General features: G+C 47.3%; 2 protein-coding genes across 8 annotated transcripts; one reads left to right on the top strand and one right to left on the bottom strand.

Moving 5' to 3' along the window:
* Nucleotides 1-12,734: 12,734 nt before the first annotated feature.
* Nucleotides 12,735-63,866, bottom strand: CXXC5 (CXXC finger protein 5). Of its 7 annotated transcripts, none has more exons than XM_031953378.1 (4): nt 63,757-63,864; nt 24,530-24,713; nt 16,003-16,981; nt 12,735-13,748 (listed from the first exon to the last, which is right to left on the bottom strand). In XM_031953378.1, exons 3-4 carry the CDS (start codon nt 16,816-16,818, stop codon nt 13,704-13,706), a joined length of 861 nt encoding a protein of 286 aa, XP_031809238.1. In that variant the 5' UTR covers nt 16,819-16,981; nt 24,530-24,713; nt 63,757-63,864; the 3' UTR covers nt 12,735-13,703. The 7 variants fall into 7 exon arrangements, with proteins under 7 accessions (XP_031809238.1, XP_031809239.1, XP_031809241.1 ...); XM_031953379.1 differs by lacking the exon at nt 63,757-63,864 and adding an exon at nt 25,597-27,706; XM_031953381.1 differs by lacking the exon at nt 24,530-24,713 and having other exon boundaries at nt 12,735-13,745; nt 63,757-63,866.
* On the top strand, nt 61,212-63,839 carry LOC116420997 (extensin-like). The gene is made up of 2 exons (XM_031949306.1): nt 61,212-61,544; nt 63,327-63,839. The coding sequence occupies exons 1-2, from the start codon at nt 61,212-61,214 to the stop codon at nt 63,837-63,839; spliced, it is 846 nt and encodes a 281-aa protein (XP_031805166.1).
* Nucleotides 63,867-70,947: the final 7,081 nt, after the last annotated feature.

Below are 70,947 nucleotides of genomic sequence, written 5' to 3'. Positions count from 1 at the left end.
ACAAGGAACTGAGAAAAGAGCTCCCAAATTGGGGATTCAGTTCTACAATATTTCCTACTTCCTTGGGACTAAAGAAAAAGGAATGGTGATGCTCTGGGATTTAGTGGTTCCAGGAAAGAGAGAATGGGAAAATGAGAACCTTTCCTCGTGAACCTCCCACACCTCATTGGTCTGGGTGCCTATCCAGCCTTTCCTGAACTAGGTTGGGGGCAAGGAGTGGGGGTCCCCGGGGTTAAGCACTCTCCAAGGAGTTTTTGGCAAGCCTAGTGGAGAGAGGTGAGGCAGGAGTAACAGGACTGGAGTGATGAAGCTCTGGGACATGGGTGATTAATCTTTTGTGTTCTGTGTGTCAGGCCCCCCATCTCCCCAACAAGCTCTCTCCCAGGCTGGCCCCTCCACAGTCAAGCCTAGCCCCAGGGGTTAATTTGTGTTCCGGTGGGACTTCACAGCAGCCACAGGCAGGCTAGAGATGTCAATTCCCAGAATATAGAAGGAGGCGGCACATTTTGGGGCTTCAGGAAAGCAAGAACAAGGGACCAGCCTGACTCTCTCTTTGGGAGATGTTTTTCCTATTCATCAGGATGACCACGGATGAGGGAATGGAAAGCACTGAGTCCCCAAACTTGAATAAGGATTCTACATTTGACCCCAGCAAAAACACAACCATCCCTTCCTTAATGGTTTCCCACCAGTGTCCTCTACCTTAAGGCACAGGGAAGATTCTTAAGGGACTGAAAAGGTTGGGGAGAGATCCATCCCTGCTCCTTCTGTGTGCTGAATGCTCAGAGCTCCTCTAAGCTGTTTCCCTATCTTTCCCTCTCTTCTTCCCCCCCACCTTTTTCTCCCTTCCTCTCTCCCTCCCTCCCAGCACAGGACCCTGAATGCAGTTTGCAGTTTTGACAGCAGATGTCTCTCCTATTATGATTTATCAAAATCCTTAAAGTAAATAATGAAAACATATTTACAGGAATGGACCCCAGAGGGAGGGAGTCCTTAGCATGGGGGTGGGGCTGGGGCAGCCCAATTGAAAAATACACATGCTCACTGAGAGAAAGAGCATTGGGGGGTTGGCAAAGGGTATCTAGGTTCTACCTTGTACCCCTGATTAGAAGTAGAATTTGAACCTGCCTCATGTCTTGAGGATGACAGGTCAGGCAAGCTCTGGAAGAGATGGGACTGAATGATGGGGTTCTCTTACCTACTCTTTTAGCTTTGGAAGCCCCTCTATAACTCTCATCCATTGCAGATCACCCCATACCAGTGAAAATCCAGGCACCTGTTCTCATCCTAAAGGTCCCTTTGTGCATGGATGAGGCATCTGGACATTTCAGAGAAGGGTGGGGTAGGAGGAGGGAGAGTGATGAGGAAAAGCACTGTCATCTCTTCCTCAGGGCACTATTGGTTGAGGAGACAGAAGTGTACCTGGGGGCCCAAAGACCCTATGAGGACCTCACACCTCAGCTTGTTACCATGGCTTCCGAATGTTTCTGTCTCCCAGGGCCACCAGCTCAGGAGCTAGATACAGACCGTATCAACAGGTCTCCTTTTTCTTTCTTCATCCTTCTTCTTCTCTCTCCCTCCCTCCCCCTCCTCTCTCTCCCTTTCCTTCCTCCCTCCATAACTCTTCAACCACATCCTCCTTGTATATTTTCTATCCATCCACTCCTCCAATAACTCCCCCACCCCAGGCTGCAGCTGAATCTAAACCAACTGAACTAGCAGCTTGCAGGGAGATGGAGCTGAAGCCCCAGAGAAAAGATTTAAAGGGGGAAGGGTGCAGAGACAAGGGGACTTGGCATTTGCACTTGATTTAGTGCAGGTGAGAGGAGCTGAGGAGGGGTGTGCAGCAAGGAGTGGAGGGGAGGTTGTCATCTAGGTCTCCAGAGGCTTAGGGAAGAGGAAGGTTTTCTGAACTCAGGGTTTGTCTTTATTTTCTTTCCAATTATGTTGTCTCCAGGAACTAAGACTCCCCTTTTCTTTCCACCTCTGTGGCCAGTCCTGCCTCCTCCCTAAGCCTGATTTTAAGAGCAAGGAGACTTCTTATAGGTCATCGGTTCATTCCTCCCTGTCCCTATCCCTTTACCATTTTACAGTTAAAGAAACTAAGACCTACATGGAACTAATAATGGTTGACACCTGTGATTAAAAAACAAGAGTTTACATTCCAGTCTTGGACTCCCATCAACCATGAAACCTCTAGTGATTTGGATTCCCAATAATGTGGCCTTGATTAATTCAATTAAACCAACATTTATTAGGTGCCACTATGTATAAGATAGTGTATTAGGCAATTTCAAACAAAGACAAAAATGAAATGGTCCTGTCTTCAAGGAGTTGACATTCTGATGTATGTGTATTTGTGGGTGTGGGTGTAAGTTCAGAAGTGAAATTAGAATTATTGGGATGGGGATGTAAATATATAAGTAAAACATGAGCTAGGGAATGACAGGGAAGAGAAAGGGAAGAAACCCATTCTGAAGGTTCAAGAGATATTTGGAAAGGAAGGAAACACTTTCATGGGGGAGAGGGGGAAGGCACAGAAGTACCTGGCTGCCCCTAAGTTGAGCTTACCTAAAAGAAATAAAGCTTCTAAAAGACAGTTGTTAAGGAGGAGGCAACCCAGCCTTGGGATATGTCTTACCTGGTTTACTGCTGCTAAGTGTCTAATCTCCTATAGTGGACTGGAGGTCCTTATCCAGCAGGGATACAGCTACTACTCTGCCCTTATATAGAGCTTACTATTCCATAAAGACTTGATGGACTGAATGAAAAGCATTTGAACTCAGGACACTTCTATTTCCCCAATGCCCTCCTCCCAGGGGAAGGAACAGAGACAATGTCCTTCCTGGTTTCTAATCATCTTGATGTTTGTGGATTGCAGACTTTTTCTAACATGAAAAGAATTGAGTGTCTAAGGCAGAAATTGTCGGGAGGAAGAGAGAACTGGTGAGGCCCTTTTTTTCCTCCCTTTTCTCACCAAAACAGGTTTCACACCTGGAAGAGGATTCAGCCTGAAGTAATAACGTCAAGGTAGGGGGAAGGGGGAGTTGCGGGGGCACACACATTTATGCCAGCTGGGACTTCTCTCAGCAGCTGCAGCCCAGCTGCTCGCTGAGGTGGAGCCCCCAAAGTTTCTGGTCCCTCCAGGAGTATCCAGTCCCCAATCCCCCCTCTTCCCTCTCTCCTCTGGCCTCCCAGGCATCTCTGTGCTGCCCCCATGACCCCCAGCCAGCTTCACGCCTGGCTGCCTGGAATCTGTAGCCGCCCTTGTTTTCCGGCCCAGGAAGGGGATTTAATGCTGGTGAGAGATGGCAGGTTGACAGGCAGAGAGATTAAAGCCCGAGGCTTTGGCCGAGAAACAGAGTTGGCCTCCACAGACCCCCTGCCCCTTAGCACTGGAGGGCTTACCGTCCCCCCCCCCCCACACACACACACCAACCCTTTCCTTCCCTCCAGGTCCTCATGGTCCAAACTATTCTCCCTTTCTAGGGAGGTGAGATCTTGTCTGAAAACAGCTAAGCCTAAACACCCCCCTACACATATGCAAACACACTTCCCCCACCAAACCATTCTTGCCTTGCCTGCTTGTGTGACCTTAGGCAAGTCCATTTGCTGCTGCTCTTCTCATCCTGGGTCCCTTCTCTTCAGCTTTGCAAGCAAAGCAATGCACATTCATTCATGGAGTCAAGGGAGGGACAAGAGGTCTGTTTCATTAACATTTCATCAGGACTTTTTAAAAGAGGTTTGCTCCCTCTGCTTAGCCCAAAGCTCCTGGGAGGGGTAAGTTAGGGAGCTGAGGCAGCTGGGTGGGAGGGGAGAGAAGAGAGAATTGGGGTACAAGGGCTGGAGATGTTTAGTATTTGACCTCCATTCATCCATCTCTTCCAGCAGCTGGGAGGGGAGATTGCCGAGGAGGCAAGCTGGCGTCGCAATCAGGCGAAAATCTCTGCAAACCCATCTTCAGCTCTAGCCAGCCCTCCCTCCCACGCCCCCCACAAAGCAATCAGGAGCTCTGGTCTGCTCTCCCAGTAACACAGCTTCCCCTTTCCCTTCTCACCATCCTGGGATTGGGTTAGGCTGAGAAGCTAGGGGTTATGGAATGAGGGAAATAGGGAAAAACAAAGCAAATAACAATTCATTAGCTTTGACCTTCCAGTTCCATCTCCTCCCCCCTTCCCACCCCCTCCCGCCAACTCTACCACCTAGTCATTTCTCTGGCTGTGAGGTGACCTCAATATGCAGGTGTCTCTAAGGCTTTGAACTGAGCTACAGTAGGGAAAGAGAAAGTAAACACCTCCCCTCCAGGTGCCCAGTCTACTCACTACCCCCACGCCTGGACCAAAGCATTCTAAGGTTTAACCCCACCCCCTCAACCAAGGGTTTGTTGGAGCCAGCTCAAACTAGCCCCATTGTTAAATTTTCACAAATGCTGTGAGCATTTGCACCTCAGAAATCTGGGAATCTACAAATCAGGGCTTGATTTATTGTTTTGTTGATTGTCTAGACTTAAGAAAGGGATGGTGAACATGATAACACAGATTAAATTTAAACAGTCTGTCCTAAGGATTTCTTCTCCCCCTAGCCTCCACGCCCCCAGAGAGCTGGTTGTTAAATATTTACCAGCATATTCCTGCAACATTCCCCATAGACCCCCCAGTAGGGAATGTTGCTACAGACAATTCTTTTAAAAGCACAACCCCCTTGCTCAAGGTCACCCAGTAGAAGGGCATTAGCGCTTGAGGACTGAGTGACTCAAGTCATTTATTTCCCTTGAAGAACCAGGTGGAATAGGATTTTAAGGTAAATTAGGAGCTCTTATATTTTTGTCCTGAATTCTTTGGGTAGTCTAGTGAAGTCTATGGATCCCTCTATGGATCCCTTTCTCAGAATACTGTTTTTAATTCATAAAATATGTACTACAAAGGATTATAAAGGAAAACAATTATATTGAGATGAAGTTGTCAAAATATTTTTGAAACACAAATTTTCCAGAGCATTTAGGTGATATAGTAGGTAGACCACCAGCCCTGTATTCAAGGGGAACTAAGTTCAAATCCAGTCTCAGACATTTGATATAAGTTGTGTGACCCTGGGCAAATCTGATTGCTTAACTCCCCAAAAACAAACTTCTTGTATTTCTTTGTTTTATTGGAAAGAAAAGCAAAGCTCAGATAGGGTGATTTTCCAGTAACAAAGTGGTAGATTCTGGGTTTTGAATTCAGGTCCTATGATTTAAAACCCAAGAGAAATTTTACTTCCCCATGGATACCCAGATATCCTAAACCAATGAACTCTTGCCTCTTCCCAACTGCAGTTTACCTTTCTGGGGATAAATAAAAGTTGTCAACTTTATCCTGTTGGGGGAAGGACGTTGCCAATATCTTTTCTTTCTTGGGCAAGGCCTTCAACTGGTCCAAGTTATATCTTCACTTGTAAAATAGGAATAATAACTTTTTTGCCTATCTGCTAGGGCTATTGGGTTACATAGCAGCACTCTGGGAGGTATAAATCATTATACTATATTCAAAATTTCATTATTTTCATTGCTATCAGATTCCTAGTAAAAATAAGTCATTTTCCCATTGATCCAGCAGCATCCTCTCCAACTCCAAAAGCAGAAAGAAACCCCAGTGATCCAGGAAACATATTTCCTCTCTGAGGTATGAAACAGAATCCCTGTCTTGTCTTACAGGTTGGATAATGATGTACCACCTAGATATCAGGCATTTTGGGAAATGTCCCAAATCCTGCTCAAGAGACCCAGCCCTATAACTTGGTCTCCCTGGGGACAGTCTCAATGCTAGAGGGGCCCCTGATTACATAGTGCAACTCCATGGGCAGTGTTGCATTTCTTTCTAGAACACCTGAAGATGCACCCACTTTTTGTGTCTATTTACATGGAAGAACAGGCAGGCTGGATAGAAGGTTGAGAGTAGCACTCCAAGCTAACATTTGAGTCGTATATTCTGACTTCTCAGCTCTTGCATAGGTAGACTTAAAATGCCCCAGGTAGGGAGATAATGTTGAGGATCTCCCCTTATTTTCCTAAAATACAGGTGTAACCACAGTCAATCTCTGTGTCTAGAAATATCTATTACTCCCTTTTGCTCCACAATAAATAGATTCCTCTGGCATTGAAAGCCCTTCACAAATCTCTTTCCAGACTAATTAATTACACATTCCTGCACTTATACTTCCTATATTCTAGCTATCCTAATCTATTTGGTGTTCTCATATACATTTAATCTCTAGTTTCCATGCTTCATAGAATGACTGCTTAAACACATTCCTCACCTTACTTCTTGGAACCCTTAGCTCTGTTCCAAGGTGTCATACAATAAGTTCTTCCTGGTTTTCCTAGTAGTTAGTAACTTTCTCCATTATTAATTGGGGTTTTTTTGCATTTATATTTATATAACTGTATATATGTATTTACTTGTGTATCCATATATTTTTCTCCTAGTAGAATATAAGCTACCTAGAGGCAGGAATTATTTCATTTTTGGTTTTGGAGCCTCACTGCCTAAGATATAAGTGCTTCTTAAATCCTGTTGATTGGGGCAGGGAAGGACCCTGGCATCCTTCAGCTAAGGATGGCCTAAGAGTGAGGAAACTCCTTGTTATTTCAACTATCTGACCTAGGACCCATTTTCCCTGCTGCTATGACACTCAGTCAATTGTCTCTTTGCACTTATGTGAAAGTCTATCCCCACAGTTTACTTTGACCTAGGCCCTCTGAATTGAAGGATTCTAAGCCTGATCTCTCACAAAACCCTAGGAGACAATAGTTTAATGGACCAAGATTTGGATTTTGAGTCAGAATTCAATTTTGAAATCCCAGCTGTGCCACTTCCTGTGAGACTCTCAGGAATCTACTTCCTCTCTCTGGGTCAAGGCTTCCTCAATGCAAAATTATAAGATTGAACTCCATGATTTCAGAGGTGTTCACTTGGGACCAAGTGAAGTCAATGGAGGTGAAGAGGGTTAGCTAGAGTAGGAACATAACACCATCCTCCTCCCCTCCCCCCATGCTTCTAGGTCCCTGTTCAAGTGAATTTAGGATAGGAAAAAGGATGCTGGTAGATTAATAGATGGAGGGTCCAGCTTTTTGTAAAAACAGAGACCATTAGAACCAGGCTAGTTATCCTTGGGAACTTTGCCTTAAAGCTAGGACAGCCTAACCGGAAGGCTATTCCTGCCTACCCTGGTTGAGAATAGTCCTTAGGGAGTCATTGTCTCAGGCCATCCATCCTCCTCTGCTCAGATTATCCCCAACCAGGCCTCAGAGGGCCTAGAGCTGCTTGGTTTGTGGTCTTTTTCATCAGAGATCAGGGAGAGGATATCAGGGACCAAAGTCCTTGAACACTAACTCAATGGGGCCCCTGCTCACAAACTAGTCTAAGGTTTAGGAAGAAAGTAGGAGATAGGTATGTATGTAGGGTAAGAATAGAAGAATGAGAGATGAGAGGTCAGCAGCAGACACATACTATCTCAGACTGAGACAGCCTCACACACAGTGTCTCTCACATTCACAGTCTCACACACAGCTCACACTGCTCCTCCTTTCTTGAGTAGCTCTTTCTCACAATCTTTACAAAGGGGTACTTTGGCAGAGAACAGGGTTTCCCTGAAAAACCAGGAAGGTAAAAGCCAACCAGATGCAGTTTCAGAAAAGTGGGCTGAGGACAGAACTCTTGTGTTTCCCACTAGACTGTACACTGCTAGAGGGCAAGGTGTGGACTGTGGGACTCTAGATAGGACCCCAGCAGAATTTCCTCATCCCATCCCTGGCTTTTTCTTTTTCTTTTCTTTTATTTTTTTAACAAAAGCTCTTAGTAGGAAAGAGACAATAGTTCATGAGAGGGCAGGAATAAGGGGGAGCATTAGCTTGGAGTGAGGTTCAGAGTCTTGGAGGGAAAAACCGTTAATCCAAAGGGAAATATCTACTTTCCCCACTTCCCCTAAAAAGGACTATAGGCCCCCCTGGGCAGAGAAGCCTAGTGTGGTCCCAGAGAAGCAGAGAAAGGATTTAAAAGATGAAGAGTAGGAAAGAATTCATGGAGAGTAGGGACACATATAAGGAAGGGGAAAGATGTTCCATCTCTGGCAGGTGAGTCAGAGAAAGATGATGATTTGGGTAGAACAGGAGAGGGAAGGGCATCAGTCTGGGTGTGAGATGAGGATGGGTAGGCCAGATGTAAGAGAGGCTGCACGATGTGGAAAAGGTGAGATGGAGATGTTCAGAGCTAGACCTAGCCAAGGAGGCCAGCAATGGGAACTGGAATCCATGGTAGAATGACTAAGTCGGAAGCCATAACGGAGAAGACAACGTCTCTGAAGTGGAGGAAAGATTCATAATCTTGCTACTTTGGAATCATCCCTGAGTCATAGGGAGCTGGAGACCTGCTTGAATTAGAAGAGGAAGAGAATGTCCTTTGCTCCAACCCCTTGTTGTCATGCAGGGCCAGTCATCCTAGACCTAAGAATGCCCCAACCCTTTTAGTCAACGATTCCAGAAATGGACCAAGAACCATTTAGTCCCTGCCTTTTATTCCCCAACTCATTTTGAACAATCTATCTCCTGGCAAAGTATTCCCAGGTCTTCTCAGGGCAAGGCTGAGGATCTTTTGGTGGCTAGATTGCTCCCCTCTCTGTCCCCCCACCCAACCTGGCTTTCATGGGATTTGGAGTCAGATTCCATGTTCTGAGGACATACTCTTCCCGCAAATAAGCAGGGTGTGGAAAAGATCAGGAGACCCGAATTCTAATCTGTTCAGCCACCAACACATTGTATGCTATCAGGAAAGTCACTTTCCCTCCCTCAACTCGGGTTCCTCTCTGTAAAATGAAGGGGATTTTGTCTATGTGTCTTTGAAGGTCCCTTCTAGTTCTAATATTCTATATAGTTCTAGTCTCTAAGCCTTTGGATCTGGCAGGGGGCAGGGGGCAGAGCTGGTCTGTAAGCCGCAGAGCCGGTCTGTAAGCCACAGGCGCCTTCTTCTTCCAGCGATGAAAGGAGGAGGGAGGTTCGGGAACATTTCCCCCACAGCCTCCTCCTCCCCCTTCCCCTACCTCCCCTCTCCTCTCCGTTCTGCTCCACCTGGGGAACACGCCAGGCCGAGTTGCAGATGCAGAGCCTGCGGGGGCTATTTAAATGGCAGTGGGGGATGTGGGCAAGCGGGCAGCTGACCCATCCCCCTTTCCTCCCTCCCCAGGGCGGGAGTGACTGGCCTGGCCAGCAAGGGGCGGAGAGGAGTCTGCAGCTGTTCCTACCACCTGTGCCTGTCACGTTCCCGCCAGCCCCGTCCTCCTCCCACCTCCCTCCGGGCTCTCCCACCCCCAGTGGCTGGAGGAGGTGAGAGAAGCAGACAGGAATGGGGGTGGGGGCCCCAGGAGTCCTGGCTCCAGCCCGAAAGGCCAAGCTGGGAACCAGGCGGATTACCATGCTAATGAGTGCAGGGGATAGATGGATGAGTCACCGGACGCCGACTGGGCAACTCCCCTCCCTCTTCACCACCACCCCCCCAAGCCCTGGCACTAGAGGCCCCAATCAAACACCTGTACGGGCGCCAGCGAGGGGCCTGCACTGTGCCATCTGTGGACTGTGCCCCATGCCAGCTGCCTGGTGTGTGTGTGGGGAATGGAGATGGGGGGATCAAGTCCATGCAAGGGGTGAAAGGACAGTGGCCTGGTCGTCTCATTCCTAAGATTCAGGAAGAAACATTAACCTTCCCTTTAGGTCCCTTCCACCACCATCCCAAACCCAGAACTCAATCATTTTCCACATAAAGGACAAATCCCTTAGTAAGGGCTCTGAGACTCCACACCCCAGCTTCGTCCTGAGATTTCCCCAAACAAGCAAACCAGTTTTCTCCCTCATCCTGCTTGCCCTAAACTTGGACATTAGACACCCTTGTCCTTTGAGCAAGGTCCAAAGCCCACCTTAAATTCTTCGGACTCAACTCAAAAGACTCCCAACCTTTTCCAGTTGTCCTTCAATCCCTTCCCTTAATCCCCTCCCCCCAGCCCATTACCTGGGCTGAATGTTAGCTAGCACCTAAGGGAAAGAGGCCAGTCTATGGACATACTCCAGTCCACCACAAGGGCAGGGTGGGAAGGACTGGAGGGTGCACACCCCCTCCCTTCAGAAGGGGCAGGCACAGGATTGGGGGCAGGCAGCCTATGCCTGTGTCTCTCATTTCTGGGTCTTTGCACTGCTGTGGGGGGCAGACTGAGAGAAGCACGCCCACTGGCTCCAGCCCTTACCCTGACTGGACAACCCCACCCCCAGCTCCTCAGAGAAGCCAACCGCCTGGAGAGATCACAAACAGCCACATGAAAGGGAATTTTTCTGGGGTAGAGATGGAGTTGAAAGCTGCCTCCCTTGCCTGTATGCCCTCCTCCCCCAAAGGCCCTCCGGCTCCTCTCTGGCCTGGGGAAAAGAGAAGGGGGGTGTTGGGAACTCAATCCAGACCCACTCCCACATACACACATACTTGCAGCCACATACCCAAGTCTTCCCGTGTGAATGTTTATTCACACGCATCTAGGAAAACACTTACCCACTCCCTTCCAACCTGAGGGTACCTCCTCTTACTTCTCTGTTACATAAAGAAGTGACCAAGGGGGATTCTCCCAACTGTCACCAACTCCCAGGAAGAGAACTTGAGGTCACTCTGTTCATCTCCCCTCCCAACTTCCATAAAGGACTTATGTCCTCTCAGCAAACCTGAGTCATTAATTTCCATGCCAACCATCTGTCCCCATCACCAAGTTCTTCCTAACATCTAACCTCAATTCCTCACACTGCAACTCCACCCTCAAAAAGCATTCAGGGCCCCAGAAGAGCAGCTATTATCTAGCTCAGGAGAGGAACTTCCCTACCAGACTCCTCCCCTCCCTCTAACATACATATATCTCCTCATTTATTATCCTAATAATAATAGGTAGTACTTACACAGGCCCTTAAGATTTGAAAAGCACTCTACATAAACTCTCATTTCATCCTAGAATGTTAAGAGCTGGAAGGGACAAGTTAAAGAGCTGGAAAGGATTGTTAAGTCATCTTGTTTTATAGAAGAGGAAACTCCCAAGGAGGCGCTGGGACCCCAAGCCATCCAAATAAAGGCAGAAAGCCCAGACAAGACCCAGGTCCCCCATAATCAGAGAATATTAGAGAGATAAAGGATCTCTGAGATCTCTAGTCCAATCCCCTAATTTTATATATAAAGTAACAGATCCAGGCATGAAATCGCTGTTATAGTGACTTGTCCAAGGTCATACGGCCAAATACAAGATATGATGTAGCCCTGAAGCTGGATCTTTTAGCTCCAACTTCTTCTAATACCCAGTACCCATGTCTATCCTGAGCTATCCTATGATCCAAACTCACCTCTCCAGAATCTCATCCTCTGCATCGTTCATGCAGCCTAAGCTTCAATAACCACCCCACCGATTAAAAAATAAAAATCAAGCTGGTCTCATGCCACCAATGTCCCATAGGTGACTGTCCCTTTTCCCTTCGGGGTCTTCAGAAACTTCCATCTTGGAACCAAGGATGAACTACCCTTAGCTTCTCCAGCTCAGTAACATTCCATTCCCCCCAGGTCCATGAAGCATCTTCATTGGACACAGCTCAACACATAATGGTTCACTGGCCAAGCAACGAATCCTGAAAGAAAAATCCTGTCCCTCAAAGCCCAAAATAGAGGGGAGAACTAGGACAAATGTTAGGTTTCCTGGGACCCTGAGCTGCCCAGATGTAATTACTTCCCAGAGTTGTATGATAGGTTAAATCCTTTTGGAAAGTGTTCTCCACCTGGTATGGAATGATTTGGGGAGCCAAATCATGTGTAAGGGGAAGAGACAGCTAGGTGGCCCAGTAGATACAGCATTGACCCTGGAGTCAGTAAATTCAAATCTGACTTCAAACTCTGACCCTGGTCAAGTCAGTTAATCCCAATTGCTTCACACACATTCCCCCCAAAAGATGGAGAGGAAAGTGTGGGGGTATGGAGGAAAGGATCATTAGACATAAGGAGATAGATCCCAAGTCAGAAAAGCAGGATTAAAAATTTTAAGTCTAGTGTGCCAGAAAGAGTGTACTATATGTTTAGGAATAGTGAGAAAATAAACGTGTGGGGCAGATTAGGAATGCACTGTTATGTCCCCCATTCCTTTGACTCCCCACCATGGGACCATGAGACTGCTTTGAATAACACAAAACAGGGTGAAGGTCAGAAACAAAAAAGGCCCAAATCCCCAGCTGGGATAAACCCATGATTACTGTCAGCTTTGGGCCAGCATGGGATCTGTAGCACATCCTTCCCACCCACCCTACCCACCATCAGAAGACTCACAGATCCATCCAGCTGTGGGTTATCTGAGGTCCAGGGACTTGGGGGAATGGGGGGGGAAGATCATGGGAAGATGGTGATGGAAGGGACTGGTGCCTTCTCCCCCCACTAGATGAAAAGACCATTTCAAACAAATTGTGTTTCCTCTGTCTTCTTGTAGACACCACCTGTTCTTTCTTCCCAAAGAACAGCTTTCTGTGTCCTGGGTCGTGTGCTGAAGATGGAGTGCCTCAACTTCTTGTTGGATCCAAGATTTCCAGGCCCCCCCCCAGGGAGGGAGGGTGATGACATATCCACTTGGGGACAGTAGAGAGGGAAGAAGGAGAATAGGGTCATACCCAAGCCTCCCCACAAAACTGAAGATCAAGAACCAAGATGTGAATTGAGACACAAAACATGCATTCATTTTATTCACAAAACAGCCTGGTTCGCTAAAACAATACAAACAGCATGTCCATCAGCAGTAAGAGACCAGGGCTTGGGGATGGTGATATGGGGAGGGGGGGAGATCCTCAGCCCCAGGGTACCCCCATTGCCCTGGGGATAGTTCTGTCTTTAACTTCAGCAAGATTATAAAAATGATTTTTTCCTAAGTAAAACAGGGATTAGGGGCACCTCTGTATGTTGGAGCCCTGGATCCATATAAACTATATAACAGAACTTTTTAATGTCATCATTGTCACCATGTTTTAATTTTCTTTTGAAGGACCACTGGGGTAAGACATGGTCTGCTTAGGGAGCGCCCACCTCTGACGCTTTGCTCCTGGCTGGTTAAGTTGCAGTTGTGGATGATTCCAGGGTGGGGGCTCTATATCGCTATAAACATATTCTCATTATAAACATGAAGTGGCGTACTCTAGGAAAACTATGCACTATTTTATGATGGGAAAGAATCAAACAAAGTTTAAATGAGGTGGAGTTAAACAACTGTGCTAAATTACAGTAGTGCTTATTAGTAACTAGATTTCAAAAGGTTACTGAAAATTTACATTCTCTACACAGAAACTGCATCTTCCACACAAACAACAGAAACATCAACACACGAAGGAAACTGATTGTCCATTCTCTGCTATTAAGTCTCCATACTTTACAGATTCATTTTTCTTTTTTTTTCTTCTTCTGCAAAGCAGTTAAATGTTTTTGTTTTTTGATTTTTTTTATACTAGAACGTGGAGATGTTAAAACAACAACAAAAAATATATATATAAAAACAGGAATGAAATCTGCGAGAGAATATTTTTGGTTCTAAAAGACATAGGTGCATCCATTCGTCTTCGCCCGAATCCCCTACTTGAGACAACACAAGCAAGGACATTGCACGAGATGGCAGCTCCGGGGCTCCACTCGTCACTGAAACCATCGGAAGGCGGCTCCCGTTGGAAGCATCACCTTCTGGAGAGAAAGGAAGAGAAGGAAGGATGGGGTGGAGACAGGAGAGACAAACAAGTGGAGTTAAGTCACAGACTGGGGGTTGTTGTCCTCCCAAAAGCCCTTACTTCTCCCCTATCCTAGATTTCAGCACATCCCTTCAATCCTTCCTCTCCAAGTTGCCACTGCCATCCCAAACATGTATCGCCTCTTTTACTGAAGCATCCTAGAGAACAGAAGAACTTCTCTGGGAACTAAGCTTTGGAAAAAGATCTCTTCTCCAAGCCACCAAATGATAACTACTTGAGGGCAGTTATTACTTAGGAAGCTGTATTAGAGGGACCCTTCCAGAACCAATGGCCATCCCCTTCCCCAACCAGTCCTATCCCCAGACACTTGGGGAGCCAGGTTTCTCTCTTCTTGGTAGGATGACAATTTTGGTTTTGCCTTTCTTGTCATCCCCAATGCTTCACACAACACCTGGCATGCAGGAAGGGCTTTAAAATGCTTGCTGACTGTTGTTTCATTGGAGGGGAAAATTTATAACTCAGCATTTTACTACAGTAAGGAAGACTTCCCCCTCTAAAACGTGTGTCCTATCCCCCCACTCTCCTTGGGCTGGGAATTGTGCTCCTTTGAGGGAAGGGAAACAGACCTCTCTTCCATTGGAATCCGACCTCAGCCCTCGGCCATACCCACCACACCAAGGGAAGTGAAGGCTGAGTCTGAGCCTGTCCACCCTCCCCATCATGAATTAGCCCTCCCTGCTCTCTGTCGGCTAGCTCAGGAACCAGGAACCTGAGCCTTCCAGAATTCTCTAACTCTAGACTAGAGCAGTGATGGGGTTAAGCTGGATCTGCATGAGGAGAAGGCAGAAAGCGGTTCTCACTTCGCAGACCCTTTCATACCTACACATCAATACCCTGTATCCCCCATCCCAGGAGCCAGCAGCAGCATCAGTGGCTCAGACTCGGGAGTCCAAGTCAGATCTATCCTGGGGACAAGGGGGTGGATGCTGATCTTGTGGGAATCCTATGCTCCTAATCCCCAAGGACTGTTGGGTGGCCCAACTGAAGCTGCCGTATCTCAGCCCTTTTGCCTTACTCTACATCACTGCCCAAGCCCTTTCTTCACAGTGACTGCCGAGGTCACTGAGGAGGACAGGAAGGGGACCTGACGCTGAGGGTCTTCAAACTGAAGTCTCAGGATGAGGTCTGTGGATGAACAGCAAACTGAATCTGGGCGTAACTTTGTGCCTACGCTTTTATAGCTGGATATTTTGTATTCTTTTCCCTGTTGAGTCAATGTGTCTATGTGCTTGGCTACATGTGTACAGATTTTATAAATGTATATGTATCCATTTATTGTATTTATCTGTTTATTCAGTCTGTGTTTGTGTAACAAACAGCTAATTCTCTGGGTGAGGATGAGAGGGAGGGAAACGGGAGGTGGGGGAAAGGGCTGAAGGGGGAGGCCAGGCCTTTGGTGCCAGGGACACAATCATTGTTTTCCAACCATTCCTACAATTTGCAATCAAATCAAGTTGGGGTGGGGGTGGGGGGGGGGGGGAGGGATGGGCCTGTCTGAAAAGATGCTTTTGTGTTAGAGACATACCACACCAGTGGGCCAGCAACAAGGCTCTCCCCTCGGGAGGGGAACAGCGCAAGGGAGAGGGGTGGGGGGAAGGGGGCATTATGTACGACCCCTGAAGTTTGGGCTAGATGGTGTCCCCTCCCTGGGATGACATGGCTCCCAGACAACCCTACTATGAAAGAAAGTTATCGGAGTGCAGCCTATCCCTCTTGGAGAATACCCCCCATCTTGTTTCCCCAGGAGTAAAGGACAGCTAAGTACGACCCAGCAGGCTGCCTAGTTTGGGGCAGTATTCTCCACAAGCTCGGGCTGTCACTGCGGTGGGCTTGGCTGACCATCCTAAAAGCTGGGGGGCCTCATCAACCAAGGACAGGGCCACAGAACCAGGTCCTTGGTTAGTGCCTAGGTGGGGGAGGGTGGCGTTGTCTATGTGTAAAATCTCATGATCTATGGGGGCCGAGAAGGGGCAGGAGGCTGGCTCAGAGGGAGGAAGCCCAATGGACAGGCAGAGCCCACCCCACCAGCCAGAGCAGAAGCCCAGAACCTAAGCAGGCTTCGCCCTTGGACTTGTGGGGAGGGACTGGGGGGGGGGGGGGGGAGGGATGTCAGGATCAGGGAACAGACAGAGGAGACTTGGGAAGAGAGCTTGGGAAGCTACAGCGGGGACCCTCTTCTAACAGGTTACCTCCAGAGCAGCAGAAGGCTTCTTTTTGAGCTCCTCACATTTTCTGAATTTGCAAATCTGGTGGCCAGTTTTTCGGTTCCGACAACTGCTACACTGCTCGCAGTTTATCCGCCGTCGGCAGGGCGGGCACATGCCGCAACGTTTCCGTTTCTTCTTGCCGGAGCTGATGGCCGAAGCCAGCTCGCTCTGCATAGGGTATTCTGCTAGGCCCGCCATGTGCAAGGCGCTCTCGGCCAGAAACACGCCCGCGGGCGTCATGATAAAGAGGCCCGGGTTGATGGGGAAGGCGCCGAGGTAAGGGAAGTCGGAAGGACCATTCAGGGCCTCGGTGCCCGATACAGCCTCCATGTCTGGGAGCCCAGCCCCGGCCTCGCTCATCAGGGGAAGGTGTTCCTGAACCACCCGTTTCAGCATCTCCGTGGACTGAGCAAACTGCTGCAGCGTCAGCTGTCCTTCGGCGGAGAGCTCGGCGGCCCGCTCCGCCTTGCTCAGCAGACTGGCCACAGCACTGCTTTTGTGCTTTGAGGTAGAGTTGGTTTTGTCCATGGGCGGGTCGTGCCCATTAGCCAGCCCGGAGGCCGCGGCCGCCTTGTCCACCAGCTCGCCCGCCGAGCTGCTGCTGCTGAAAGAGGAGTAGTGGGACAGAGGCCGGGACTTCCGGAGACTCTTGTTGAGGGGCTCGCTGATGATTCCACTCTTGTTCCGCCGCTCTGGGTTGGCAGGGGGAAGGGGCTCATCGGAGCTGCCTTTCTCTACTGTGCCTGACTTACTACTGCCGCCGCTATCGGGCTGGGGGCTGCCAACAAGACTAGACATGGTTGGGGCCAGGGCCGGGGCAGCAACTGGGCCCCGTCAGGGGAGCTTCCCGACCGACCCGAGCCCAGGGACGGCTCCTGCCCCTGATGGCCAGGGACCGCGCCGCACCGAGAGAATTCGGAGATGGCCTCAAGGCAGATGCATGGTCTGGAAGCCTGCTACTCTGCAAGGACAAGAGAGAGCACAGTTAGGGCATAGCCACCCCGGTTCTAACAACACCCCCGTCCCCAAGAGAGTGACTGGGTAAAGGAGAGACCACCGGTCTGGGGCCAAACATCAGTTCTGCTTCTTCACATCTTCCACTTTGGATTCTTGTTGGCTGGGTGATCCTGGGCAAATCTATGAACCTCTGTTTCCTCAACTGTAAAATGAGGGGTTGGACTTGACAACTCTCTATCTATGATCCAATGACCTATGTGACCTTGGCAAGTTATCTGTGTTCCTTAAGAGCCTTTGCCTATAAATGGGAGGATTAGGTCTCTCCTCTAGTTTCTGACTCTAAAAGGTTTTGTGGAGGGATTCCCTTTTTTAGGGGGAAGGGATAATTGATCATACAACACCTTATGCATGAGAATCAGCAGGAAAAATCTACACACATGTGTATAAACATTGGGGGAGGGGGTTCAGTTCATAAAATATCCTCCAGCACTTCATCCTCTCCAAGGGGATCATGGTGTTGACAGAGGCCCCTCACCTAGGCAGCAGGTACAGGGAACAGGGTGTTAGGCCCAACTTAATTTCCTAATCTCTAATCCCCAACCAGGCCCCAGGAAAATAAACCAAACCCCTCTGACTCCCATCCCTATACTTTCCTTTTAAAGCTACTTGGAAAGTGTTTAAGCCATATTTTTTTGTTTTGTTTTGTTTAGGCTGAAGAATCATCAAAATTCTAATTATCAAGGTCTCTCTGAAGCTAGAAATAGCCCTATATTTTCCTCTTCCTAACCATGTAACCCAGAAGTCATCTCCCCATCTTTGGGCTGCTTCTTTACCCATCAAATTAAAAAGAATTTGATTAGATGGTCTTTGAGGCCCCTCCGAGTGCTAATATTTTCTAAGGTAATAATATGGCCAGTTAATGACTCGATTCCAAGTTTCCTGATTCAAATTCTACCAACCACTGGGGTCCTGGGGAAGCCCTTGTTTCAGAAATATTGAATCAGGCCCTGGGGAGATTGGGAAGTCCATGGAGAGGCAGGCCTCATTTATCATGCCTGATCCATCCGAGAACATGTCAAAAGGACAAAGATCACAAAGTATCACAGATCTAGGGCTACAAGCATTCCCATAAACCTTGAAATCAACCCTTCCATTTTACAGATGAGGAAACTAAGTTCCAGAGACCAACCCAGGTTCACACCATACTAGGTAAGATTTTCTTTACATTTCCCCTAATGTTGGCTGGGGAAAAGAACAGTCTTATTCCCATGTTAGCCAGTGTTCCGCCTTGTAAAAGAATCTGTCTCAAGTATCTTGTGACCACCACTGCATCTGGGAGCATGAGGGGGTGGCTTTCACTTAGGGTAAAGCCAAGAACAAGGTCCCTGGGGCCCCAAGGGCTCTCAGGATCCATCAACATGCCTTGATCATCAGTCAGGGGATTTCTGGCATCTGTTGTGACTACTGCTCTTCTCCATTTGGGGTGAGGGGCAGTCCGTGGTTCCCCACCCATGTGGGGGCTCCAGAAGGGAGGGTCAGAGCCAGAGGGCCTGGGCAGGGTGGAACAGTGCCGCCCACTGAGCGGGTTGTTTGTTCATTGGGAGAGACTCACATCTGGCTGGAGCTCCACCCTCCACCATCCCCCCCCCAGCCGGGCACACACTGACTCTTTGTCCTGTTCGCCAGCCGGCCAGGCCCTGAAGCCCTTTGCCGCCCTCCTCCCTAGTCTTCCCACATCACCATCACAACGCCCCCCCTCCAACTCCAATGAGTGACTCTTGCATTAGAGGTCTGGGGGTGGGGATAATGACCAGAGTGGGAAATAAGTTGAGAACAGGGGATAACATTAGGAGCCCTGGTTCATGAAGGGACACCAGAGGCGCAAGTATGGGGAGTGATGGCAGCAGGACACAGCTTTCTCTCCCCCAAAGTGCTTAGACACTCCCCCACTCCACCCCAAGGACACAGACAAGGGTGGGTGTTTGCTGACAAGACACACTGCCAACTCTACATTATCTGCAGAGATGGGAGGGGTGCTGGCCGGGCCAGGGCATAGATAATCTGAAACCTGTCTCTCAGAGGCTCTGGAACATTAAAATTTGCCCTATGGATAGATTTTCCCAACTCAGGTTAACACAACATAGTCCCTGAGCAAAAAGGAAATGGTGGAATCTCAACATGTGACAGTTGTTCCTGAGAACCCTTAGATCTCTGTAGACCCTACTCTTGGGCCCTCAGGCAGCTTTTGGGCTGCAATCCTCTCAGAAAGTACTGCTACAAGGAAAGAAATGCTTCAAGAAAAGGATACGGGCAGAAGGTACTGTGTGCTCTAGAGGCCCTCCTGTTCAGCCCCGGGACCTATGGATAGGGGCAGAAGGTGCCAAATATTTCAAAATGTCCCCAGATCTAAATCTGGTACAGTGGGGGGCGAGGAGGGGAGGTAGAGAAATGCTGGATTTGATGTTAGAGGATTTGGATTCAAATCTGAAATTTTGTCATTTTTATGACCAAGGACAAATTACTTCACCTCCTTAATGTCAGTTTCCTTATCTATAAAATGAGGAGGTTGGATTAAATGGATTAGTTGAATTAGATCTTTTAAGGGCTCCTCCAACTCCAAATCTACGATTCCATGATACCAAACTGCAGCCAAATTATCAATCCTTCCTCTCTGTATTTGAGTGGGGGGTTACATGCCCTGGAGAGCATGGACATGAACATCCCATGATGATGAATGAGAATGGATAGAAAATGGGAACGACATCACAGTGGACCAAGACAAGGGGGAAATCCCAGATATCTTTTTCAAAGAATCCCTTTGAACCAAATTAGAAGTCCTCACACTTCCACTCAAAGCCTAGAATAATAGTCACTTCCCCATCTCCAGCTAGAAACAACAAAAACAGCACTGGGCTAGGGGACCTGGGCTTCCAGTAGGAAGATGAAATAAGTGGAGTAGAGAAATTTCTGAAAATACTTGGGTCCAATCTTTCCCCAGGTAAAAAGTTCACTGTTAAAAGAGTAGGCCGGGACCATTAGTTCTAAGGTTTTGCCCCTTCCAGAATCTCCTCATATTCCCTAAGCCTTTTAGCTTGGCTTCACTCCCAGAGCTACACTTTGGTTTTCATTGGGTTGGGATGAAAAGAAGCTCAATGCAATAGGAGAGATAGTCCTTAATACCCAAAATAGAGAGGAGCAGGAGGAATAAAGTGACTTTCCCAACAACAATGACCTCTTGGAATCATCTTGTCCAACTCTCTCCCTCTAAGAACCCATCTTACTGTCCCCTACCCCAATCTCCCTAAGAGGAATCTATCTTTACAATGTTCCTGAGTCCACTTGTTCAAGAGTCTTTGAAACCCATAATCTTTCCTTAGGTCTAACCTAAATTTACCCCCAACCCCCAATAATATCATAGAAATAAAGGGATTTAGCTATGAGCCAGAAGAAAGTCTTGTGAAAGAGCTGCCCTATAAATAGAGATAAAGGGATAGGACAATTTTTCATCATGTCTTGAGAAAGCCCCACTGCCCTCTCTTCTTGTACCCATTGGAGACAAGGACAGAACCACAAGCCCCAGGAGGCCTCTGAGTTGGGGCAGCCAGATCCCACAGCCTCCAGAAGCTCACAAAAAAAAACCAATGAGGATTTTAATCTCAACACGAAATGAGAAGTGTAATAGACAGGAGAATCTTGAAACCCAAGTTCTAGTTCTGGCTATGTGATCTTGATCAAATGATATCTCGTCTCTGGGCCTCAGTTTCCTTTCTAGTAAGAGAGCTTAAGGCTTCTTCCAGTTTTAAAAATCTTGATTCCCCTCCTCCCTAAATCACCAATGGTCCCCAAGAAGCCAGAGAATGAGGTAAAAGGGGTCTATCTATCCCAGGAGGAAGCAATGGAGCTGGTGCTTTCTGCCGGCCCTGGTTAGTGACAGAAATCAATAGCTGAATTACTGGGGAACTCAGCTCCCTCCTTCTTTCTCCTCAGGGTGTAGGCTCTTCCAGAGTAGGTCAAATAGAAGTCAGCTTCTTCTTACACCACCATTCTCTTCTCCACCACACTCCCAAAGGAAATACACAAGAAAAAGAGGCAGAGTGGGACGCTAAGACTCCCCAACCCTTCTCCAGTTTCAGTTTCATTGGGTTTGCATCCATTCATTTGTATCTCCCTCGAATTCTCCATCTCAGTCTTTCTTAGTAGCCATGTCTCAGTTTGCTTGAGACTCTTTTCTAAACTCTTCTTTGCCCCGCCTCAGGCAAAGAAAACTGAAATTGTGAGAGGCAAGCCTCGGAATCTTTCCCCAGGGCCTACTTGTATAGCTACCCATCCTGACCTAGGCAGCAGAGTCCTTCCCTAACACATCCAGACTAGCCCAGGGAGAGACCGAGCTCAGGAGATACAAGTTGTCCAAAAACAAAAAAAGATAGTTGGGAACAAAGCCCTATCAGTCTGGGAAGCTGGGACTGAAGAAACTCCATTCTACTGCCCTCCTGCAAGAGGGAAAGAGCCCTTCTGTCAAATAACAGGTTATAGCAAGAAGATTAGGAGAAAAATGGATTCTTCTCAAAATGTCCTAATGCAAATGTGGGTAGAGAGCAATACAGGGGCAAGATTCTGAATCCCTAAGACAGAACCCAAAACTGCCAAAGCTGGAAGATACTGGAGAGAGCATCCCTCTCATTTCAGTTGGGGAAAATGGAGCCTCAGAGAGAGGAATTACTTAGGACGTCCTATGTCACTCTGCTAGTAGTAACAGGCAGCAGGCAAACCATAAACCCTTTCAAATTTGCTCCAGTGAAGCTTGAAGTCTTTATCTTGGAAGGAGGAAATGAAGGAAGAACAGGGAAAAGGAGGGATGGTGTGAAAGGAAGAAAGGCAGGGAAGAAGGGATAAAGGAAATGGAGGAGGGAGGAAAGAAGAAAGGAAGGGAAAGAGGAAGAAAAGGAGGAAGTACCTACTATGTAGCAGGCACTATAATAAGTGCTTTACAAATATTACTTCATTTGATCCTTTTAACAATTCTCTTATGCTCCCCATTTTACAGTTGAGAAAATAGAGGCAGGGATTAAATAACTAAGTATCTGAGGCTGGATTTGAATTTTAGATCTTCCTGACTCTGAGCCCAGTCCTTTCAGCACTAGGTCACTCCGAAATGTGTGTGTGTGTGTGTGTGTGTGTGTGTGTGTGTGTGTGTATGAGCACAAAGGAGGAGAGGAAAGAGTCTATCTCTGTATGAAAGCTCTCTATTCCCTTCCCCCCATCCACCTCCAGCATGCTTCTCACCTCAGCACCCTCCTCCCCTGTCCCCCATTGGCACATCCTATCAGCCCAACCCTGCCTTTCTCCTTCAGGCTGTTCAGAGGGTCCTTAGAAGAACTCCTGCTATCCAGAGATAGGGGAATCTGGCAGGCACAGTCACCAATCACTCCAGGCTCTTCCCCCAACCTGTGGCCTGCCCCCCAAGCTTCCTGTGGCTCAGACTCTTTGACTCTTTCCCTTGAGGCCTGCCTGCTTCTGGAAAGACCTTCAGTTCCCTCCCTCCCTCCAGACTGTCCTCCCACCCAACTCTGGTCATGCTTCATCTGTTTTAACTTAGCCTGAGAAGGGGGCAGGGGTGGGAATCTCAAGGTTGATGAATCCTCAGACCCTTCCAGTCTCCTGGAGCAGAGCTAGGAGGGAAGGGCCACCCTGACAACTGAGAGTTAGCTGAGGTCAGGAAGACTAATGTCCTGTTCTAGTCTGAGAAGACCTCAATCTCCTTGAGAAGTAGTTTCTAAGACAACCACCTCAGACACTTAGAAGAGAAAGGGCAGAAGACTAAAGAGTGAGCTTCAGAAAAAGGATTTTTCGCAAGCCTCTCCAATGCGCTTTATGCCTCTGACAAGATTATGCCATTTATGGTCTCACTCACTGGTGGTCCCAGAAATCTGCTCATGCAACAGAAGGAAATATCCACAGCAAACTTAAGGAGGTCCCCCAGACTCTCTCCTGGCTTCCCAAAGCCCATGCGCCCTCATCCACCATTCGGTAGATTGGTCAAAGTCAGCACAAGACAGATTGCTCCTCAGTGTCCAGCACCCTTCTGCACCACAAAGGCCCACACTGGTCATGAAAGTCTTTGAGGAGAGGTTGAGGCAGCATGTGCTACCAAGGTGCCAATGGAAAGGAGTTACAGCCTGGGGAGGTTGGGGGGGGGGTAGGAAGGGTGAGGGGAAGGAAGGCAAGCAAGCTTTGGCCCTGGGCAAGGAATCCAAAATGCTGCTGCTGGAAGGGAGAGAGAGCATCCATCATCATCCCTGCCAGGAATACATCCAGCCCCCAAAAAGAAATACTGCCGACTAAAGAGAGAACAACAAAGGGCTCCGTTTCATCAGCAATGCGGAGCCAGCGGCGCCCGGCCGGCCAGCCCATCGGTCATCTCACAAAGGTCTTGATTGTCTGAGTGTATGTGTATGTTGGGGGGAGTGCGGGTGGAACACTGCACTGGGGGGTAGACAGAGTCACCAAGAGACTGAGACACAGAGACAGAGGCACAGAAAACAAAGAGACTGAGACAGAAATGAGGACACAGAGACACAGAGAATAGACAGAGATGCGGGGATAGACAGTCACACAGAGATACAGAAAATAGAGACATGGAGACAGACAGACACAGAAAATAGAGACATGGAGACAAACAGACACAGAAGTAGACAAGAGATGGGGGGATGGACAGACACAAAAAACAGAGAACAGATAGACACGGGGATAGACAGCGACACAGAGGACAGATAGAGACATGGGAATAGAGATACAGAAAGAAACAAACAAAAACAGGGATAAAGAAACTCAAGAGAGACAGATAGGAGGACAGAGACATAGAGACATAAAGACAGATAAGGAGACAAGGAAAGAGATACAAAATGACACAGAGACAGAAGAATGGATAAGAAAGACAGGTACAGAAACAGAGACAGCTCAAGACAGACATAAGCAACTAGAGGCCAAAGAGCAACAGTAAGAGATGCTGTAGAGAATGACAGATATATATATTATATGGAAACCAAGGAATGTGTTAAAAGAACATTCCAATGCAACCAGCCCAAGACCCTCCCAGTCATTAGACGTTCTCCCTAGAGGCTCTTTTCTCAGAAGGGTTTCTTATTAGAGCACCTAGACTTCCTACAGCCTACAGTAAAGGGCTAGGTCCTCCCAGGGCTGAAATATCTCCACACACACACACACACACACATACACAATTCTTCTATGCTGTGCCCAAGCCAAAGGTGCTTCCTAAACTATGGACACTCTAGGAACAGATGATTCAATCTGAAGACCCAGAAAAGGAATGGCCTTTCAACCCTGCTTTGAAAAAGATTCCCTCTTCCCTACTACAGAAAGGCCAACCCACCATTTTCCTCCCTTTCTTTCAGGGTCCTAGTCCTCAACTATGTCTCTCAATCACACTTTAGGCACAATGCTGTTCAGAAGCTGTGCAGTCACCTTTGATCCTTTCTGTCTTTCTTGATCTTTGCCCTTCCTCCTCTGGACTTCAGTGCCAGAAGATACCCACCTCCCTCTACGAAGCTCTTCACACCAGTTGCAGGGGCTCCCAGCTAGAAGAAGATCAGTCAGAGTAGATGGGGGAAAGAGAGTGGGGATGGGGTGTCAGTCCTGGACCATCCAGGGGAGTTCCTGGTGTCAGGGCCTGGCAGTGGGATGGGTCTCCTCCTGCAAGTTGAGCCTCATTGGTGGAACTGCAGAAAAAGGGTGAACATCAGACTTAGAAGGATTACTTCCTGAACAATTTGGTGAGATTACACCCTCTCTTCCCCATCCCTAACTCTATAAAATCTCGTCCTTAAAGGCTCATTTCTAGGAGGGACATTTTAGTGCCCTTTTTCCTAGTCATTTGCACCAAGTAAAACCATAGCAACAAGTCCCATCTGCAATCCTAGCATCATAACTTCAGAGGCCTGTAAGATTTAGAAGCACAGGAGCCTAGGAAGCATCAAATGAAACCCCCTAATTGTATAGATAAAGAAATAGAGGCTCAAAGAACTTAAGTTTTACAACTTGCCTAAAATCACAATAATAAGGCTAGAATTCAAATTCAGGTTCCTCGATTCCAAATCTGGCATTTTTTTCACTATATTAAGCTTCTTCTGCTCTTCCACTCAATAAACTCCCTTCCCAGGATCAATTCATAAGGTAGGACCCCCTAGGGAAACCCCCAAACCCATTAGAGTCCTATATTTAGCTCTAAAACCAAACCCAGAGACAAGGGAAATGAGATTAGGTTACAGGATGGGGGAGGTCTGGATGTCATTCTAGCTCCGCCTGACACATTCTGAGGCATTGTCTGCTACATCATGGCATTTCTCAAGGTCTTGGATTCTCTATCTGAGAAATGGGGACATTCATCCCTGACTTCCCAATAAAAAGATCTGAATGGGCTCTGCAGGAGGGCACAGAATGGAGAAGTGCCTTCCAGCGTTTCCTTCTTCGCTTCTAAATGCTCTCTGTCAGCGATAACTAACCTTCTGTGTGAGTCACCTCCAAAAAAAGAAAGGTTAGACCCTCAAAAGAATCCCTAGAGGGACCTCCAAGCCCCAGAGGGAGCTGGGATTGGAAATTTACCTTGGCAGTCAACTCCCAATGTTCCAGGGAGAGCTGTGGACAGGGCTCCTACCCAGGGATTCTGTACTACAGGGCTTTGGGGAGCAGAGGAAGGGGACAACATCGGCCCTGTGTGAATAGAGCGCTGTCCTGGTGTTTGGAACGCTACGCCAATGATGTCATAATGCTAGTGCTGATGTAATGGGTAAAGTGGTTGGGTAGGTCTCCTCCAGACTTTTTTCTCTCTCATCTTCATCTCTATTCCTAGCCTAGACAACTCTCTCACTCCATCCTGTACCCCACAATCTGATGGATCCTCTTAATGTACAGCTCTGACTACATAATGTCCCCTAAGATGATCCCCAGTCTCTACCAAATCAAAAACAAAACCTAAGCTGACACACAAATGTCCTGTATAATATGGTCCCAACTCACCTGCCTAGCTTGGTGTCTCGCACTTTCATTCTAAAACTAGCTTTGTTCAAACCAAATTAGTCCATGCCTCCAGTCTACTAAACATGCCCCCCCATCTCCTTATGCACTTGCCCATATTATTTCTCCTCCCCTGAGCTATCTCCCCACCAACACTCTTTACTCCCTTCCCCCTGGTCCGAAATCTTTTGGGCTAAGGTCAAGTCCCATCCCTTCTCAGTTTCCTTAGTTTGTGGTCCTACTAAGATAACGATCCCCACAAAGAAATGTTGAACACATACACTGAACTGGGCATAGCAGAGCAAACTGGACCGAGGAATAGACAGGAATGGTAGCTTCGTGCAGCACTAGTTGGATGGATTGGGCTGAGTAACAATGTATATGTTTCATCCCTCACTGATACCTGATTCTATTCTGAAAACTTCCCATGGAAGAAAGCCACAAAGAAAGACAGAGGCACGTGGAAATGCGTAGGTTTGGCAGCTGGCAAGTCTACCTCAAGGTCATATTTAGACCCAAGGACTTTATGACCAACATCTCTCTCAGAACCCCTCTTCTAGAACTAGAGCAATCATGTCCACATAAGGCTTTAACTTCAGATACTTGGTCAAAATGAATTACCAGTTAATAGCCAAGACCACAAGAATAAAGAAGTCCCTTGGTCCCCCAGAGGCATGCAAGGCCAACATTGAGAGTTGAACAACAGGACTGAAGTGGGGGTGGGACACTTTAGAAATAGTCCCTGTACTCCCCCAGGACCTTTAGAACCCTGATGAAGGGAGGATCGGTACCCAATATTAGAAAAGCCACTCAACACTTGGGTCTTTTCAGAACACATACTAACATACACACTTTCACTGGGTCTTCCCAAAGTCCCCACTGTAAGACAGGTAAAACCAAAATCATTTCCTCCATTTTATAAAAGAAAAAAATGAAGTCCACAGAAGTGGCTCAAGGCCACACATCATCTCAGTTGGGTACAGCCAAGAGCAGAACACCCATACTATCTCATTACCAGTCTCTTATACTGCCATCACTATCCAACAGTCTTCAAAATTTTTACCTAGAACCCATGGATACAAGTTCTCTATCAGGATCCAGAATCATTGTTGAAAGAAAAAGAGCTGGCATTTGTATAACTGTTTAAGGTTTTCAAAGTAGTTAATCCACATTCATTTATTTGATCCTCACAACAAGCTTGTAAGGAACAAGTTGTTGGGATCCCCATTTTATAGATAAGGAAATTGAAGCAGACAGATTAAGTGACTTCCTCAAGGTTCCACATCTGTTTCTAAGATGTGTAAGGATTCAAACATAGATTTTCTCTTTTTGCGAGGCAACTGGAGTTAAGTGACTTACCCAGAGTCACAAAACTGGAAAATGTTAACTGTCTAAGGCCAGATTTGAATACAAATCCTCCTGACTCCGGGGCTGGTGATTTGTCCATTGTGCCATCAAGCTGCCCCTCAAACACAGATTTTCTTGACTCTATGTCCAGCCCTTTACCCACAATGCCATGGTGGGAGCTCAGGTTAGGGGATAAAGAAGTGGTCCTTCAGGATCTTCAATGTCCTAATGATCAGTATCCCTTCCACTAAAGGATAGGTGACTGTCTGATCATCTGATCCTAATAACCTCAAGTTCCTTAAATAGCAGAGTATTATAGGCCAGTGGGGAATGTACTGAAGAAAAAAAGCATCCCTCTACTCTTTAGTATTAAAAAAAAAATAATGTTTTGCAAAGATGAATGTTGAAAACTATCTTTGCATGTATTTTGAAAATAAAAAACTATTATTAATGGGGGGAGGGGAGGGAGTATAAAGGAAAGGAGTTGGAGGACCTGGATTCAAATCACATCTCTGATAGGATCTGGGTGATCTTGGATATGTCCCTTAACCAACAAGGGCCCTGATTTTCTTATCTGAAAATGAGAGAATTAAACACCTCTGAAGTCTCCTCCAACTCTAGAACACTGATTCTATGATCTCATAGCAAGTTGGAGCTGAAAGAAGCCTTAAAAAACATCAAATCCAACCTCTACATTTTGCATAAAAGACCTAAGGGTCATAGAAGAAAATGACTTGCCCAAACTCGTACTATCAATAGCAGAGCCAGACTGAACCCCCATACCTAGCCTCTCCTTGGTCTTTCCTCCAGAGAGTGGGGAGGGGAGGAGGTGCAGGAGTAGCTGGGATAGCAGCTCTGGGAGGAGGAAGAGGAGGAGGTGGTGGCTGGATGTCTCTGCAGGAAGTCAAACAGCAGGGAAACACCACTTGTTCTCCTCCCCCAGCATCCCACAGGCTACCCCAGCAGGCTCCACACAAGCTCTCATTGTACAAGAGCTGCATTGCTTTGCCACAGCCCTGGGTTTTGGGTTTTGAGTTTCCTGGGGGGGTGAGGAATGGGAAGAATCAGTCTTAGCCATCACACAAGGCCTCCAGCTGCTCCTGCCCCCTTTCTTGTCCAGCAACCACCCCCATCCCCCTTATCAGGGTATGCTGGGTCACAGGGTGAAAGGGATGAGAATCCCATTCCAACCTAGGAGATTTCCTCAGTCACTATAGGAAGAGGCTCCCAGAGAAAGAGTGGGGGTGGTGGGGAGGAAGGGCAAGAAATAAAAAGGCAGGGACCTTGGCCTAGGAAGTTCCAACTAGTCTGGCTGGGTAGAAAAGAGAAAGACTGCTGGAGCCGGGGAGAAGCAGCTTTAGGAAGCTGATCCAAGTGATTCCAGCGAGGCTGACTGATACAGGTTATCAGTTTCCTCTGGATTTATTGCCAGGTTCCTGGACCCAAACACTAGTTGAGTGAACACAGGTGGGAAGAAAGAGACAGAGAGACAAAGAGAGAGATGGGTACCCCTCCATGTTGGCCATTGGTACCAGCTCCCTTCCAGAATCTAACATATGGGACTTTAGAAATAGGAAAGAGGAGGGGGTAGGTTTTTGGCTGTGAATCCCTAAGGCAGGCTGCAGCCAGAGGGTACAGGAAAGGGAATTGGGGGAAAGTTGCTGTGAGACTCAGATTTCCCTATCAGTAGCAGAGCACACGGCTGGCCTGGAAAAAATCCTCTGGAAATTTTTGCTCAGAAACACAAGGGGCTCATACAAGGCGCACACACACACGCACACACAAACGCACACACACACACACACACACACACACACACCCATGATGCTGGCGGAAGAGCTGGCTGTACCCTGCCCGGAGGCCTGACAGGGCAGCCACGCTCTATCGGGTCAATAATCCACAGACTAAGAGGGATTTATTGTACATGGCAGGGCCTAACAGTGCCCAAAACCCACAGCACTGGTGTGTATGTTTTTAAGTGGAAAAGTATCCACTTGTTATCTGTGTCTTTGGGATGGAGGTTTGTGGTTCCTTGCCATGCTACGGGGGCCACTGTGAGAGGGACACAGAGAGAAGTTTATGATAGATGAGTAATTAGTCTTTCCAGGATACAAGGGAAATTTTGCAAATGTGAAATGCTTCGATTGGAAGTGGGGGAAAGAGGGAAAATAGGGAAGGAGAAGGTAGGGAAGGACTGGAATCTGGGGAGGCTCCAGCTTGCAGGAACCAGGCTGTGTCTCCCAGACATGAAGTAGGTTGGCAAGAATTCACTGGATGGGGAAATGAGGGCACAAGAATGGGGAAGCTAGGGTTTTGGATGTCCATTCCTGTGCCTATTTCCCCATTCAGTCAAGGGTTTTTTTACTTTACTTAAATGAGGTTATATTTGTGAAGAAGAGGGGCCAGGGAGAGTAAGCTGTGATTTATTTCTAGGACAGAAGGGTCACCTGAGCTAGCTATGACCATCTCTCCTCTGGCATGATTTTCCCCCTCCTACAAAATGAGACCAAAAGTCTTGGCAGCTGAAAGGCAAGAATGCACACAAACCCTGATAGCCAGGTGGTCTCTTGGCCACCTGCTCCCACCCCCTACTTGGCAGCAATGGGGAATGGGGCCATAGTCTACCTACCTAGGAAGAAAACACACTCCCCCTTGGCCAGTGGACGTGTTCTTCGCCCACCACCTACAACGGCCAATGACGATAATTGTCTGTGGCCTTAACAGCTTTCCCTGGCAGGTTTAGTCCACTGCCACATCTGTGGGCTAGGGCCTCTGCGGCTGGAGCTAGAGAAATAACGAGAAAACAAAAGCCCCCAGACTGCAGGCCTAGTGGAAGGAGGGAGGGAGGGAGGGAGGTGTTGCTCTGGCCTCGGGAGCACAAAAATAATGAGCCAAGAGGGGCCGCGAGGCCAGCTTGCCCGCCCAGCACAGGGAGGCTCGAGTCGAGAGCCGGTTCTTTCCGGCCTTCGCTATCTGACCTTGACAGATGCCACGGCGCTGATGCCCTGGAGAGAAGCCGGAGAAAACTGCTGCCCTCTTTCCCTTCCTACCCTCCCACCAGCCCAAAGCAACACTACTGCACAACTCAGGACTGGCAGCCTAGGAATCATCCCAGATTTTCCTGCTTGCTCTCTTTCACAGCCAAAGCCTAACCTGGTCACTGAGTCAAAGGCAGGGCCATAAATGAGAGATGGCCTGGAGGGGAGGGAAGGGGGGAGAGAGAGAGAGAGGGAGAGGGACAGAGAGGGAGAAAAAGAGAGAGACAGAAGGAGAGAGAAAGAGACAGAGACAGAAAGAGAGACAGAGACAGAGACAGAGAAGCGGATCAGAGAAAAAAGTTCATAGTGCTTCTCAAGGCTTCTGCAACCAAAGGAATACTTCCTTTAGCCTAGACATTTCACCCAGACAGAGGATTCTACCTCATCTGCCCTTGGACCCAGTGACTCACAGCTGAAGAAGAGAGGTCACCTTCCATAAGCAAAAAGGCTGAGGTCAACTCATCATTTCCTCTGTCCTCTTCTCCACAATTCATTGGGAAGCCCTCTATTATTAGCTGGAAGTGGGATGCTAGCAGTGTGTGTGTGTGTGTGTGTGTGTGTGTGTGTGTGAGAGAGAGAGAGAGACAGAGAGAGAGAGACAGAGAGAGAAAAGCACACATAAGGAGAGAGAATCAGCATTTAGTATGATGGGCCTCTGTTTTCCCATCCATTAAACGAGTGGTTGGAATAGACTGTTTTTGAGGTTCTTTCCAGCACTAACATGCTATGTTTCTGTGAGATTTTTTCATTTGTGGACCTGAATGACTGTCTAAATGGCTTGTGTTTGGGGTTCATGTGTGTGGAACTGCATGTGATTGCTGGTGGATCACATCTTCTGCATGTGTGATTGTTTGTGTAAGCTGAGGTGCCTGCATATTTGCATGTACTGTTAAGGTTCATGTGCCTAAGTATGTGACTATGGACAAGTATAGTGTGTGTAATGAAGACTGAGCACAAACACCTGTGCTTGTATGCACATGTAACTGTGAGTAGCAGTGTGTGATCCACTATGTGGACGTGTGGATGTGAAGGATCACACAAAATATAAGGAAAATAGATCTTGCTCTAGTCTGGGAGAACTCTAGCCCCTAAAATGAACTGGGAACAGATGGAAAGATGGACAGCCTCTGCATTTGGCCAGGCCCGCAGCCCTGCAGTCGGGCAAGAGCAGCTGAATCTTCCACCCCACCGAGATGGGAGGGAGGCTGTGAGTGCTGCAGCTGGCACAATGAGAATGAGAATCAGCTCTGCCAGTTGGTGCCAGTGACAGGGCGGCAGAGGGCAGTGGATGAAGCATAGGGAATGCCCCCCTCAATGTCGGTCCCCCCAAGCCCTACCAGGTCTATATGCACCATTCCTCCAGAAGAGAACCCTGTCTCCTCCAGCATCTCTTTTTCTTCACCTAACTCCACCTTTCTTACCCTATACTACTCATCTACCATCAAGGAACATCCTGGTCATGTTGAAAACCTCTGAACCACAAAGTGGAGAAGAGAAGAAGCCTATTCCTAATATCATATATTTGGAGGGGGAGGGAGAAATCAGGGTTAGGGGAGGGATGGGAGACCTGAGAAGGAACTAGGATGGGTAAGGAGATGCTAGGCTGGAGGTGCCCAGAGGAAGATCAGTGATTCAGCACACTGACTACATAATTAAAAAATCATTAGAGGAAGAGAAAAGAGTGTGAGCTCACAGGAAGAGGCGGGAGGGGATACCACATCAGAACCTCTCCCTCCCCCCAAGAAAAATCCCACCTGCTAATATAACCATGGAAAAAACCCAAGCTTATAACATTTCATTTGCGAAAACAAAAATAACATCCCCAGATTTCAGCTTTTACAAAGATCAAATTGACCAAAACCAGGGCAGTTTAGGGCCATCTGATTATTAGGGGATAGAGTCCCCTTAGGGACTTCCATCCCAGACAAACTCCCTCTACCCTGGCCTGTCCAGGATCTCAAGCCCCATTCCTCTGGCTAAAGGAAACAGAAGGCATTTATAACTCAATTTTCTCTCTACCGACCCCTAAGGTGCTAGTCTGCTCTTTCCTTCTCCAGAAATCTTTCCCCTATAATCAACAAATTCATACCAACCCCCTACAACGGTTTGAAGATGACTTCACCTCTCTTTATGAAATCACTCTGACCCTTTCCTCTCTCCAGGGCTCCATCGTGTTCTCATCTGGAGTCAGTCACTCCCCTGCCTGGCACTGTTTCCAAAACACACAACATAGGAGCACCCAGCCCAAATCACTACTGGGCTCCAAGGGCACACCCAAAGGTTGCGCCCTCTGATAGCATGACTTAGGTGACTGGAAAGAATGGCATGGGGTGGAAGACCCCATCCTCAGTCTCTGAAATCCTCAGCAATGGAACAGTCTTCTTGGATCCATAACTCCCCGGCCACCCCCAGACTAATCCAGTCCCAGCTGGAAAGGGCTCCCCGCCCCCAGAAATGCAACCAGCTCTGGGGCACAGCAAGGCTGCTGCTCTCTCCCAGAATGGTGTCCGGGAACAGCATGCCAACACTTCAGGCCTGGAGGAAAAAGCAGAGCAAGCAGGAGGGGGTGGGGTGGGGGGGATGTTGGGATAGGGAGTAGAGCCTAATTAGCCAGCTTGGGATTTCACCGGGACTTGGGAGCCTGAGCCTCAAGCTCTTACAGAAACAACCAGGGGAACAGCCTCTCACAAATGTCCACAGCAGGGCCTGGGGTTTCTGGGGTCGGGCGGGGGGAAGGGGAAAAGCTGCAAACACAGGATCTGCTAAGGGATGTGAGAGCATACTGGAAAACGAGAAAGAGAAAATATGATGGGGAGGAAGAGCCCTAAGCATCTCGTCTCTATGGCCATTTCCCGAGGCCAGCGGAAATTCTCTACCAGAACACTGGCTCCTTTAATTCCTATGGTGCCAGTAGGCACCTCAATTAGCCGTGTTCAAAGTTTGTTCCTAATTGGCTTCATTTTCCCTCATAAATGATTCATGGCCCCCAAGGTCCGAAAGATGGGGACAGAAGGGAATTTGGAAGGAGCTTTACCCCACTGCCTTCCACTCCTCAATATATCCAAGGCACTCATAGGCAATACGAGGGGAGGAGGTCCTAGCACAGAGACCATGATCCAAAGTTGTTTGTGGTTAGTAGCTGGCTAAAAATGCATTTGAGGTAAAGGGGTGAAAATCTGGGGAAGGCTAGTTTGGGAAGGAGAGGGAGGGAGAGATAAGACAGATAATAATAAAGATAAGTTTGAAAGGGTATAAAGATGGACACTTTACAACCCAAAAAACTTCATTCTCACATAAGAAGACACTCTTTTCCTTTGGTACCAAGGCATTCCTAATACCACACTCCTGGACCACTGTGAAAACAAAGGTCGAGTTCACTCTCTCCTAAAAAAACAAGGTAATTTGGATATACATTGAGAGGTGTGCTCCCCCCAATTTTAGTTCCCATCTAAGAAGAATGAGTAGGATCCTCATTCAAGGGACCGGAATTGCCATCAAGACAAGATTTTTGAGCCTTCCCTTCACTGGCTGCCATCTCTTTATCAGTAAAATTGGCCTAGTCTATAAAATACTGAAGATCTCTTTCAATTCTAATATACAGCAAGAACTCAGGGTCGAAAAGGACCTTTAAAAAGTCACCTATTTTCTTTTTCATGTGAGAATGGCTTTCTGGGATTTGGAAGGGATATAGGAGGGACTTTGGGTGATGTAAAGACAATAAATAAAAATGACTAATGTATTTTCATAGAATATATTTACCTTATTAATAGAACATTATTATTATTATTATTAGCAGGACTACAAAAGTGTGAGAGAGCCATAGGGGAGAGGTTACCCTATCTGCAAGAATGGCGAGAAAAGTTTTCCAGGGTCTGAAAAAAGCATAAGCTAATACTGATCCAAAGGCATCTTTCGAACTCACCATATCAGATTTTCTGTGAGAAATAGCAGGACAATGACAAATATACCAATGTAAAAGAAAATAACTTTGAAAAATGTCAAAACTCTGACCAATATAGCAATGGTCCTCTTAACTTCCCAGAGAGCTTAGTACATAATTCCATTCTCTCAGCAGAGAGGTAGTAGACATGAAGTATGGAATGAAGCACACGCTGTCAAGCATGGCCAATGGGCTGGCTTGTTTTGTCTTCTTTGTTAAAAGGAAGGGTCCTATTAGGGGTTATCATTGTGGTTTTATAGAACTGAATTATGTTATTAAGAGATTATTTAATGATTGTACTTGTATAATCTATATCAGATTGCTTGTTGTCTTGGGGAAGGGGGAGATAAGGGTGGGAGGGAGAAAAAAATTTGAAATTCAAAAGCTTACAAAAATGAATATTGAAAATTATCTTTACATGTAATTTTTCCAACAGCAATACTAAAAAAGAATTGTTTATTTTTTTAAAAAATGGTTGAATAGGGGGCACTTAGGTGGTGCAGTGAATAGAGCATCAGACCTGAAGTCAGGAGAACCTGAGTTTAAATCTCGTCTCAGACACTTAACACTTCCTGGCTGTGTGATCCTGCACAAGTCACTTAACCTCAATTGCCTCAGGGAAAAAAAAAAGTTGAATAAAGGTATAGATGATACCTTTTTATATTCTTCAATGAACAAATAGACCAAAGTAGCCTGAGGTCAGAGGTGGGTTTTTCAGGCCCATGCAAAATCCAGGCTTTATTCCATAAGACTATATTTATTTCCCTAAGAGCAGGCCAGTCACAAACTATTTCATTCTCAGTTCTACCCATTCCTCACTACTAGCAGCAACCCCTCCTTTTATGATCTGGGGACCCCCACCTTCTCATGCCCTAACATCATGCTGCACCCACCCTCTACACAGCTTCCTTTCTCACCTCTATTCTGCCCCCTCCTACCAGGCAACCAAAAATGAGTCTGGCTTCTGGTGACCACAACTCTCTCCAACACACATTTATTCTGACCCCCGTAGTCCAACCAAGTCTAGAGAGGAACCATCCCTTTTTAAAATGGCTTTCACTTCTCTTTTCCTTCCCACTCTTCTGGAATGGGATGACTTCTAAGGTCCTTTCCAGCTTTAGCATACTCCAATTTCTCCTTTTCTGCTCTTCCCCCTCTTCTGGCCTCCTTGGCAGATGAAATGAAACATCAGGTGCCCAGGGTCCCAAAGAAGAGCTGGCCCCAAGCGCTGGCAGGCAAAGGCTATTTTGGTTTGATGGGTGGGGGGAAAGGAACTTGGGTTAGGTTTCCTTAGGGAGGGGTGCCAGAGAAGCAGAGCATGCGAAAGTGACCCTGGAAGAGAGAAGATGCAAGGGTATTTGCTACTGAAACCTAGCTATCAGTCAAGGGAGAAAGGAAAGATGGAGCGGACATCAGAATTTTCCAGAAGGTTAAGAGGGAGGGAATCATTCTAGATGAAGTCCTAATTGTGGATGCTGCAGAACAGAACATGAAGGTTAAGAGAGCTAAATTTCAGTCCCCGCTTACTGACGGTGTGATCTTGGGTAATTCCCTTCCCGACAATGAGTCTCCATTTCAACTATATAATGGCAGGGGGAAGGGGGGAAAATCTTTGTTCTGTCAACTCCTCATAGGTTTGCTATAATGGAAGGCGGATCTGAGGATCTGATTTCTCTAAGCTCCACAACTGACAAATGAGGAAACTGAGGCTCAGAGAGAACAAAGATTATATGCCCAAGATTAAAGTGGTCACACAAGCCCCTTGGAAAATATGATACAATGTTCAAGGAGAAGTTATTACCTAATCAAAATCCAGATCTAGGAAGATCCAAGATCCTAGGGGGAATGAAAAAACATGAGCATCCCTATGCCCTCAGAGCTCTGATAATTGCCTTCATCACCAATTAGCTGAATGACCTTGGAAAGACTGCTTCACCTCCCAAGGACCTGGTCTCAAAGAACACCACCACCTCACACTTGGAGAGAGTTCTCTATTTTTCCAAAGAGTTTAATATCCATTACCTCATCTATCCAAAGCCAAACTTTTCATGTTTCTGCCCTACCAAACCAAGTCTTAACCTCCTCATTTCTGCTGATGGGCCCAACATCTGTCTAGTCATTCAGGCTCGAGGTTTTACAACTTCTCCCCCCTCACATCCAGTCATGTGCTGAATTTCTGGAATACAACCTCCACTTTTTTAGTTCAGCCTTTTCCTTCTCTATTTCCACAATCACATCTTTAGTTTAGCTTTGTTTGGATTTTTTTCCCCTATCCCTCAAATCTCCTCACAGGCTAAAAGATTAATGGCCATAAATCTGACTGTGTCATTCCTCAGCTTAAAAATCTTCCATGACTTCCAACTGCTACTTCTTATTCTGATATGGTTACCTCCATGCTCTTCCCCTAACCCACATTTCTCAAACCTTATCTTTCGCTAGTTCCCTTTGCAAACACTATCATAGCCAAATTAGACAACCTGATGATGCTCTCTGAACAGATTCCTTGATTTTTTTCCTTTATATCTTTAGTCCTATCCTCTCAAGCACTTGCTAGTCTTTCTTAAATTATAATCATTTGTGTAGACTGTAAATATAAGTACCTTGAAGATATCTGATCACTGTATATATGGCACATGGTCCAAAGGCTCTCAACAAGGCCTAACTGACCTTTCTCCTTTCTTTGAAGATGTATAGAAAACTGACTACATTTTAAGACTCAGTTGGTAAATTTTGCTGAACTCATTGTTGTTGTTTTCACTCTGTAGAGGATGATTTGATGAGGACAGGAGCACAGGAGGAAAAGAAAAAAGTATTGGCTAAATCAATCATTACAACAACCCTATAAGGTAGAAGCTTAAAGATGAAACCTTATCTGCATTTAACAGAGGGGGGAAATGAGACATGTTATTGCCTTGAGGGTCAAAGAAAGGCAGTGGCCGAATTTGAACACAGCAAGGAAGGGGCCGAATTTGAACACAGGTTTCCTGAATCCCAGGTCAGTGTGTTTTTAATTATGTTCTCAAGAACAGTGCATTAATATAAAAGCATTCTGAAGAGTTAAAAGAAACAAAAGGATTATTCCACTTCCATAAACACTTCTATCCCTCCAGGACATAGAATAACAACTGTGGCTCCCTTTTCCATCTCATGCTGGGGTATCTGCACAGACAAGAAGGAGGTTAGACACTACTCCCCTAAAGTCACTTAAAAATTAGAAAGGGAGTAATTCCCTGGGAAGCATATCCACATCACTACATGGCTAGTATGTCATGGAAAGAGTACCAGATTGAGTGTGACCTTGAATAAGACATTTTAGCTTATAACTGTTTCCTTAAGTTCAAAATGGTGGGAACAATATTTATCTATTTATAGATAATATCTACAATAATATTTATAATTATATATTATATAAATAAGTGTAATTATAAACATAATAGTATTTAACCCTCTCTACACACAGAGTTATTTTGAGGTGGGTTGCTCTGTAAACCTTAAAATATTATACAAATAGGAGCTACAATTTTCTGAGATACAGGGAGGACTCCTCATCTGGGGGAGGAGGGGGCAGGCTTATATACTACTGGCCCCTTGTTGATGAACAATTGTGATACAACAAGCCCCCAAACATTTCTGCAGTGCCCATGCCTTATTGGCACTAAACACTATACTATGTGACACCTTCTGTGAACATGAATTAAATTGTAACTACTTTGTATTCCTTACGTGTTCATGTTTTCTTTTGATAGAATGTAAGTTTCTTAAGAACAGTAACTGTTTCCTTTTCATGTATGTATTCTCGGCACTTAGCATATAATGGTTATCTAATAATAGACAGGACAACTAGGATTCCAATCAATACTTGGGAATGAAGATCAAAGGGGCCAAGTGAATCTCTGACCCTGGTTCTTTTCTGGATATATCAGGACAACCCAGCATCCCCGGGAACAGGAGAGGCCCACAAAGTTCAGACTAGGCCTAGACTTGTCCTCTTAAGGACTTAAGGGACACCTAGCTTGTCAAGCACCTGAATGGATCTGAGGAAGATCAGGGAAGCAGCTCTTTGCACTCACTGCCCAAGTTCCTTCCACTCAGAGCAGTACCCACGCATCCTAGACTCCCTCTTAGTGTTGAAGCCTCCTATCTCAAACTCCAAAAGATGTTTGGGCAATAACTACAGTGGGGAATTGATATCTTCTTAAGAGAGTTCTGGGTCAATGGTAGGGAGAAAGTATGAGAATTACAAGAAAGCAGAACTTGGCATCCAAACACTTGGATCTGCCACAGAGGTAGTAGCCTCTATGACCTTGATTACTTAATTGACCCCTATGGGCCTTGATTTATGAAAAATGAAAAGGTTGACCTATACAATCCCTAAGATATCTCCCAACTCTACCATTCTAATTAATAGCCTAGGATTTATCAGTGGATCATTGAGCTATGGAAAAGGGTATCATCCCAAAGAATGCTGGACAGGCCTTGCTCTGCTGGTGACTCTGGTGAACAGCCAATATGATACTAATAATAATATCTAACATTTATATAATGCACTTAAGGTTTGCAAAGCACTTTACAAATATCTCTTTATCCTTACAACAATCCTGGGAGGTAGATGCTATTATTATCTCAATTTTACAGATGAGGAAAATGAGGCAGGCTGCGTTAACTTACCCAGGCTTACCTGGATAATAAGTGTCAGGTTAGTTCTGAATTCAGGTCTTCCTACTTCTAAGTCTAGTACTCTATCTGCTGTGCCATCCCTTACTCAAAGGAATGATAAATTCTTTCAGCTGAATGCCTTTTATAGGATTTACTTCTCAGACCTGGATTATAGGAATGAGGAACCAGTTAAAAGAGGTCATATATTTGGAAGGAGGCTGTTGAAATGGGGTATGACTGAACTGACCATAGGGAGGAGAAATGGCTTAAGGGCACAAATAAAGCTGGGAAAGCCTGAGGTAGGAGCTAAAGAAGTAACTTAGAGTGTATCTCCAAACCCTGTGGGAACCACCTTTTAACCACCACTCTCTCTCCCTTCAGGGAAATACTCATTTCAGTATGATGCTTTGTCCACAGTACATCCAAATTGAACCTATAAGCCACCAGATCCAGCTCCAAATTCCCTCTCAAGAACACCAGGGTTTTCTTACTGCTGGGGTGAATCCAGATAGTGGGGTTTGCATCATGAGGCCAGCAGCCATGTTCACTCTGTTGCCCATGACAACCAAATCAGCTTGCCTCCCTGCCTCAGGTTCTCAGTGTGAACTCCATCCCCAGGATTCTGGGAAAGTAGGAAAGGATTTCAGGGAAAGCAGAGAAGAAAAACTACCCAGACACTGTGTCTTTAAGTATGGGGAAGGGGAAGTATGGCTAAAGGAGAACACTAGTTTTTGTAGGGAGTGGCAAGGGAAAAGCAAAAGATCAAGGCCAACTCTAAAAGTGGTCCCCAGTAATCGTTGGGGGAGAGAGGACAGGAATGGAGGTTAAGTAACTTCTCAGGGTCATAAATCAAGTGTCTAAGCTAGATTTGAACTCTGATCTTCCTGACCCCAGGGCCAGGAAGTATCTACTTTACTACCCAGCTCCCCTCCCTCCAGTAATTTTTTAAAAAAAATTCAGAATTTGCAAATTATTTAACCCCAATTGCCTAAACAAAAAAAGTTATTATATAAAAAACTAGAACTTGGAAGAAACCTTGAAGATCATCTAGTTTGACAGATGAGGAAACTGAGGTTCAGGAAAAAGAAATAATTTTCTCCAGAAAAAAAGTCTGTACTACAAGTGAGACTTAAACCTAGGTCCAACACAGTGATCATCATTACATCACCCACTCTTCCATACATAAACCCTGGTCTAGATCCAAAAACACGTGAATGATCTAAGGAGGCTGAGAGAGAGGGAAAGCAGGAACATGGAAACCTCAGGTCTAGTTTGTTGTAGGAGTGGACAAGAGATATTTGCTGTAGGCAAATTAACTTCAACAATGTCAGTAGGACAGGCTAAGCATGGTGGGTCAAGCAGCACCTAAAGTCTTCAATTAATTAACTTTTCTAAATTAATTCCCAGAGCAAAACTCCATAATTCTATCTATATCATGAAGTGGTGATGGGCAGAGAATAGGACCAGGACTGACACAATCATCTTCCCACCCCTTAATTAGGGGGCTGGACTGAAGACATTGGTTTCTTCCCAAACAGGGCTGGCTGGCTTCCCTAGAAAGGGGTGGAGTAGAAGAGCGAGAGGGATAGGCAAGGCAGAAATACTAGGTGAAGAAAGGAGAAATTTAAATCCCTGAACACATTTTTGAAGGCTCAGTGAAAAAAAGAGGTGGTTATGAGAGGCCAGCAGGCAGTTTAAACCCCCTTTCCTCAGTCGCACTCCTGCCCCCTCAAACCCATCAGCAGGGTCACCTCAGCCTGGCGAGGCGGTACACTGTTTACTCGGCCGCCATGGCGTTCTAATTTCCCAAAGGGGCCAAGATTAATTAGCTAGCACACAGGCATGGAGAGAGAGGGAAAGGGAAAGAGAGGAGCCCACCACTTCCCTACCAGTCAGATGGCCTTAGATGGAGTGATTCTGAAGGTCAGAGACCAGGAGAGCAGAAACAGGAATCTATAAAAACAACTTGTACCTGAATAATCCCAGGGAGCCAGCAAGCAGCACAAGAGCGAGCATGGGGTTGCCCGGAGGAGGGGGTTCTGTCCTTGTACAGAAGCAGATAAAACTTATGAGAGCTTTAGAAATCTACATAAATGCCAGCTGCTATGATGGTGATTATTATTAAACATTTAAAAGGTGGTAGTGACAATAACTCTACCCATGAATATACTGATTTTATCAATTCAGAGATTCTTTAAATCTATGAATTGTATGTGTCTTTAAGGGACCATCTAGTCCTGACCAAGAATCTTCCCAACTTCCCACTGATGGTGGCAAAAGGGAAACAGCATTTATTAAGCACTTAATACATGTTAAGTTCTTTACAATATTATCTCATTTTATCTTCATACTAGTTCTAGGGGAGAGGTATATAACTTTTCATTTTCCAGTTGAAGAAACTGAAGCAGACAGCAGCTAAGTGATCTGACTCAGCATCTGAGGGAAGATTTGAGCTCAGGTCTTCCTGATTCCAGAGTCAACTCTCCCTTTTTTCCTCCACCTAACTAATTAATGGTCTCCTAGCCTCTGCTTAAAGAACTTTAGTAAGGGAGAACCCACTGTCTCCAAAAGTAGCCCATTTATTTAACTTTTGTGTATTTATTCCTTTTATTAGGAAACTTTTACTTACATCAAGCCTAAAACCATCTTACTCTGAAATTCCTGCCCATTAATTTAAATTCTACTTTTGAAGGTCAGAACTAAATTTTTCATTTGTTTTCCCTCTTCCATGTGAAGATCCTCCCTACTTCAAGACCACCCTCAGGTTCTCTACTTCTAAGTCTTTTCTTCTCCAGGCTAAACTTTCCCAATTCCTATATGATTATCATCCCAACTGCCACCTTATGGACACACTACAGGTCACTGATGATATTCCTAAAATGTGGCACCTAGAACAGAACACAATATTCCAGATGCAGGGTCTGATCAGGACAGAGTACAGCAATAATACCACCTACCTCATTCTGCAACCACACCTCTTTTAATGCATCCTAAAGTTAGAATTAAATTTGAGGGGTGAGGTTGTTATATCAATGTTACATTGTTGACTAAAATTGAACTTTTAATCCACTAAACAATAATAACAACACTAGATGTTTTTCAGACTATTTAACCACACCTTCTCTGTCTTATAGATTTTTTTGAGTTCTACAGGACTTAACATTTTTCCCTATTAACTTCCACCTATTTCCTGGTAGAAGGTGTGACATATGCTATCCAGGGGACAGCTCGGCTGACTTGACTTCATCTTGGGGAGCCGAGTGATGGAACATTTGCCCAGAGTCACACTGACCCAGGATGGAATATAAATAGAACAAGGCAACCAGGAAAAGAACTGAGGGCGCCCTCACTAAAGACAAGCTCTTTAAGCATCTCCCTCCTTCCTCAGACTAGTAGAAATCTGGGGAAAAGAGATAAAGGACTGCAACAATTTAGAAGGTATCTTATTAGATAATGTTCTCCCTTCTGGAAAAAATTCTAGCTCAAATATGTGGGCCTAAGCCCATGGGAGTTCCCATCTCTACAACTTGGATTTGTCCTTTTCCTGGAGAAGGGACACATGTGGATGAAGAGACCCAGGTCCAGGTAGAAGCCAGAAACACTGAGACTAGGGGAGAAAAAAAGGGAAAGAGGCATCTTGGTAAATTTTAAATTAGTCTCTCAAGCCAATTCTCACACTCAGTTTTGAAAATGTGTCCTGAAAGGTATCTGCTCTCTTCCATTCTTTCCCCCTTTCTCCTCTTTCCCTCCCTCTCTTCTTTCTGTTCCCCTTTCTGTCTTTCTCTTCCTCCTCCTCCTCTTTTTCCCTCTTCTCTCTCTCTCTCTCTCCTCTCCCCCTTTCTCTTTTTCTCCTCACTCCCCTTCTCTTCCCTATCTCTCCCTTCCTTCTCTTCTCTTCTTCCTCCCTCACTCCTTTTTCTCTCCTTCCCTTTCTTTTCTTTTCTTCTCTTATCTTCCCTCTCCCCACTCCTGCAGTACAGCAGGCCCTCACACTCCCTGACTCCTCACACATTCCCATCATCTCCCCTCCCTCCTACTATCCCTCATTCCCCAGTCTGATGGCCATCTATCATGAACACATGCATTCCCAGTCTGGCCCCTGGAGCTGGGGATGATCACACCACTGAGTTACATACTAACTCTCCCTCCCAGCTCCAAATCTCTCCCAGGTCTTAGAAAGGAGGAACCCTGGGGCACTGGTGCCAGTCAGTTCTGTCTATCTGTGTGACACTCCCTTCCTCCCCCACTCCAAGCCCAATCACCAATCTAGCACTTCTCCCCAGTTCTTCAGGCCTCCCACCATTAGATAATCAGCCCCTTTTGGAAAAAGTCCTTTGTTCCCCAAAGCCCCAGGGAGTTCATATACATGACGACTAATGCTGCACGTAGGCAGGGCAACAAATAAGCGACTCTGGGGTTGGGTTTCAGGCACAGATAGATCTGCTCCTTGGCAAAGAGGGGGCCCTGGAACAGGGGGAAAGGCCAAAGTGACGCCTCTCCTCACATGTAGGGACAGAGTAACTGCCTCCAAGTCTATGCCCCCACCATCTGCTGCAGGCCATCTGGGCCCCAGAGGTCTTAGGAATATCTCCGATGGCCAAGAACCCCCACTCCACCTCAACCTCTTAAGTCAGAAGTTGATAGAACAAGAAAGGCTGTATTCAAACCACAGTCCATAATCCAGGCCATCAGCCTGGAGCACTGGCCTCTCATCCTTCCAGTCAGGAAGGAGTCAGTTCATTTCTTTGTCTCAAATGCCCCACCATTAAAATTTCAAAACCTTCCTCCTCAGGGTGTTAAGAGAACAAATTCAATTCAATAACCATTAAAAGTCTATATAGCCTGGCTTAGTGAAGCTGCAGGTACAGAAACGGAGAAAGACAGAGACAGAGAGAGGGATAGAGAGAGGGTGAGAAAGAGAAAGGGAAGGAGAGAGGAAGGAAAAGAAGGAAATAGCTTTTGTCCTCAAGGAGCTTACATTCTACTGAGAAGAAAAAAAAACAATAAAAATGGCTATAAGTGAGAAAATACAAAACTGTTACCAAAGAAAATGCAAAGTAACAAAGTAGGGGGAGAAATAGGGAGAAGAAAGAAGGTGCCACAAGGAAGTACTAAGACAAACTGCTTTGTTAAAATGAAGTGACCTAATGAAGCTGGATTTGGATAGAACTACATGGATTCCAAAATGGTGAGGGCAAGCACTCCAGGCATAAAGCACAGCCTATATAAAAGTATGGAGGTAGAAGTAACTAGATGGTGCAATGGATAGCATACTAGCCCTGAAGTCAGGAGGATGTAAGTTCAAGTCCAACCTCAGAAACTCAATGCTACGAAAGTATGGAGGTGGAATAAAGCAATTACAGATTTGAAAGAGCTTTAAAATTCATAAAGAGGACTCTGGACAAGTCATTTAACCTCTAAGTGCCCCAGGCAACTCTATGAGACTACAGATGGCAGAACAAGTATGGTGGAAGATGTGAACTCAATGGGAAATTCCTTATGCCATTCAAAAGTCTAATTTAAAAAAAACCAACAACAGTATAAATAACTGATATATGAGATGGCAAATTCCCACAGGATAAAGATGAGCTTATCACCTATAATGTCCAGCACTAAGCTATGCATAGTAATTTTCAATATTTCTAAGATGGATGAATAGCAACATCATTTACATACAGATACTGTTCAATCAATAATAAAGCTGTATTACCTGTGAGCTTCCATCCAGAATTCCCATCGCTGCAAGAGCTGAGGTATATAGAAAAGACCAGGAGAACCAAATGCAGTCCTTGTCATCACTAACCTTTAGCTAGGCTCTGAGGATGAGGGTGCTTCTAAATATCAGCTATATCCCAGAACAAACTCTAAAAGCCTAAAGCAGGAGGTAGTCAGATATAGACAAGAACTCTGTCACTGATTCTCACCACTCAGTGGGTTTCTAGGTGAATTGGATCAACATATAGGATGTGTTTGAGATGGAGGTAGACACACTACATACACATGGTGACACTTCCTATCTCCTTTCATAACTACCACCAATCCTGGGATCATTCCACACTTTCTTCATTTCCTAGGCATGCCCCGTTTTCCTAGATTCTACTTGTGATCACAGACCTTCCCAGCCCAACTCTCTGCATTTCTAAAACTTCCAAGTGGAAGAAAGAGATTCAATCCATACTCTCCCCACCCCTCCACCGGACAAATTTCCTTTCTCCCTTAACCAAAGGATTTTGTAGTCCTAATCTCCTTCAGGTACCAGGTGCCAAATTCTTCCTTAGCTCTTTTGTTTATGTGTCTTGGTCTGCTGCACCAAAGAAGAACTGGATACCTCAAGAGGAAACAGGTCCTCTGACCACTAGAAGTCTGTGATCACTGATGTTTCAAGTGAGAGCTGAATGGCATTTGTTGGAAGATATTCTGCCTTACTCCTCAAGATGGACTAAATGACATGCGAGGATTCTGGAGCATTAAGAATGACCAGGATTGACTCTAACCCTTCCAGGTCAGATTTCCCTTTACCACATTTCTTCATTTCTACTTCTGATCCTAGAGAAATCTTTTCGGTTTTTGCTTTTATATATCACCAGTATAGTACTATACATAGTACCTTGTACATGCCAGGCAGTTAATAAATTTTAATTTTAATAGTTTTCATTGATAGAGGCGTCCCCGTGACACACAGGTACATGCTACAGTTCACATATCGGTACCCATAGGTTTATGAATGATTGCATTGGAAGGCCTGGGATTTTTCTAAGGACTGATATTGCCAGTTATTTGCCCACCTAGATCACAGCTTTCATAACATTCCATGATAGGTAGACAGTAAGGATCCCATAAAGAGGATGTGAAATTAAGTCAGAGGAAATCTCACTGGGGCAAGGTATATATATAGTGTCTTTTAACAGCAACAAACCTTCACCCAACCTCCAGGGGATCACACAGAGAACTAAGGAATGGATTTCCACCTGTGCAATCTCCTAAGCTTCTCTACCTTGGTCTGCTGCAAAGGATATTTTCCTAGGACTCCTGTCCTCCTAAGCCTGAGGTCCCTCATTGCTTTCCCTTCCCTGTGTTCTTCTCCAGATCCCTACTTTCACCCCTAAAGCTCCAATCTTTTCTCCCCTCCCAACATCATTTCTTCCCCATTCCCAGTTCTCCTCATTCCTGAAGATTTTTCTCAGCTTCTCTCTCATTGTACAATGAGCGCTTACTCAGCAGGAAAAGCCACAGAACCATTTGGCCTACTTAAGTCTCTGGCTGCAGCTCCAGGTCAAAGGGTGCCAGGGTATCAGAACACAGGGGAGGCAGAGATCTCAGGAACCACAGGGTAAGAGGATAATGACCTAGGGACTGAGCATAGGCCCAAATGCCCCATATAAGTATTTTAAGAAATCACTGCATTACCTCTCATCATTATATAGACAAGGTCTCTGAAGCCCTAAGACATGACTTTGGTAACAGCCAGAACCAAGACTACAAACTATATTTCCTAGCTCCTGGTCTAGGATTCTTCCCAAGCTTGACACCCAAGAATAAATATGGTCATTGGAAAACAACGTGGAATAGTCTATTAAAGTCTCTTTCTCCCATACACATATACATACATATTAAAAGCTTTTTACTGATACTTTGTTTTGTTTATCAGTTAAGCAAAGCAAATAACACATCTTCTATGTCTGGAAATACATGCCTTATTCTGCTCCTACAGACCATAACTTCCCTGACAAGGTACAGGAGGCATGCTTTTACTATCAGTCCTTAGAATCAAAAGTAATCACTTTATTGATCAGAGTTCTTCAGAGTTTTCTCCTTTAGATTATTATGCTAATTGTATAAATTATATTGCTGGTTCTGCTTACTTCACTCTGAATCAGTTCATGTAAGACTGCCCAAGTTTTTCTGAATTTTTAATTGCCATAATTTCTTGGATTATATTAATATATTGTTTCATCCATACTGCTACAATTTGTTTATTCCAGTTTATGGATACTGACTTTCCTTCCAGTTCTTTCCTACTATAAAAAGCACTGCTAAAATTTTTTGTATATGTGTGATTTTTTTTTCCTCTGCCTTTGACCTCCTTGGGATATAGCCAGCCAGTGGTGAGGTGATATCATTGGGTCAAAAGATATCTGTAGTTGGGTGATTTTTCTAAGCTGTTCCAATACCTTGAAATTTTACAGATGAGAAAGAAAATTGAGGCCCAGAAGTGACGGCTCAAGGATTCAGAAGGACAAATTTAGTGCTCTTTCTACTGTGCTGAATTCCCTTCACCATCATCATTTTCCACTTTAACTTCTCAAAGTTGCTATGTCAAGCAAGGAAGGAGCTCAGATTCTTACCCACTATTCTCACATCCCCTCAGGTCTCAAAGTTCCTGCTTCATCTTCCCAGTGGAATTCTCAGAACCCCCATCCTACCCAAATTCTCTCTCCCTCTCTTTCTTCTGTTCTCCCTCTCTCCCTCCTTCTTCCTCAGACTCTCCCTCTCTCTCATCTTCTCTGATTGAGAATCGCTTAGTCTCCCAATCTATCCGCTTTTTCTCTGGCCCCCAAGATTTATAATTAAGCTATCGACCTGGACACATCCAGGCTGATTAGGTAATGTGTCAGTCTGGTTCCCACATTAGACTGTATGCTTCTGAAGGCAGGAAACATTGTATACTCCATACTTAGTAGTCTTCCTGCTCATCTAGGAACCACAACACATCAAGCATTCTTTTATCAGCTGCCTGTAGAATGAATGATTGGTGAAGAGTAAAGTTAAAAACCTTGTCATCTACACCAAGAGGTGGAGGAACAGTCAGGGGCTCCATGTTCCCATGGCAATGATGACTCTCAGTCCTAGCACCTTCACTCCCCCACAGTCATCACGCATCCAGGAGACCCTCTAACCATTTTCTATAGACAAACTGGCTTGCAGAGAGGCAGGTCAAACGAAAGCCCCAAAGCTAAGACACCCTGTTTCTGAGCCAAGTCATGTGCCTTTACTGTGCCAGTTTGCTGGAGGGGCAATGGAGAGAAAACAAGAAAGCCTCCCGCCCCCCTCAACCTCCCCAGCTGAAGGAGTCAGTGAGAACCCAGAAATGTGAAAGCAGGAAGGGCTGGAAGCCAGGACTCCCAGGGCCCTATCCAATAGCAGGGCAGTGGCCTGGGAACCAGCCCAGCAGGCTTTTGAGTAGAGGGGGGTCTCAGTCACTCCACCCATATCTCATGTGGCTCCTAGAGCTCAGGAACTAGGGACTTTGGGGGAGTAGGGAATAGAGTAGGTCTGTTGTTCTCCCCCCTCCAAAAAAGCACATCCCCAGTCTGCTGCCTGCTGGGGGAGGGGGAAGGGAGGCGGGAGCCTCAGAGGAGAGCAGCCACTGTCCACACAAAGCCTGGCTGCTGGGGAAATCGATTTTCCGCTTCTCTTTCTTGATTCTTTCCTCTTCTCCACTCCCTCCCTTCCCAGCCAGCAGCTTGTCTCTCCCACTCTGTACCACCCCTCCAAGACCTGTCAACTGCTAGCAAGGGGCTGGATTTTCTCATTTTAATCTCCAAGGTGCATCAGCATGAAAACTTTGCTGTTTTGTCTTAATCTTTACCTGAGGTCATATGGTTTATACTTTCCCTAATCCTCCTATGCTTCTGCCTCCCTCACAGTGGTGGAAACTTCACCCATGGGGGGGGGAGAGAAGGAAGAGGAGGGGATGGTGAAGGAGAACTCCACAGTCAGGCTAGGAATGTCAGTCCCTATTTATTAGGGCTTACCCCCGTTCTGCAGCCTTCCCCCTCGCCACTGACCGCCTCCGAAAAAATCAGGGCTCAGCACCCAGGGAACTTGAAGGGGTATTTTAAATAACCTGCCAGGGCTGGGGTATGCATGCATGTCTGTGTGTGTGTGTGTGGAGAAGAAAAAGAGAGTGTGTGTGGGGAGAGGGAGGGAGAGAGGGAGTGTGTGTGTGTGTGTGTGTGTGTGTGTGTGTCCCCTGCTCAGCCGGAGGCGCTGACTGTGTGGGGCTGATGGGAGAGCCTGTGACTCACGTCTCCCCAAGCTAATCCTGCTGCTTCTCTTCAGCTTGGCGGCGTCCAATACTTTTTTTTTTTTTTTAACCAGAGACAGAGGAGGTGGAGGAGGACTGCTCGGCAGGGAGGGAGGCCAGATTGATAAATAATCTTTGCCTTCAGAGGCCTCAAGAAGGCCAGCACTCTGGTTGGCATCCCTCCCCTGCCCCCCAACACACACACACACACACACACACACACACACACACACTCCCTCCTTCCTCACTACTAGGTCTGGGCTTCTCCACATCTCGGCTCCCTCCTGTGGGCCAGGCCCACTGCTGTCACTCTGGTTCCTATTTCATGGAAACTCGAGACAGGAAAAGCCTATCGGGTCATCTCGTCCATCCCCTGGCAGAGCTCTTCCCCTCCCTGATGAGCAAACAGCAAGGGGAGGAGAGGGAGGAGAAAGAGGGGAGAAAATAGTTCTGTATAGATCAAATAGAAGGGGGAGTGAGAAAGGGGTAAGATGAAGTTGTGGGAGGGCCAGGGACTGGCAGCTGCTCCAGCGCCTCCTAGATTCTGAGCTGTCCACTAAATATAGCCCTGCCACCCCTAAACATGCCCCAAGCCGACTGTTTCCCTAAATCAGTCGTTGCCCACCAGAGATAAGGGACCAGAGTGACCAACTCCAAGACCTGTCCCCAATATGGCATTTTAAAATAACCCTGGCAATGTACCTAAGCAGAGGTCCAGGCCACCCTCACCCCACCCCAAACATAGGACAAGGAAGATAGGAATCCAGAACCCAAAGTCCATGCTCTGAAGTCTCAGTAAGTGGTAGTCACCCAGCATAAGTGTCATCCGTCCACTTCGTGTGGCCTCTTCCACAAACCTGGGAGCACCCAATTCTTCTGTAGCTCACAAGGAAACCTCCCCAGGCAGCAAGGGTCAATCTTCTTGGAAAGAATATCCAAGGATACCAATTGATAATGAGGCTCAACTCAGAGTCTCCCCTTCCCTAGCCAATGGTAGCAACCAAAGCTTGGTCACCCACATCCTCTGAGCATTCCACATCCCTGCCTTCCAAAAAGGTCCCCATGCTAGATTGGAGGGTAAAGTTCCTGCTCTGACAACACATCATTTCTCATATCAGGTCCTTCACAGGGCCCCTAGACCTTGAAAGCAGGGAAAGTGGATAATGTAGGGAGTGGATCTAGAAGGTTATAGCACCCCTACCACCCCAATCCCTAATTTTAGCACCTGAAAAGCTTTCCCTGGGGAAGCCTGAGGCCATCTGACACCAGCCCCTAGTCCCTAGAGCCAGACTCTGCCCTGACAAACCAGAAGCTTAGAGCCCTGACCTAATAGTCCTAGACAGAGCACCCCCAGTTTCAACTCCCACCCAATTTTGCTCACAATAAATAAAGCCACTGGTCACCCTCAGCTCCTCAGGCTCTGAACTCTTCCTCCCCCATTCCCAACCTTGTACCCCCACCCACAGGCAAAGCCTGAAATGGAAGGCTACCCTTCTCAAGAAGGTCCCAAAGGGCTTGGGGGAAGATGAGAGCAGGGGAAAGGGACAGTTTTTTCTTTGCTAAAACCTCTAAGGCCCTGCAGGGAGGTGGGTGGACAGTCCCCTCCCTGCCCGGCTGATCTCTAGCCGAACACGAACTGAATTCCCCACATGCCTGTCTGTCTTTGACAGCTAGCTCAAATACTTGGCTGCTCTCACACCCGCTGTTCCTGAGCTCTGCTCTCCACCCGCTGCCACCATTGCCTTTCTCCCTCCTCTTGCTCCCTCCCTCACTTTCCCTAGAGGTCTCAGGAGATGCCCTGGGGGCGGAGCAGGGAGAGAAAGGGGAACAGAGAGGGGTCACCACCTCAGTCTCCCTCAGAAGCTTAGGCCTAGGACAAGATTTCCACGCTGTCCGGGGCTAAGTAAGCCACGTGGTCATTGTAACCCCCACATCCCTAAGGGCCCCAGAAGTGGCTAGTTCCAGCAATGCCCAGCCATGGAGGCAAACCCAGCTAGATTCAGGAATCTTCCACTGCCCCTTGGTCCTAATCTAATGGACACTGACTTTCAGTGAGTGAGATGAGGGGCTGGCGGAGCTGGCTGTAGCACTTGGCTCCAACCCCCACAGTTGCCCCACCACCTGTGAGCCAGCCCCTTGAATTCAGCTCCCTTCGGATACCAAGCACATCCCATCCCTTACACATACACCCTCAGGAGGCCAAGCCCAGAAACAGCTGGAACCACCACAAATGGCTCTCCCTAGAAACATCCCAGGGGAAGATCAGAAGCATTCCCCCCCCCAAATTATGTCCGTATCCCCTCCTTCTCCAGTCTCCTCCACCTCTCAGAACTGATTAAGTAGTAATCCACCATCCCCACAGCCCATAACTCCAGGGCTGAGAGCACTCCAGTATGGGGGAGGCCTCTTTGAAAATGAGGACTCCCCAGGGGTTCTCCTCTGCCATCCCAGGATGGCATCAGCACTGGGTTATTCTCAAGCTGGCTACCTCCAATCCCCATCCTTCAGCAGCTCAGGATTTTAGGGATGAATGAAAGGGAAGTAAGTTCCCATCCTCTCCTCAAGAGTTAACCTGGGGCAGAACTGGGGTTTATAGGGAGGAAGGAGGGAATTCTGGAGGCCTCTTTTCTACTTTCCTCCCTAGCTCTGGACAGGACAGCTTCCCTTGGGAAAGTAGAGACCTACAGATGTCAGAGAGGAAACACTTCCTGATACCCAGCTGGGATTTTCCGATGCTCTCATCCAATGGGCCCGCCCCCAACCACCATGCACAGTCTCTCAGAGAACCACCCAAACAGTCCTTTGTCTACCCACAAATCCACTGCCATTCCCTGGACTATGGAGCCCTCCCTTCCCTTTCTCTCAACTAAGTCTCTGCAGGTCACAAAAACCAGACTGAACTTCCAGTACAATAGGAAGGATTCAAATCAGACACTAGGAAAGACTTCCCCAATGTGCTGAGCCACACAGAGTTTGCTCCTCTAGGGAGCCTGAAGTGGAGGCTGAGTGGCCACCTGGGCCGGTTTAGGAGGCAAGCAAAAGGAGAGGGGCTAACCCTTGGAGGTCTTTACAACCATCTGCCTCAGCTTTACCCAGCCTGCAATGGCTCCCCAAATTCCCATAGGGAGGAAGAGAATTGGATTCCCAGCTTAGCATTCGGACTGGCCAGCAGGGGGGTGGGAGCAGTAGGTCTCATCTCCCCATTGCACAGATGGGGGATGCTGAGGCCCCCGCGGGGAGGGAGGGGGAGTCGTCGGCAGGGAGTGAGTCACAAGGGGAGCTGGGAAGCGGTCCCGGCTTGCCCTGCTGTTGCTGGAAGCAGCAACCCATGTTTCTTCCTCATGATGGTTACTTGGGAGCGTAGGCGGGCACTGAGGGGCAGCAGGCATGGCAGGCCTTCACTCAGCCCCTCCCAGCCACCAGATCCTGCTCACCCCACTGCCAGATTGGGGGATGAAAGGGGGCAATTGTGGTGAACACACTGGCGGTTTCTCTTTCCACTTGTATTTAAAAGAAAGCCTCTATCAGAACTCCAAGTCAACCCATCCCTCACATTCCCCTTCCTACCCCGAGTCATTAGAGAAGACCAGGGCCCCATGTCTGGTTCTAACTGCTAAATCAATGTGAAGGACTCTAGAAAATTCACTTTTTCCCCTTTAAGACTCAGTTTGCTAAATGATCTCTAAGATTCCTTCTAGCTTTAATATTCCTGGAGCTTTTAACACTTGGATAGATCATCCTGAGGGGAGGTGCCACCAGAACGCTTTTCCTAGCTTAGCTAAAAGCTTTGGAGCCCTCTCCACTAGATGATTCACCCATCATTAGCCCAATTAACCAATTTCCTTCACACAGCTATGGGGAGGCAAGGCAAGTAAAGTGGGGCTCTTCTCCCCTTCAGCCCTGGTTAGCCCAGAACTGAGCCCTGCCCCCTCAGAGAGGGGGGCACTCCATATACATAAGTATCCTATACACTGTGTGGGGTACCAGTCCTAAGAAAATAGACACATACACACAGAGTCACAAAGATGGAGGAAGCTGGACAAGTTCAGGCCTCAGTGTCTACTGGAAAGCACAGGAGGTTAAACAGAAGAGGAGTAAGGAAGAAGTTGCGAGGGGTCCCAACTCTTGTCCCAGTGACTGTCCCCCACCATATCCAGTCTTCCCCCCCCCAGAATTCAAAAAAGGCAAGGATAATGAGGGACAGGAGGAATGAGACAGAAACAGCCCCCTCCCTCCCCCCCAGATCCAGAGCTGTCTTCCTCTCCTTGCCAACACAGGATCCCAAAGTGCTTTACCATTCCAGGGCCACCAGACTATTCCCAACACCTGTGGTTCATTAGAGGGGAAAGAGGGAAAATGCCCAGGGCCCTCCCACACACAGGCATACATATACGCTGGGGTTCCCATCCCCTTGGGCTGGAAGCCATCTCCATGCCCCTCCTCCCACCAGCTTCTCATATGCCAAGCCAAGCTTTTCAGGAGTCCCTCCTCATCACCCACTTCTTCCTCTAAGCCTTCTACAATGGATTCCCAACAATCCCTGTCCCAGATCAACCATTTGGTCATGTGCTGGGTAAAGAAGGGGAGAATAAGAAAATAACGAGGGCTCCTAGTCCCCCTTACTTCTCCCCCCAGTTTGAAGACCAAAAAGAAAATAGGAAAGCCAGAAAAAAGAAAGCAGCTCCCCCAGATTTCTCCTCAGACTCACTGCCTCTGCTTATACTTTTACAGCTTATGGGGCAATTTCACACCCATGATCTCATCTGAGGCTCACTAGAGGGCAGGGAATTGTCAAACCCATTTTACAGATGAGAAAACTGACATGCAAGGAACATGCTCCAGGATTTTCCCTCATATTTTCTTCCAAGTCTTTTCTTTGATTTTTCAATCCAACTCTGTTCCTTTCACCAGCTCCTGCTACCCCCTCAAAAGAAAAGCAAACCCTCCTTTATTTTAACTGCTAACTCTGTTCCTCTCTTCTCAAGGAATCCTAACAGGGATCATCATCAAGCCTCTCTATAACTAAAGCTCTTTAGGAGAAATACAACTTATATTTATATAATGGTTTGCACTCTACAAAGCAACTTCTTCATATCAATTGTGACATATGTATTATTATCCCCATTTTACAGTCCCAGAAACTGAACTGACATAGATACATGTGAATAAATTCTATGTAAGCTACCTACCATTCTCCCCACCTGCCCCATCTCCATTGGCCTAAATGCTAGATATCTGTCAAGTCTCAGCTCAAATGTCACTTCTGGGAAGCTAGATGTGATTCTTCCTCCCCTAGGGCTCTCCCTCCCTCCCCTGCATCACTACGTCCCTCTCTAGGGCACTTATCACACATGGCCTTGTTTTGTGGCTGTTTGTGTCTATTCTTTATTCCTATTACTAGCTGGGTCTTATTCATCTCCCTCCCCTGTCATCATTTCCCCCCATCCCATCCCATTACAGAGCCTAGCATGAGGCTTTATATACAGTTGGTGCTGGATGTCATATGCTGACAAAAAATGTTAACATTTACGCCCATCTATGTATATGTATACACACACATACACATTCTATGCTAGTGTGTATTTAAAAAAAAAAAAAAAAAAAAGCCTTGCGTCCAAGAATTTTCTCATTTACTACAGGGCCTGGATTCAAATTCTCCCACCGCTATTTAACGATTTGTGTAACCTTGGGCAAGAACTTAACTCTTCTGGGGTCTTAACTATAAGAAGACTGGACTAGTTGACCCCTAAGGATCCTTTATTTCTAAATCCAGGACTCTAATAATGGCCTCTTGACTTTACACTGGGCTGCAGGCCCAGACAAGAATCAGAGAAGTATGACTGGCTAGCCCCTCAACTCCACAGGGCCCTGGGGATCCAATAGAACCTTTAAGTTCTTTCCCTAACTCTTAACTAGCAGGGCTTGTCGCGTCCTGTCCTGAGTCAGCCTCCCTCCAATCCAAGGCACCTAAGGAGCAATTTCAGAAACCCAGAAAGAGCTGCTCCCTTCCTTCAAGGCAGTCCAGAGCAGGGCTCCTTAAGGGCAGAGCTGCAGGGGAAGGAGGCAGAAATTTGGGGGAAAGGACACCTAGAAAAAGAATGGGGGCTAAGGGATCCCAGGGGAACTGGTTCTTCTAAGCCAGGGAGGCATGGGCTACAGAAAGCTCTACACCTCAAGTTTCTGGTCCCAAGAAGACCCCGAATCCCATCGATGACTCCCAAAGAAGTGGCTGACAGCAGGAGGAGTGAGAATTTGTGTTTTTCATGTATGCAAATACATCAGCCTGCAAAACATGTGTTTGCATGTGTGAATGTTCACATGTGACTATGTCCAGGGTACCAGAATGGCTGGGGCCCCACGGGAGAAGGGGGGTTGGGCAGGGCAGAGAAAGGCAGTTCTAAAATACTTTGCATAGTTCTGGTCACCAGATTTCAAGCCTAGGGCAGAGCCTTGGGAAGGGGCAGAGGCAGGGGGCTGGGAGATGTTGTGCTCGGGATCCCTCCCCTAATAAGGGAACTAGGGAAAACTGGGAAACCAACTAGCCCCCGTCTGCCCAAACGAAGCCAGGTGGCTAACAGTTCCCAGAACTAAAGTTCCTTGGGGTAGGAGGCCAAGGGAGGGATGGGAAGGCTTCCCAGTGACCGACAAACCCCCCTGCACACACCCACCCAACATATGCGTGTTCACATCCACACAAGTCTTTCAAGAAAGCTGCCCAAAGGAGGGGAAAGGGGCAGGACAGTGGTTCCTGAGGCCACCCACCGGGGAGACGTGTCCTGAGGTGGCCCCCAGCTCAGTCCACCAGTTGTCCCACCAACTTCAACCCCCACCCCCTAAACACATGCATGCATCCACATACAGGAAACAAGGCCCACCCACAGCCTCATGCCTCAGAATCTAAATGTGCTGATATAATTCTGGGACTATGAGTCCCTCTCTGATTGGAAGGCCAGATTCCAGACTCCGTGAGACAGAGGCTATTTCCTGCCTGGGAGAAGGGCACTGGTTAGGCTGGGGGGCTTGTGATTAGGGGCCACGGGAGGCAGCTTCCTTGACAGATCCCCAGAAGGACTGTACAGGGAGACAGAGCTGGATTATGTCCTACTGACTAAGGTCCTCTTACTGGCCTGAATCCCTTCCTTTCCCCTCCCTCCTTTTGGGTTGCTGGGCAGGCCTGGCCCTGCCTAGCTCAAGGCCAGTGCTGGTGAGGGGGGTGGGGGGATAAATATAGAGCCATCAGCCATCCGGGTAAATTCCTGCGAGGGCTGGAGCCGAGCAGGAGAACCCACCGCTTTCAGCTCCAGGCTCTTGCAGTCTCAGTGGCCAGGGCCACCACTGCCCTTCCCAAACAAACAGAAAAATAAATAAAAACCAGCTCTCTCATGGACAGCGCAGCTGGGGGGGGGGGGGGGGGTAGAGGGGAAGGAGACAGGAAGAGGTGGACTCTGGGGAGGAGAAGCAGCTTGGACCAGTTGCTGAGGTTTCTGTTCCGGCAGGGGAAGGAGATGGCAACAAAAGGGGGGGAAGAAAGAGAGAAAGGGCAGAGACAAAGCCAAAGGGTAAGACAGATACGGGGCAATCACAGTATGAGAGACAAAGAAAGAGTACAAGGCCAGAGGGACACAACCCAGGAAGCCCAAAGGGTCTCTTGGAAGAAGCCGCCCCCCCCCATTCTGCTCAGACTCTCCCCAACTGCATTGTCTGGGGGAGTTGGGTATATATCCTGTCTGCCTGGAAGAGCCAGTGTGGCTCCTAGGGTTAACAGGAGGTGGTCTCAAGGTGTAAGGGATGCTAAGACTGCCAAGGAAGGGGAGGAACTAAGGTCCAGTCATCCATGGTAGGGAGGCAGCTGCAATGCAGGGGGAAAGAAGAGGGAGTGGGTCGCAAAGAAACTACCCCATAGAGGGAAGGCAGGGTCTTCTGGGCAAAAGCCTAAGTCCCTGGTCCCTCTCTAAAAAATGGTTTGACTAAGTTGGATTTTGGCCATTTGCTCAATTAAAAGTCTCATAAGCTGAATGAAAGCAGGAGACTTAGGCATGTAGTAGGGAGGATGATGGTCTGTCTGTCCTTAAACCTGGGTCTAATTATTCTGTCTCCAAGTCTACCCCCAAGTTCATAGCACAACAGAGACCAAAGAGTGGAAGAGGAAGGGAGGAACCGGTAGCCAGAGGGTTTCTCCAGAAGGGCTGAGAGCTGTGGGCATGCTCTCTGGCTTTAATATTATTTCTCTTTTCCTTCTTGCTGCAAAGGACAGGGACGAGGTGGTTACAGGGGTTGGTGGGGGGGGGAGCTCTGGGGGATTAGTAATGGGATGGAGAGACCTTTACAGCTCCGTGAGCTGATCTGTAGGCAGCCCTGCATTTTCAAGCTGTCTCCAAAGCTGCCAGCAAACCTCAGGGAGGCCAGGCCGCCTGTCAGCCCAGCCACCGAGGAGCCTCCTGGGGAGGAGGAGGTGACCTCCAGCCCTTGCCTCCCCAAATCTCCTTACAGACTCCCTGTCTGTCTCAGGGAATGGATTGAGGCAGCTGACCTCTCCTGGCTCAGTCTGGAGCCTGGGGAAGAGGAGAAGATACTCCAAGGAATTGTGAGTTGGAGAAGAACTGAGCTTTTCGATTTTCACATGGCACATCACCCCCACTGTTACCACCTTCCACAACACTTTCAGAGAAGCTTCCGTGTGTACAACCTGTGACGCCCCTGACCCTCCATGAGTTTACAATCTAGTGGAAGAAAAGGTACTTACCCAGGAAGTGTTAATATTAGTATGGGATCTAGCTCAAGGCTATGGATTAGGCTAGAAGTCTAACAGGCAGTGCAGTCAGCGAGAAGAGTTCAGGAGTGGGATGAAAACCAGTGAGTACTCCAGATCACAGCCACAGAGATCCAACCAACCCAGGCTGTGAGCAGAAAAGATCCATCTTCAATCAAAAGTTTCCTATTCCAAACCTCCAGGTTCCCATTTCCAAGATGGAGAGATTTAGGAATGGGGAGGCAGCATGGTAGATAGATATTCAAAAATCTCACTGTTTAGAAATATAATTATGTGAAAAATGGTAACTGGCTTCATTCCAGTGAATATATGTAGAAAATAGCAATAATTCAAATAATGTGACTGTTTCAGGGCACTCATCTTTCCCACAAATCAGTCCCCACATAATAAAAAAAGATCACTGGACTTAGTAGTGGGGTGCCTTGAGTTGGAATAGCCACTCTTGACACTAGCTGCATGACATAAGGGATGCCATTTCAACTATTTGGCTCTCAATTCCTTCATCAATAAAAGGAGAGGTATCCCAGGTTTGTTGTGAGGGAAAAACTAGTTATCATTGCTAACGGGCCAGGAACCAGCCATAATGACTTCCCTAGCCAGGTATATCTCTGCCTTGTCACCTCGTCACCTAAGTCTGAGCAAACTATGACCAGGGTCTAGAGGGTTAATCCTCCCCAGAGATCTCTAAGCACTAGCACAATCAGTCCTTCTGGGGAGGGCTTTGATTCCAGAATGGAGGCCAGCATGGGAGGCAGGAAATGAAGAAGAATTTGAGATCTAATTGAGCTGGCTGGGGGATTAAGCAACAGAATGCAATTATAGGCACTGGAGTTGAGCCAGAGGGGCAGGGTTAACACCCTGAGTACACCACAGGCAGGAGCCACCAGGTGACCAGGGCAATGGGGGGCACTGATCAATGATTTCCACTCCAAAAAATAAGCTGGAGCCAAAGGGAGCTGATGGAAAGGGATCCCTAGCCCTAGGCTGTCTTTGCGGAACCCAAAGAACCCACAGAGACATTTAGTGAGAAATTCCTGGTCCCCCCCCTTTAGTAAAGGGAAATTATGGGCAGCCAATATCCCAGACACAGACACAGACACAGCCACCCACACCCCTGGGAAGTCACACAAAGACAGGAGAGGCCCTCAGAGGGTAAGGGTTCATCTTTACAAATTTAACACTACGCCCATCTTATACATATGCACACATGAGTAAATCGCAGGTATACCCACTAGCTGGCAGGTGCATCCATAGGTGCATATCTGTGATGTTCAGACATTCTTAACCTGCAGACACACACAACCATGGCCTTATGCTATTGCATGGCTTCTTGGGGGTGGGGGTAGGGAGGGAACCCAAACCTATGACCTTAAAATCCTTTTATTCCTGTAATCACAGGCTGCCAAGTCAGTAGATAAGTACTGTCAACCCACAGCCCCAGTCTGGCTTCCAAAATTCTGGGTGCAGGAAAAGGTGTCAGCAAGAGGACCAACCCCACAAAGAGGAAGTTGGAGAGGAATAGTTAGCAAGGGAAGGGAACAAACGAGGACTATGAGTGCCTGGGAAGGCAGAAGTCTAAGACTGAGGAGCCCAAGCCAGGATTTCAGAAAAGGCTGGGGAGGAATGGGGTTCCCTTATGTAGAGACACAGGAATTCCCCAAAATGTACATGTGTACAAAGACCAGAGTCTGCACAAATACGCTTACACTTATGAATTAGCACAGACCTTACTTTGACACATCTTTGTGAATAAATGGAAAGGCACTTATTGGATATGGATTGGATATTATATGCAAAACACATTTAAAAAGATATACATTTAGAGACATACAAACACACTAGGTTCAGATCTCTTATACTGCCCTCCTAACACACAGTCTCACACTCACACCCTTTATCACAGCCACCTCTGTCAGCTGACAGTGGATCTGCGTTTAGACAGGTGAAGATACCGAGGGAAAGGGAGTCCTGATTTTTCTCTAGGGAATCAGGATAGGAGTCTTTCCCAGTTATATATTGAGGTGGGGTTGGGTAGACCTGGTTTTTTTGGGGGGAGAGCACTAAAAAAAAAAAAAGAGAAAGCAGGGGGAAAAAAACTTGAGCGGGATATTCTTGCTGAGCAACAGAGCGTGAGTAACTGGCGGAGGCTTTTCGTGGTCTGGTGAGTCTAAGCTATGAGCTGAGTTTAACTATTAATACACTTAATCAAGGATGTCCCAGTGCGCCCTCCATACTCCCCCACCCCTTCCATACACTGAGTAAGAGGGGGTGGAAGGAGGGGAGGTGTATGGAGAATTCACTAGGATATCTCCATACACTGATAAGATGTATAAATGTGGAGGGAAACATCTGAAATGGAAAAGCCTCATGTTCTGCCCCCAACTTCCAGGAAATTGGGGTATGTCTATAAATATAGAGACCTATGCGTGGGAAGGATCTCACTGCCCAGTTTCTTAGGGGCAATTCAAGCAACACTCCCCAAACACAATAACCTTTCCTGAGAAACAGTATCTCAATTATCTTATACGCCGCCAAACTGGGAAAGCCTACCCCTTCTAAAAAAGAGACACCCTTCTGACAAAACTTCAACTTCCCTAAAGTCTAATCCCAACCTAATTATCCTTCACCAGTTTTTCCATCTGTCAAATGGGTAGAAAGAGGCTATCATTCAATATGTGAGGACTCAGGAGAAAATGGGGAGGGGGAGATGAGCAAGAGAGATGGACTTCCGGCCCCCTTTCACCCACTGGAGCAGGACATTCCTGGCTTCACATGATAAAGACCTGCAGCCCATAAATCAACAAGCTTTGTCCACGGACTGTTAGGACCTCAACCCAATCACCTGCTGAGCTAAGGAAAAACAACATCCCTAAATAAATATATAAATAGGGTGCTGTGGTTAAAACTCTCCAGCACCAAAGAGAGGGGAATAAAGTGCTGGGGGCAGAGGGAATAATACATTCGGGCCCCACCATGTGGGGCTCATCTACCATCAAACTAAAAGGCATCAGGTTTCTCAAAGGCAGAGGAGGACCCTCAATCAACCAACCTCCCCTCTGCACAGGTGGAGGACATCCAGCCTTCTCAAGCTCTAAGAAGATTTCTAGAGCACCCTCCAAACCACCTAAGGGGCGAGGGGAGTGGGGAGTGGAGAACCAGAATAAATTTCAGCCCCTAAAAAGGAATACCTCCCCCCCATCAGTATTAACTTTATTCTTCACACCCCTTCAAGCCCCCAGTCCTCCAAGGAATCTTCCTGTTTCTCTTCCGTAGTAAAACCATGAGGCAGAGAATGTTATGTCAATATTGCCCCCCCCCCCAAATAAGCAGTCAGCAGACAGACCTAGTTCAATCTCCTTTGCTTTCTTTCCACAATCCCTACAGAACTCAAGCTCTCTGTTCCCACAGCAGAAGTTTAGGGGACGGATGCCTCCTCCAAACTCTGGCCAAGTTTCGGGTGCTGCCCCCGGTCCTCCCACCCCACCCCCGAGGCCATACCCAATAACGTCTCCCTGGAATGTCACCTCCACCGGGCTAGTCGATAGGGGAAGAAAGACTGGAGGCCGTGTGTCGCCCCCCGCCCCGCCCCCTCCTCCCAGCCTGTCCGCTCCGGTGCCGGGCTTGGCAGCTGTGCGAAAAAGCTTCAGTGTTCAAACGGCCCTCCCCGAGCAAGCCGGCACCCGAGCGACTCCAGCGTGGCGCTCTCACATCCCCCGCCAGGCGGCCTCAGCGGAAAAGTTGAAAGAGATTCGGTGTTTTGTAGGCAAACCCCAGCGGGAGTTGGGGGAAAGAGGGGAGGGGACCCCAGGAGGTCCACCCCCATTCCCAGGCACACTTCCTGGACAAACTTAGTGGGGGTGGGGAAGGTCGGTAGGGGCCTGAAGTAGGAGACCTTTCTCCCCGTTTCAGAGTAACCTCGGCAGTCAAAGGGAAGGAAGACAGAGGTCAAACCCTCGGTTCTCCCAGGCGACAACCCCGTAGTCCTAACAAGAACCCTTACACTTGGCTCTAAGATCCCTCACGGTTCCGCAGGTGCCTGAGGCTCAGCCCAAAGGCTACTCAAGATCCAGGGACAAAAGAGGGTGGGGTTATAACTGGACTTTCAACCCAGCTGGCCCAAAGTCTCACTCTCCCTTGGGGCCTGGGTCATTAATTTTTACTCGGGTTGCAAGTTGCCAAAAGGCACCACCCCCACTCTTCGACCCCCCCCCCATAGCAAGTTCCTCATACCCACCCCCCCACCTTGAGTTCTTTTACACCCTGGGAAATGAAAATCGAAAATATTTTTTTTATTTTTCTATGGAAACCTCAATGGTTCTGACAGCTCTTAGGGTTTCCCCCCCTTCCCACAGCTCCTAATTACCCCTAAAAAGGACAGCGTTTGCCATAGTTCAACAAAGCTAAGTCCATGATCGGACAGTGTTCCCTGCGACCCTCTTCAACAGAAAACCAGAGTGTATTGTATGTGTGTGTGTGTGTTTTGGGGGTACTACTTTCCCAGAAAAAAAAAATTTAATTCCTTCTGGGGTGGGTTAATTTTATATAGACAATCCCAGTCCGAAGGGGTTAAAGTGAGACCGGCCTTCCAGATGCCTTAGGGAAAGGGGGGAGTGAGAAAAAGCAAAAGGGAACACAGCAGGAGCTTAATAAATGCTTGTTGACTTGCCTCGCTTGGAAGTCTAACGAACCAGATTGCTACCAGGAAGGTGGGATGGTGGCTGACAGCACTCCCTCTGCTGCCCCTTCACAAGTGAAAAACCTACGCTGCTGAGGGGTTTCTCATCACCCTTCCTTCTTCCTCCCGCCGGGCGCGTCTCCTCTCATCCCTTCTACCCACCTTCTACGTCTCTGCTAGTCTCAGCACAGCAGAGCACGGTACGGCACGGCCCGGCACGCCGCACAGCACAGCCCACGCTGGTCGCTAGAGACAGCCCTTTACACAGGAGAATCCCAAATACTGGGATAGACGAAGGGAGGAAAAAGAGGCGGGGGAGGGGAGGGGGTAGAGAGGACAAGCGGAGGAAGGAGAGGCAGACACGGGCAAATAGTTTGAAGGGGGGGGAAATGCCAAACTTGATCAGCCTGCCCAGCACCCCGGATCCCGGTGGGGGCGACGACGCGGAATGAATAGATCTAAAAGTATTCCGATCCTCGCAGGACCCCGATCCCAGCCAAACGCCGCCCCCCCCCCACATACACACTCCGGAGGTTGGGGGGGTAGGGCGGGAAGAGGAGCAGCCACGCGTGGCCAAGGGCGCCGGGCTCAGAGTTAGCCCCCCACACACACCCCAACCTGGAGCCAAGAGTACTGGGGGGGGGCGCGAAGAGGAAGGGAGAAAAACTAGGAAACGTGAAAGGCCAAGCCTTCTTCATCCCCTATGGTCACAGAGGCCCCAACCCTCCCTCCGCGCAGGGCATGGGCACAGGGCACCGGCACTGGCGCCAGCCCCGGGAGGAGAGAAAGGTCAGCAGCGAACACCAGGCTTTAGAAGGGGCACAGACTCCCTCTTCTCAAGACTCAGAGATCCCGACCTGCCCTAGGTCAGGGACACCCGCCAGGCTGAGGACCCCTGTGTCTCCCGGGAAACACCGCCTCCCACCCACCCCGCCCCCCACCAGGGGAACCCCTTTCCCAACTCCTCGGAGCGCAAGGCTGACCCCAACTGGGAGAGGGGGGCAAAGCCGTACCCAGCCCCCACCCCAGTTCCGCGCCGCAGAGTGGTCACGCCCCCCCCCCCACCCCCGACCCTAAAACCCCGCTTTTTGTCTGGACTCAATGATCTGCGACCGAGCAGGCAGCAGCCCCGGCATCGCAGCGCAGTACTAGCCGCTAAGATGGTTTCGAAGGCGGGGGACTTGGGCCCAGACCTCTCCCGCCCCACCACAACCTCCTGGGTCCAAGCTCCCCACACCCCAAAGGGGAGCGGCCCCCAGCTCCCGACCACCGACCCCCGCCCGCGGCTCTCCGCACCTGAACTTCGGGGAAGCGAGAGCCTGCAAACTTTCCGCCGACTTCCACCCAACTCCGGCCCCCCCCTACCCCAGTCCACTTAGCCTGCCCCAGGGGAGACGAGGGAGGGGCAGGGGGAGCCCAACCCCCGGAGGGAGGGAAGGCTGAAGGGGCGGGGAGGCGGGGGGGGGGGGGGCTCTCCGGAGCCGCCGCTGCCGCCGCCAACCGCGAGAAGGGGGGGGAGGAGATGGAGGGAGAGGAGGACGAGAAGGTGGGGGGTGCGATGGGAAAACAGGGGGGAACTGTAGCCGATCAGCCGCCGCCGCTCCGGGCAGCAGTAACAGCAGCAGCAACAGCAGCAGCCACCTCCTCCGTGCGCACTGTCGCCGCCCGGCTTAGCCCAGGGAATCCAGAGCGGCAACAAGAAAGGCGGGGAAAAAAAGCACCTGCCCCCCTGCCCGCTTCCTCTCAGCCTTTCCTCTCCAAAAATTAAAAACAACAACCTAAAAAACCCAACTAATACTCAAAAATTGCGAAAGGAGAGGATGGGTGCGCGCGGCGCCCGTCGCCGGGTGGGAGCTTAAGAAGCAGGGCGCATGGCCCCGGAGGGGGCGATGCAGACTATGTGCTGGTCCCGGGGCTCCGCCGGGGCGCTGAGGATGCAGTGGGGCTCGGCTGCCCCAGCTCCCTCCCAGTGCCGCTGCTGCTGCCGCCGCCGCCGCCTCCGCCTCTACATCCCAGCTCAGCCGCCGCCGCGCGCTAGCTAGCTTGCTCGCCCGGGCTGGAGCTCCGAGCACTGAACGCTGCCCGGGGGCTGCAGGCAAAACCCGGACCGGACTCTTCCCACTCCCTTCCTCCCCCTCCTCTCTCCCCTTCCCCTCCCCTTCTCTCCCCTCCCCTCCAACACTCTGGCCACTTGGACGCCGGGCCCCGTCGCCGCCTCCGCCACTGCCGCCGCCGCTGCTGCTGTAGCCGCGGCAGCAATCTCTCTCTCTCTCTCTCTCTCTCTTCTCTCTCTCTCTCTCTCTCTCTCTCTCTCTCTCCTCCCTCCCTCCCTCCCTCTCCCTCTCTCCCTCTCTCCTCTCTCCTCTCTCCTTCTCTCTCTCTCTCTTTCTTTCTTTCTCTCTCTCTCTCTTTCTCTCTCTCTCTCCCTCCCTCCCTCTCTCTCTCTCTCTTTCTCTCTCTCTCTCTGTCCTTTCTCTTTCTCCGCCTCTCTCCTTTCTTTGTCTCTCTCCCCTTTTTCTCTTTTTTCTCTCTGTCTCTGTCTCTCTCTCCTCTTTCTCTGTCCTCTTTGTCTCTTTCCTCTCTTTGCCTCTCTCCTTTCTTTCTGTCTCTCCCCTTCTCTTCTCTCTCTCCCTCCCTCCCTCCCTCCCTCTCTTTCCCTCCCTCCCCCTCTTTCCCTCCCTCCCTCTCCTTCCCTCTCTCCTCTCGGTCTGGATTCTCCCTTGCGTTTCTCACGAGTTTAGCTAACGCTTCTACAACTTTTGAGAAATATATTTATGTATACCATATATCCATATGCACACACATATAATACTGCTTTCTTCTTTTATTGGAGAAGAATAGGGAAGGGGAGAACAGATTGGCTCTGGGCTTGAAGAAATTGGTGCGATTCATATAGATTTCCCTCCCTCTAACCCCCAATGTACTCTACTGCAGAAGGAATGGCAAGTTTGCATAAGACTGAGCTGAGTCTCTACTCTTATAGAAAAGAATAAAGTTTTATAAGATAACCCTAAGAAATAAGACTTCGCTGAACATAAAAAGTGTTTCACAATATAAGCAGTTATAATATCTGTGTGGTCTTTGCAAATCCTAGAGTCTTCAAAACTAAATAAATGTGTATATTAATTGGGTGTGGTTTCATATTAGACACAACCATAACAAATCAAGCAAACATTTATTAAAGGCCTACTATGTGCTAGGCACTGAGTATATACAAAGACAAAAATATAACGGTCCCCAACCAGTTCCCAAGGACCTTATGCTCTTTCAATTTACCCCAAACTGAGCTGGGGAGAACCTTTAAAATCAGCATCTGGTTTTAAGGAAAGTGAGAGGTTCTTGGCCAGACTTTGAACTCAGTCCTACTTCACTAATGGTCAAAGCTTACTCACAAATTTCCAGGACGTTGAAAATTATTCATCTAATCTTATCCTCCAGTGTTTAAGGCCCTCTGTGCATCCTTCCTCTCTTCCAGTAACTCTTCTTACTGCTAAACTACAACTTAAATGATAATTCCAAGAGCATTATATGAGAGAATATTTGTTTTCATTATCCATGCTAGTGAGAGGATGGGACACAAAATCTAAAATACCAGATGAGCCAAAAATGGCTTCTCTGGGATTATGGAAAGTTTTCAGTAAATTTCTTCTAACAACCTGTAGACTTATTTACCCAGTAACACCTGAAAGATAGTAATAAAACATTTTATCTTTTTCCCTTCCAAGAAAAGAGAAGGGATGTGGCGACTGAATTCTGTCCAAAAGTGAATATTTTCAAAAGATAATCCAGGCACAGATAATAGTTTATGTATTTATGTGGCCCATTTCCAGGTGCATGAATCAAGGAGAGGGGAGATTAAAGTGGGCCTTATCTCTGTTTCAGCTTCAGTTTTTCTATCTGTCTTAGTCCCCCATATGGTGTCTCAGATTTTGTCTCTATTAGCCTTGTCTGTCTCTGTGACCCAGTCTCTGGAGTCCCAGGAACTAAGAAGCTGAGCTCTCCAGAGAAATTCTTGACCCACCCTACTCCCTTTCAGCCCCTCCCCAGGTTCCCAGCAGATATGTACTCCTCTCTGGGAGACAGCCTGGGGGACAGGCCAAAGGGCATAAGGCCTCAGGAATGCACAGGGGCCTCCTGCCAAGACTATGCTGGGGACACTGACTATTCACTAAAGGTTTGTTTTGGACCCTTCTCTTCAGCTAGACTGACCAGATGGTTTTCTGGCCTTGCAGCTGAACACCTCCAAGCAAAGAACATGTTTACTAATGGAGAAACTGAGGCACAGAGAAATGCAACTAGACTCCAACAAATCCAACATTTTTGATGATCAGGAAAATAGTGGCACCTGTCACCTAGGCGGTATAGACCCAGGCATCCTAGAATCCCATCTCTTTCATTGTAGAGGGGTGGAAATATATTCCTTCATCGTAGAGGGGTGGAAATATATTCCTTCATCATTGCCTTGAACTGTATTTTTTTTTCCCCTACAAGGAGAGGGAAGGAAAATGGTAAGAGGAACTGGTGAACCTCAGTGAAACTATAGGCTTCTAATTACCCACATCCTTCTGAAGTACTAGTCCCTATTTAAGGCTAATGAGCAAAAACCTTTCTAAGGATCTCTGGTCTGGTTACACTGGAGACCTCCGATGTTGGCTTAAATTGCAACAGGAGGGATTTAGGTTAGACATAATAGAAGAACACTTCCCCACTGAGGATTGTTAGATGGGGGACTGGGTTTAGAAAGTGGGGAGAGGAGATTAAGGTGAAGTCTCTTTCCTCAGAGATTAAGAACAGGAAGGATGTCACCCCAATCCTCAAAGAGAACTTTTTCTGACTGAATGCAATGAAGTACTAGGTAGCTGGGCCCAGTTCAGGAAGCTGTTTTCCAGGCCTGAATTCTCCCAATCTGAGAGCCCACTAGGAACAGAGGCTAGGGGTTGAATGGGATTTAGATTGATGAAATAGGGCCAGAAAAATTTCTATGCATTTATATCAAAAGCAAAATCATGAAAATAAGATTCAAACCCAGATTCAGGGTATGTGTTACCAAGGACACCGCGGTTGGTCAGTTTGGAGACACAGTAGAGTTAAAAGAGTCTACAGAATTTCTTCAACCAGTCTGCAAATTTTGAGGCTCAGCCTCTACTACACGGGAGGGACACTCCCACCTACCTAGTCTCCTTCACCCACCCCCACCTTCCAAGGAGGACTAGTAGGAGGGAAGTATCTCTTATTGTCTGCAGTTTCAATTTAACTCTTTGCCGGCTTCCCGCAGTCAGTCATTCCACAAGTATGTGCTGACCTGTTACCTTGAGCCCAGCCCTTTACTAAAGCCAGTGGGGGAGAAGGAGAAGGGGGAGGAGACGGCAAATGCAGTTCCTGGCTCCTTGGAATTGTCTTGTTGGAGGGATCAGATGTGTGCACCGGCCCTACCAGCTCCAGGCTGAGGGGCCCATTTGACTGACGGGAACAAAATGCCGTAGGAGCTGCCAAATAACTTTTGTTCTTGGTATGTCCTTTCACTTCTCCAAACCTCAGTTTCCCCATCTGTAAAAAGTGACGCTTGGTTAATGATTGATTACTAGAGATTTTTTCTATACAAACAGGTAATCTGAACCTAGAGGCCTGGAAGAATGTTTTTCTCAAGTTTGCATCTTCCTCCCCTCCTTTGTAGTCTCGGAGGCCCAGCTCTTAGCTGAGCTCTGTAGGAGTTCCATGAATATGTGTGTTGATTTGGTTTGGTTTGAAGGATGGTGAGAATTTCAGCCTGGGGTGGGATGGCTCAGCGGGTTGGGAATCGGAAGTCTGAAGCTAGACCCTAGAGGGAAAATGAATTCATCAACACCTCAATGGACCCCAACCCAGCCCACCCACCCCTGAGTCCGCACTATAGTGTTTAGCACAAGAAAGCTCAAAGCTTCTCCCCCCCCCCCCCCAACCCGAACGTACTTAAACAAAAGACCTTTCTTTAGCCGGGGTAATCCAGTTACTTCTTAAAGCATTCACCTAATTTCTGATTTAGCTGGGACTTTACCTAACCATCCAGACTACTAGAGAAACTGGATTGGGGGCAGAAGAAACAGACAAGTTGTGATGTGGACTTGTGTGGTTTGGGGCCCGCAGAAACCAGCTTGAGGGAGACTGCTTTCAGTGGAGACCGAACTGGTATAAAAGGCAAAATTCTCAGTGTCCAAGAGATGCAGAGGACAGGGAAAATCGTCCCTTCAGAAATCCCCTGAATCTCAAAGATCTCCTTGAAGACAAGTAAAAAGATCACTATAACTGAAGCAGAGGAGATCAATGTTGTTGCGAACCTCCAGAGTTAAACCTCGATTTTAGCAAGGCTCTGACAGGAAGGATGGACCCAGGTGCTGAATTTTCCCCTAGTTTTTCTTCTCGGCTTTCCAGTGACACTAGCTATCTGATTCATCTCCATTGGAGATTAGATAGAAAACTCCTGGAGGAACGGCACTATTGAAATTCAGTCTTTGCATCCGCATTCTTGGCACTGTGGAGCATTAAGCTAAAGCCTGATACTTAGTAGGCTTTTAATTCCCTGGAGTGGAGAATCTGTTGTCTGTAAATACACAACTAAAATCTATTGTGTGATTTTTTTTTTTTTGAGAGATAGGGGTTAAAGTGACTCGTCCAGAGTCACACAGCTAGTGAATGTCCAAAGCCAGATGGAAAAAAAAACTAATACAAAGGTTCTTAACCTTATTTGTTCCTGGAACCTTTAGCACTCTAGTCAAGCCTATGGACCCCTTTTGAGAATCACGTTTTTAAATGTATAAAATAAAATATGTTGAATTCATAAATGAAACAAGTTATATTGAAATAAAAATATGAGGTAGAGAGAGGTAAAACCTACTTGCCCAACATCACACACAGCACTGGGAGTAACAGAACTGGCCCTCTGATTTCTGGTTAGCTCTCTTTCCACTGAACCAGAAATCTAAAGGAATTACAGATTTGCTCAAAACCCTTTAGTCCCTCTCGGGTTGCCTCTAGCATACGAAGTCTATACTCTTTAGTCTGACAGTTAAGATTATGGACTACCTAAATTCTAACTCCTGCCAACCTTTTTAATCTTCTCTCATACTTCTCTAGCTAGGTTCTAGTCCAAAATCTACCATTAGGTGACTTTTGGGTCACCGACAAATATCCTCTCTCAACATATTTTTCTCAGTTTTCCCATTTGTAAAACAGTTTGAATTAGATTGGCATGGAATCTGTGGCTTTAAAATATATTTTAATGACTATATTTCAATATAAATGATTTTCCTTTGTAATCTGATGTATTTTATTTTATTCTGAGAAGGGATCCACACACAGGCTTTACCAGACTGCTAAAAAGGATCCACAACACTGTTTTCTTGTAGTTCCCACATTCTATGGTTTTATGAGTAGCGTATGGTGTTCCCTGGAGTTTTCCCTGTTCTTCCAAACACACCATAAGCATCCCAGCTGTGCTATTCCCTCCACCTAGACTACCTTCCCCTCCCCCTTCCCAATTTCTGCCTGTTAAAATCCTAGCCAAGCTTCAAGGCCCAGCTTAAATGCCAGCTTTTCAATCAGTTGGAGGTGGGTGGTTACCTTCACCCTGTAATGAGGTATCCTTGACACAGGGATTCTATTCTTCCACTAGGGAGATGGGGGTGTGTAAGTGTTATAAATGTAAACATCAGTTGAATACTCAAACTGATGAAAACTATAACCAGATTTTTTTTTTTTTTTGGTGGGGGAGATAACAGTTGAAGTTGGAGTCTGCCCAGAGGGTGGGACCAAGCCAAGCTAATTTACCTTCTGAGCTAGGGTTGTGAGAATAGGTGTTCTGAGGAAAGGGAGGAGACATTCAGAGGGGAAGCAAGTATCAGGACTCTTGGTTCTGCTTGGGGAATTGATTATCCAAAGACACAAAAGCTTATGTGAGACGTGTGTCTCTTTAACTATTACTGTTCCCCAGAGGCTGTGTCTTCCCTTTAGAAAAAATGGAGGAAGGTATCCTACAATGACTAGGGAGTTTGGAGCCTCTAGTGTACAATGGAAGCAGTTAAACAAGGGCAATGTGGCTGAAGGTCGAGGGGTTAAAGTCAACAGAACCTTAGAGGCTGTTTGTAACAAGGATTGGATTGCAAAATAGTCCAGTTAGGTCAGGGGGCCAAAATGGTCAAGGTGACCTGGGCTAGCCCTTGCTGGATCCTGTACCCTGTCCTCTAAGGGTTGTTGGTTGATTTGAATAATACACATAGAAATACACATGGAAATTAAGGGGCAAGCAGAACTTGCAGATCACCTGGTAGAATAGCCCCTTCATCTTATGCACAAGGAAGCTGAGGTTCAGGGGTAAATGACTTGCCTAAGAGCACGAAGCTAATTAAAGGGAGAGTCCAGACTAGATTTTAAGTCTACTGACTCTGAGGTCAATGCTAATTCTAAAAGCTGGGACAGAATCTAAAACAGAAAAAAAAAAAAAAAATCTAAGAG

Source organism: Sarcophilus harrisii, chromosome 2, assembly GCF_902635505.1.
Source record: "Sarcophilus harrisii chromosome 2, mSarHar1.11, whole genome shotgun sequence".
Taxonomy (NCBI): Eukaryota; Metazoa; Chordata; class Mammalia; order Dasyuromorphia; family Dasyuridae; genus Sarcophilus; species Sarcophilus harrisii.
Note: the sequence above shows the minus strand (reverse complement) of the source record. Positions and strands in the feature narration are given on the sequence as shown.

What these genes read in the sequence shown, in the direction of transcription:
- CXXC5 (XM_031953378.1), bottom strand. Translation starts at nt 16,818, where the DNA reads ATGTCTAGTCTTGTTGGCAGCCCCCAGCCCGATAGCGGCGGCAGTAGT. An exon ending in AGCCTTCTGCTGCTCTGGAG is followed by an intron (nt 13,749 to 16,002) that starts GTAACCTGTTAG and finishes CTTTCTCTCCAG; the next exon opens with AAGGTGATGCTTCCAACGGG.
- LOC116420997 (XM_031949306.1), top strand. Translation starts at nt 61,212, where the DNA reads ATGCCTCCTCCAAACTCTGGCCAAGTTTCGGGTGCTGCCCCCGGTCCT. An exon ending in TGAAAGAGATTCGGTGTTTT is followed by an intron (nt 61,545 to 63,326) that starts GTAGGCAAACCC and finishes GACCTGCCCTAG; the next exon opens with GTCAGGGACACCCGCCAGGC.